The 72,089-nt window shown below is 38.7% G+C and overlaps 1 long non-coding RNA gene across 1 annotated transcript; it reads right to left on the reverse strand.

Moving 5' to 3' along the window:
• Positions 1-19,948: 19,948 nt before the first annotated feature.
• On the reverse strand, positions 19,949-38,239 carry LOC116419582. The gene is made up of 2 exons (XR_004229832.1): positions 38,076-38,239; positions 19,949-20,204 (listed from the first exon to the last, which is right to left on the reverse strand). It is a non-coding gene; the product is annotated as an uncharacterized LOC116419582 (long non-coding RNA).
• Positions 38,240-72,089: the final 33,850 nt, after the last annotated feature.

The raw sequence follows: 72,089 nt of genomic DNA on the forward strand, positions 1-72,089 counted from the left end.
AACTCAAACAGGTTTAAATGACTTGCCTAGGTTCACACAGTTAGAATGGCTGAGGCCTGATTTGAACTCAAAAAGATGTAACTTCCTGGTTCCCAGACCAGTGCTCTCTCCACTATATCACGGCTGGGGTGAGCTTAACACATCTGAAATAAATTCACTGTTTCCCTCCAGATTCATCCTTACTCCAAACTTCTCCTTTTCTGCAGAGGGCACGACCATCTTTCCCATTACCCAGGTCAACAATCTCAAAGACATTTTCAACTCTCTCCCTCCTCCCCCATATCCAGCCAATTCAATTGACTCATGCTGATCCATAGCATTTCACTTATCTGCCTCTTTTCTATTCCTGTGCTTCTAACCTAGCCCAAGGCCTCTCCACTTCTTGTCCAGACTTAGCAATTGCCTTGTTATTGGTCTCCCTTTTTCCAGACTTTCCCTTCTCCAAGTGATACTCACCCAACTACCCAATTGACATTCTTAAAGCACATCTGATTGTCACTCACTCTCCTCTCCTACTCTTCTGATTAACATGGGAAGCCCTTCACTAGATGGCTTCAGCCTCTCCTTCAAGTCAGATTATGCAACTTTCTCATTCACATGCTTGATTTTCGACCAGTCTGGAACTTGCTTCTGCCAACATGCAACATTTCTTGTTCTCTCATCCTGCCTTTGCAAAGACTGACCATCATCCCCGTAATGTATTTATTACCCTCTCACTTGCACTTCTTGGACTCCCAGTTTTCCTTCAAGGCTCACATCAATTGCCACCTCCTATATGGCACCTTTTCTGATTCCTTTAGTGATTTGTGCTTCTTTCTGAAATGATTCATTTTGTGCACATTGTAATTTCTTATCTAGGTACTTGTGTTCCCTACTACTAACCAAAAAGAGAACTTATTTTTCCTTTACATTCCCAGTACAGTGTCCAGCATATAGTAGTTACTAATGCTTGTTGAATAGAATGGAATTGAGATCATGAGGCCATGAATGGTGACCTAATCGGTCCTCATAAACAGGGCCATGATCTTGGGGATTGGAGTGTCACTAGGGATTGTGTGTTAAAAAAAAACTCAAACCTTTGGTACTCTGTGCTTTTGGCATATCTGTGAGAAATAAATGTACCCATTAAAATCTAAGCATTTCCATTTAGGGGGGAACCTCCAAGGGGCAGATTTCCCATTTCTTTGAAAATTACTCTGACCCAACTATTTCTACTTAAAATTTATGATCTTCAAAAACACAGACATTTTAAGGTTGAGATATTCAACAAGTATAGAGACATAGTGGATAGAATGTATGGCTTGGAGTCAGGAGTTCAGATCTGATCTCAGAAGTGTACTAGCTGTGTGATCCTGGGCAAGTCATGCAATCCCGTTTGCCTGTTTCTGCATCTGTAAAATGAGCTGGAGAAGGAAACGACAAACCACTCTAGTCTTTGCCAAAAAGCTGTAAATCAAGTCACAAAGAGTTGGATATGATTGAATCACAAAAATTCAGGTTAAATTTTTTGATTTGTTTATAGAAAACAAAAACAACTTACCTTTGGTGCACCCTGGAGAATCATTTCTTTAAAACTATTTGTCCCTCTTTAACCTCCCCTTTCAACTGGGTCAGAGGCAAACTCCAGGGATGATTCTTTTAAGTGGATTAATCAAAATGCATTACTATTCTTAGTTTGATCATTATCTAAACCAGTTTCAGGGAGGAGTCTTTCTTGAGATGATCAAGCTTTCTTCCTTTAGAAATTAGTTAAGTCGTCAAGAAGAATAAAGCACAAAGATGTCAGTATTCACCATTTCTTTGGAACTGATAGTTTAAAAAAATGTGAAAAGGTTTCTCATTTATTGGATCGAAGACCAGATCAAGTTACTGTCCAAATATGATTTTAAATATTTTATAATATTTCAAGTATTCAAAAATATTTTAATATTTAATTTTTTGATACTTCTTCCACAGGCACATAGTTATATTGAAAGGATAGGTGCAATATGAATAGGCATGGAGGGCATTCCAGATTGTGAACAACTGTCTTATAGAGTTTTCTGTGGAGAGTAATGGCTAGTTGGATGTAGCAGATGGTCAATCCTGGAGAACAGTTGGGTGTAAAGTTAGAGCTATAGAACTGAAAGGGATTTTAGGTATAATCTAGATCTATTTAATTATTTAATTAAATATGTGTGTGTGTGTATGTGTGTGTGTGTATACATATTACATATTTATTTATCCAGATTTATAAATATCCAGATAATATATTTATTCAGATTGGAACAGATTAACAACAAAATCAAGTTTATTGAGAGCAGAGATTGTTTTACTTTTATCTTTGAACTGTCTCACTAGCATATCTGGAACATAGTAGGTATGTTCATTGTTTAGGTTCTGATGGCTCCGAATGAATGTAAATAGCAATTGTTTTCTGTTCTGGACCAGAAACTCTATGGGTCTTCCCTTCCCAGATTGACAAAGGCCATCCTTGTCTCAATTCTTACTTATCCATTAGGCATCAAATGGATGTTGTTTCAGACAAACTGAGACCTAGGAAAGACCTTAATTTAGAAAAGCCAAGGTCACCCACTACATCTGAGCCATTGCCAGGTGTGCCTTGATGTGTGTCTTGACAATGGACTTTGATGATTCTGAAGGAGAAGAGGGAGCTCTAATTCACTGAAATCCAGTTTGTGCACACATCAAGACATCACCTTGGTGACGACATTGGGTCTTTTTGAGAGTGAAGGCTGAACAACAACAGCATAATAGACTCTTGAATATTTGCTGAGTTGAATTGAATACTGAATCAAGTTGAATTTAATTGTAGACATTGGTCATTCAGACAATAAGCATTTATTAAGTGTATACTCTGTGTCAAGGACTAAACAGTGGGGATACAAAAAAACAAAAATGAAAGTCTCTAGAAGCTCACATTTTAACCGGGGAGACAAAATGTATCTTTATATGCATATATATATATATATATATGCATATATATGTTATGTATACATAGTAATTATGGGAAGAAGAGTACTAGTAACTAGAATTAGAGACTGTTCTATGTAGCAAGTGGTGCTTTATCGAACTATTGAAGAGAATCAAGGATTTCCTTCTCCAAGGTGGTGGAAATGAGGAGAGAATGCATTCCAGGAATGGGAAAAAGTCAGTTAAAAGATACGGAGTTGGGAAGTGAACATCAAATGTTCAGAATATGTATAAGAAGATTTGGAAAGATTGGAAGGGGCCAGCTGGTGAATAGCTCTAAATGCCAAGCAGAAGAATTTATATTTGATCTGAGGCAGTAGAGTCACTAAAATTTGTTAAGCAGAGGTGGGTGTGTGTGATATGATCAGAGCTGAACTTTAGGTAGTTGCTGGACTGGAGTGGGGAGAAACTAAATAGGAGGCTATTGTTCAGATGAGAGATGATGAGGTCCTGAATTAAGGTGGTAGTTGTATGAGCAGAGAAAAGACAAAGAACACAGAGTATAGAGATAGGAGGGACAAGATTGAGGTGAAGAAGAGTGTGGAGTTGGGGAGGCCTCCGAAGTGGAGGATGACAGACTAGGAGGAGGATGGTGCTCTTGGCAGGAGTAGGGAAGTTCAGAATAGGAGATATTTTTGGGGAAAGATAATAAGCTCTGGATGAGTTTGTGAAACATCTGAGATATCCATCTGCAAATGCTTTATTGGCAATGAATGTTTAAAAAGGGTTTGTTTAAATGGAATCTCCAGGTCACTCAATTTAGATTCTCCCTTCTTGGGTACTGATCAAACCAGGGCATATAAAGGTTAAAACATTTCTTCATTTATTATGCCTTGCCCTTCTCTGTTTATTGGTGGAGCCCCAGTACTCATCTCTCTCTCCTCCATGGGCCCACTCTTCTTTTCCCTCAGGGCTGATCAGACATCCCAGTGAACTGGGAGCTGGTGACATTTCCTCAGCATGGGGCCATGCAAAACATCCAGTCAGAATGAAAGAGCCTTTTTGCATTTCCCTAGCAGTGGAGTTTCAAGTGAGCTTCTTATTTAGACAGGGAGGCCATTAAAAAAGGTGTGAAAAAGGAATGAAGATACCTGTTTAATATCTCCTAACAAAAGCTCACATACTCTATCTATCCATCTATCTCAGTAGATATCTATATACATAGTATATCTAAATTATATACATATGTACACATATATTTTAATATATCTAGAGATATACTGCAGTTCTTCTGGATAATGAAAAAAAAAAAAAAAACTAGCCAATCAGCGTATCACACTGAATTTTCCTAAAGAACTCCTGGAATCTTTTGTGGTCCAGATATAAGATACTTTTGAAGCTTCACCATATTTTCTGCTTCCTGAGTTTTTAATTTGGAAGAAAGCCTCCCAAAGTCCTTATTTCAAGATTAGCTACTAGGCTCAGCCAAGGATGAGGAGTCTTGAGTGCTGTTTCTGAACTCTGTGCCCTGAAATACATCATTTTCTGTGTTTAATATTTAGGGGTGGGGCTCAGAGCTGTGATTTCATTAGTCTAGGGAACTCCCTCTCTCCATATAGTTTCACGTCTCTCCTTCAACTTTGAATGTTTTCTCGAGCTCTGGGACTGTAACTGTGTAGCCTAGTGCCATATACCCAATAGGTGTTAGAAGGTGTTTGAATGCCAGTCATCTTGACTTCAAAGCCAGGTCACAGCCACTGTAGTGTGATGTTTATACATGATCATCTGGAATTAAACAAATTAATGGACGTATTTCCTTGGCGTCTTTAATTCATTTTGCTGTGTAGATGAGAATAATTACATTTGTATAGAACTTTAAAATTTACAATGCTCTACACAAAAACTCCATTATTTAGGCAGTATAAATATTTTTATCATTCTCATTTTAGGGATGGGGGCTGAGCTCATTAGTTCATTAGCATAGGGAACTTCCAGATCAGGAATTCCCTCCACCAATTCAGATGCCTGGAGCACTGAGAAATTAAGAATTTGCTCAAAATCAGCATGTTCCAGAGGGGGATTTGAATTCAAGTCTGGCTATCCTGGTTGCAAGGCCAGTTCTTTGTTTACAATACATTACTATTCATTTTATTTAGGTCACTTAATGCTTAGAGTTCTTAAAAGTTTTGTTGAATGTTGTTTCTACACTCACACATATGTGAGTGTAGAAAAAAGAATGTATTCAAAGTGTGGTGATAGAAGAGGTGAGATTTGACAGCCTATTGGATATATGAGGCAAATGAGGGGTCCCTTTCTGAGGGGAAGGACAAAGAACATTGAGGGTTATGTAGCCTATTCACTCACTACCTTAAATTCATTTGAAATAGGAAATGATAATTTTATTCTAACGTTAATTCTCAATATGGAAACATTGATTGATAAGCAGAGACTTTCTCCTCCTCCTCCTCTTTTTCCTCCTCCTCCTCCTCTTCCTCCTCCTCCTCCTTGTCCTTCTTTACCTTCTCCTTCTCCACCTTCTTCTCCTCTTCCTCTTCCCCTCCTCCTCACCACAATACTTAGCACATTGCCTGGCACATAGTACGATTTGTTGACTGGCTAGATAAAGAGTTAGAATACTGGAATTGTAAGGGACCTTATGAATCATTTAGTCTACTCCATCCATTTTGCTGATGAAGAAACTGAGATGCAGAGAACTGGAATGAATTATCTAAGGTCAAACAGCTGAAACTCGAATCCAAGTTTGGGCCTTTGCATTGTGCTATGCTAGTTAACTGTCTGACACAATCCTCAAGCCCTAGAAATAAGTATTTGGAAACTTTGTTCTCTTAAAAATATGAGGCTGTGTTTAAAGTGGGTAAATTAATTCCAACACTGTGACTCAGTGTGAAACATAAATTCCCCTAATTTGGAGCCTATTTGAAACTTGTTGAAATTTGCTCCACTTAACTCAAGAAAATAAAAGTGTTTGGATTTTGCTTTTCTTCCTGAAATGGTGGGTCGGGTTGTCCTTTGTTCTAGAAGAGGACGAGAGTGACATCACTATGTTAGAGTTGAATTACAGGGTGTCTGACTGTGGCCGATCAGACCAATGCGAACTTAGGATGCTCTGCCATAGGTCGGACGCAGATAGTCCATATGAACATTATTGGGGTGGGGGTGGAGGGCTTCTCTAACTTTTCATATCTTGAGTTTTTTTTCTGAGCTAATTCAATTCTGTTTCACTCCTAGAACACAAAACCTTCTCTGATGAGAGCACGCCATGCTGGGTGGTACCATGCCATCATACAATGGATTCCAAAGTTCTTAAGAGACACTTTGAGATTGTCCTTGTATTGTTTTTTCTGACCCTCTTGTGAGTGCTTGTCCCTGCCCCACAACAAGGCTCACAACCCCTCACCTTGTGTTAGTGCAAAAAGCGGACATTCATAGATCTGAGTGATACACAGATTTAAAATTAAAAAATAGGTGAGCAATCTGATATCAATGAAACTGATGAAGTAATTTAGACTGCATTATTTTATCATTTATTTTGTATCCCATCCTCTCTATCCTTATCATATGTTCTCTTTATTATCATATAGTCTTTTGTTTCACTACTAAAATGTTTCCAGTAGATTGAATTTTTCCTCATTCACAAACAGAGAGGACATGATGAGAGATAAAAATTTGCGCCCTTTAACAGTGTTGTAATCGATGTATAAATTGTTACTTGGGATCTGTTCACTTCCCTCTGAATCATTTCATGCAAGTTTTTCAGTGATTCTTTGAATCTTTCCCTTTGTCTTTTCTAATAGTGTAATTAGAGATGATCCATTACACTAATATACCATGATTCATTCAGCTATCCTCCAAATCAATGAGTATTTTATTTTCAAACATATTGCAACAAACATTTTTGCACAAATGGGCCCTTCCCTTCTGCCTTTTATTTTTCTGCATATAGGACTAATGCTATTATCTCTGGGTCAAAAGGTAAGCACAGTTTAGTGGCTTCAGGGATATAATTTTCAATTGCTTTCTAAAATGTTCTGATTTTTCTTTTTTGTTGTCTAGGCCAATCTGGCAGGCATAAATCAAAATGGATTTAATATGTATTTATCTTATTATTAGTGACCTGGAGCATTTTTTCCTTCCCTTCAGGATTCCTGCTAGCATAGAATTCTTTTTTTTAAAGAATTATCTAATCAAATCTTTTGACCACTTGCCTAAAAGGCATTGGCTCTTGTTCTTACAGATGTTATCAACTGCTTGTTTATCTGAGAGATTCTATCTTTATCAGAGAAATCAGTCAGTCTATCAACAGGCACTTGTTAAAAGTGCTTACTCTGTGTCAGGCATTATGCTAATTTGCAGTGGATAAAAGAAAAAGCAAAAATACAAAAAGAAATCTGTTGCAATTTTTTTTTAATCTAGGTAATCAACTTCCTTTTAATTCCAAAATCACTTATTTCATTCATTTGGTAGCTTTTCAATTTTATGCAATTATTGTGGGACAAATGGATAATTAAAATAGCCCATTTTTTTCTTCTGTTATTCTATCCCTAAAAACTCTAGCTATAAAAATTAAAAGTATTTCCTTTCATGCTTTTCTAGTCAAAACAAAACAAAACAAAACATCAAATGCCATGTTCTTCTATATCTACATCTTGAATATATTTGGAGCTTAATGTATATGGAGAATGAGTATTTCCCCTAAAACACTTTCCAATTTTCCCAGCAGTTTTTGTTGCATAATGTCATCCTTGTTGTTGATGTTATGGTGTTTTATCAAAGACTGTGCTATTGACTGTGTCAGCTTCTGAATTTTTAATAGCTAGTGTGTTCCTCTATCAAATTTTCTATTTTTAAAATTACTTATACTTTTGATGATTACTTTTTTTCTTTTTCCCCTTTTATTATTTTTTTTTTGTTACTCCAGATAGACATTGTTATTATTTTATTGAGTCCTATAAACTAAGGCTTTGATATTGTGATTAATATGACATTGAATCTGCAAGTTAATTTAGGGAATATCGCAATCTAAAAAATCATCATGACCAATGAACAATTAATTACGTTACAATTTTTTCTTGATTTTTGTAAATGATGTTCTGTAGTTTTGTTCACATTATTCTTGTCAGTTTCTTGATAGGTAGACACCCAGATAATTTATACATTCTGTGCTGATTTTGAATGAAATCTCTTTTGTTATCTTTTCTACTGGGTTTTATTGGTAATATAACAGAAATGTTAATAATTTTTGCTGGTAGCCTTTATATCATATAGATAGGCTACCAACAAAAATATTTTTCTATCATTTCTATATATCTAGATATTTAGATTATATCTATAGACATATATATCTAAATATATATAGAAATATTTCTATCAGACATCATTTCTTTATCCTTGGTTTTATAGGAAAGTTCTATAATGTTTCTCCATAAAAAGTAATATTAGTTCTTGATTTTAGATACATACTTTTGGCATTTTAAAGAGAAGTTCTCTTAGGTATATGATTTTAAATGTCTTAATCACAAAAGTGTTATATTATCTCAAAAACGTTTTCTGTGGCTGTATAATCATGTGATTTTCATTTCTGAAGAATTAATAAGATCTGTTATATTTATAGCTTTTCTAATACTGAGCTATTATTAGTATAATCTTTTTAATAAGTTGCTATAACCTTTTGGCTAATATTGTATTAAATATTTTAACATAAATATTAATTAGACATACACATACACACATAGACACACACACACACCACACACACACACACACACACACACATATAATTATTTCCCCAGTAGAATGTAGGCTTCTTGTAAGTTAGGATTGTTTCCTTTTTTTTTTTGCATTTGAATTTCCAATATTTAACAGTGTCTGGGATATAGTAGGTCCTAATAAAAACTTGATTGATTTGACCAATTCAGTTCTGGCTATGGGAATATCTTAGGGAGGATATAACATTTGAGATAGATTTCGAAGGGTGAATAAGAGGAAATGACACGAACAAACGTGCAGGGCTCAGGGAGTGCAATGCCTATTTGGGGAATGATGAGTAATCCAAACTGGTGGGAGCACTGGGGGATCAGAGTATAGCGGGCCTGAAAAACCAGGCTAATAATTTTGAATTGGGTAAGGGTTAATGATCAGTGGTAATATCAGGAAATATAAAGAAATGGAGACTGGGTTCTTCTAAATATAAGTGGACTTATCAACTAATATCAAATATCAGCTAATATCAAAATTAATCTTACCTAATGTCTGAAGAATTGAACCCTCTATAACATTACTCTATCTAGGACACTTGGACTTCAGCTGAAGCCTTCCTCTTCTTCCCCTATCACGTACCCAGTAAATATTCCTGGGGCCTTAATAGTACAAAATTTCTTCATGGGCTTTGAAAGCATCCTGCTGGCAAGGTAGCAAGACAATTTGGTTTTCTGGGAGAAGACTGTTGAATGCTCTCATTCTTCCGGGCAAGTCTAGAAATAGAATGACTCCATGAATTTTAGCAATGGGTGACTCTCACCAATTTGGTCCTGAGTAATCTGGTTGATTATACATAAAAATGTAAAATCTTAAGATCATAGTTAACATTTTCTTTTCCCTGAGGCAATTGGGATTAAGTGACTTACCCAGAGTCACACAGCTGGGAAGTGTCTGATATAACATTTGAACTCGGGTCCTCCTGACTTCAGGGCTGGTCCTCTATCCACTGGGCCACCTAGCTACCCCTAATACTTTCTTATTGGAAGTGCCAACAAATAGGTGATATTTATCATAAAGTTTTAATATTTATCAAGCTCTTTATAAATATTAGCTTCCCTTGAATCTTCAATACAACCTCCTAAAGTAAGTACTCTAGATATTAGGCCCATTTTCCAGAAGAGGAAAATGAAGATCGGAGTGATTTCCCTGGAGACACACAGCTGATAAATGAGAGGAGCAGGATTTGGCTCTTTCCTGATTCTTCGTTTGTATTAAATGCCTGAGCATATAGCTTTTATTGACAAAGAATTCTAAAAGGGTCTCAGTATCATCTCTTACCATGCAGATTTAAAAACAAAACCAAAACATTTCATCGGGATTACTAGGAATTTAAAACCCTAGAGCATTTGTTGAAACTGTAAATACAGAATGTTTGCTATCGAACAGCAGTCACTCCGATGCCAGGGGAGAGAATTGTGACAGAGTCTGAACCAAATATTGATATGAACATATTTCAGTTTGGGTGAAAATATGTTCTCTCCTTATGGAAAATGAAGCATTAATGAGAGGGAAAACAAACAACACGTTGGAGAAATGTTGAAGGAAGGAACTGCCGGCTTGCCACCAGTGCAGAACTCTGCCTTCCCTTCGCTTGGTGAATTTTCATGGAAATGTCTTCGTGAAGTTCACTTACACCCAGATGGAAGCCAAGATTCCCCTCGAAGACGACGGATGACAGATTTTCCCAGTCTCGGTTTGTTGGTGTTTTCACCACCAGTAAATATTCCTGGGGCCTTAATAGTACAAAATTTCTTCATGGGCTTTGAAAGCATCCTGCTGGCAAGGTAGCAAGACAATTTGGTTTTCTGGGAGAAGACTGTTGAATGCTCTCATTCTTCCGGGCAAGTCTAGAAATAGAATGACTCCATGAATTTTAGCAATGGGTGACTCTCACCAATTTGGTCCTGAGTAATCTGGTTGATTATACATAAAAATGTAAAATCTTAAGATCATAGTTAACATTTTCTTTTCCCTGAGGCAATTGGGATTAAGTGACTTACCCAGAGTCACACAGCTGGGAAGTGTCTGATATAACATTTGAACTCGGGTCCTCCTGACTTCAGGGCTGGTCCTCTATCCACTGGGCCACCTAGCTACCCCTAATACTTTCTTATTGGAAGTGCCAACAAATAGGTGATATTTATCATAAAGTTTTAATATTTATCAAGCTCTTTATAAATATTAGCTTCCCTTGAATCTTCAATACAACCTCCTAAAGTAAGTACTCTAGATATTAGGCCCATTTTCCAGAAGAGGAAAATGAAGATCGGAGTGATTTCCCTGGAGACACACAGCTGATAAATGAGAGGAGCAGGATTTGGCTCTTTCCTGATTCTTCGTTTGTATTAAATGCCTGAGCATATAGCTTTTATTGACAAAGAATTCTAAAAGGGTCTCAGTATCATCTCTTACCATGCAGATTTAAAAACAAAACCAAAACATTTCATCGGGATTACTAGGAATTTAAAACCCTAGAGCATTTGTTGAAACTGTAAATACAGAATGTTTGCTATCGAACAGCAGTCACTCCGATGCCAGGGGAGAGAATTGTGACAGAGTCTGAACCAAATATTGATATGAACATATTTCAGTTTGGGTGAAAATATGTTCTCTCCTTATGGAAAATGAAGCATTAATGAGAGGGAAAACAAACAACACGTTGGAGAAATGTTGAAGGAAGGAACTGCCGGCTTGCCACCAGTGCAGAACTCTGCCTTCCCTTCGCTTGGTGAATTTTCATGGAAATGTCTTCGTGAAGTTCACTTACACCCAGATGGAAGCCAAGATTCCCCTCGAAGACGACGGATGACAGATTTTCCCAGTCTCGGTTTGTTGGTGGTGAAAACACACACAAGATGGCTGAGTTGTGGGCAGGTATTTCGGGATAATCCCTGACACTTTCTGAGCTCCAGAGAGGATTCGAAAAGATCACACATTTTCAGGAGCAGATTTGGCTTATTGCTTTTGTTAGCTGAGAGATTTCTGTCTAAAAAGTCACTTTTCTTACCAAGGTCCAGCATCTCCTCTGTTTGTTGGGGTCCAGAAAAAATACTCCTCATATTTTCAGTTCTTCCCAAATAGGTTTAGTCAAACTATCCTTCTCTGCTAGCAGGGCATCATATAATACAAATGGTCCAGCTGTTCAGATTCATGAAAATTAAATCCCAAAGAGGATTTCTTTTCCATCTCCACAATGATTAATAATTATAGTTATTGTTATCGTGTTTTTTGGGAGGAAGAGAATTAGTGATAGAGGATGATATAGTGACTCACTTATGAATTGGATTTAAGTGAGGCACAAAATAGTCAACCTTACTTTCTCTTCTAGTTATTAGAGTTCAGTGGCAAGCCGGAAGTCAGGATGGCTGGCAGTGGTCCAGGAGGCCTCTTGGCATTTGCTTTTTGAGCAAACTCTTAAGTTCTCCATGTGCCTGCTTCACTCACCTCATGACTTATTGGGACAAATTCTCACTCACCCATTCCATTGAGGGGAAGTCTTCACACACTTGAGGAAGATATCCCTCTAACTCAGCACCATGTTTGAAGCTGGCTGATTATTCTCAGCCGGCCAAGATGGTTTCCTGGGGTATGGCCACTTCTCACACTATAGCTTGTTGGAGCCACAGGTAAGGATTGAGTACCAAGGGGACACCAAAAATGGATGAGCAGCCCTAAAAAGGGCTCGTAAGCCCTCACACCAGAGTTACTAGTCTCCTCTAAATGCCTCATTTGTCCCAAGTACTGTAATACCACAAATGTTTTTTAAGCTTTTTATCTTCAAAATATATGCACAGTTCACGCCTGCAAAACCCTGTTCCAATTTTTTTTCTCCCTCCCTTCCCCCATCCCTCCTTTATACGTTAAGCAATCTGATATATGGTAAACTTAAGCCATTCTTCTATATATGTTTTCATAATTATCATGTTACACAAGAAAAATATGATAAATGTTAATGTTAATAATAATAGTTGATGGCATAGGAAATCCAGCCCCACACACTTACTAGATGTATGACCTTAGACAAGTCATTTAAAACTGTATTTGCCTTAGTTTACTCTGTTGTAAAATAACAAACTGAATCTACTTCCCAGGATTGTTGTGTGGATCAAATGAGATAATCTTTGCAAAAGAACTTAACTCAGTGGTAAATATTATATATATATTCCCTACCATTTTTCTAATAGTAATAATTTTGGAAAGTTATATACTATTCTAAAGTTTACAGAATAACTTACATATATTATTTCCCTTAATCCTTACAATAATCCTATGTAGTGGATACTACAGATATTCTTGTTCTTATTTTTAAAATTAGGAAATTGATGCTCAAAGAGGTCAGAAGTGACTAATATAGGAGAAAGGATTTGTACCCAGAACTCAGTAAATATAAGAATAGACACTATTCCATCCTGCTCATTCAGTCAATCAGCCCCTTAATTCAGAGCTCCAATTAAATGCTTATTATGTACCAGGAATCAGAGATATAAGGACAAAAATGAAATTGTTCCTGTCCTCAAGGAGATTATATATATTTTTTGAAAATCAAGACTGTTGTGAGTTTATAAATTATGCACTAGAGAGATTTGAGTAAAGTCATTTTTGATTTCTGGAAAATAAAAAAATAAAAGTTTATGTGTCTCTCTTTGAGTCTGTCTGTCTCTAATATATATCATCCACTTGTTTTGAACATATATAGCTAAAATTCTGAAGTATAATCATCAATGGAAAAGAGCTCTGGTGTTCTGAGACATTGGACATGTTTGTATGTTGAGAAATAAATTCCAGTAGTATGGAATTATATAGTAAGCCATAACTTACAAAGCACGTTCTTCTTGTTACTATTTTGTAAATCAGGAAACTTGGGTGAATAAATTTCAGGTAAAATAATTTTCTCAAATTAAAAAAAAACCTAGTATTTAACAGAGCTGAGATTGAAATTAAGGTTTTTTGATGGCCGGACCAGTGCTCTCTTTTCCACGCCACATGTCCTCTTTGAAAGAGAGGAAGGGAAGCTTCTAAGTCCGTGGAGCAGCAGAAAAAAGGAGACTTCAATCTGTCATGTTGAGCAACTAGAATTCCCCAGATCTGACATGAAAATGACCCAAGATTTTCAAGCAGTAGACACTTCACTCAGCAACTCTGCTTACCCTCACTCTACATTGGAATTGTGTATGTATACACACATATACGTATTGTGGGTATGTACACACATATTTATGCATATTTATGTACATATATATACAAATATTCTATATGGCATTAAGCCTGGAAATATAAACATAAACATATATGCATGTATGCAAAGATGTAGATACATAAATTTATATACGTCTATATATATTTTCTCCTAGACGTGATGTTTTTTTTCTTTTAATTTTGGACTATATAGCTGTGAAAAACAAGGTTTTTGGCAGTTCTGATCTTTGTGGGTTTTTTTTTTTTTTGTCACTTTCTAGTTACAAAATGGCTCAGTGTTTTTTAAAGAAAATGAAATTTGGCAAGTGTTCAGGCTTAGCATTGACTGGCTTTTATATTCTATACTCATCTATCTCTGTTTCAGATTGCCTGTTTTTATCGGTTCACGGAGAAGCCTGATGGGAAGAAATCTGGGTTCAAGCGAAGTCCCTTGGCACCCCAGTTACCAAGCTCCAGCTTCACTTGGGCCATCCATGATCTTTAAACATTTGAGATGTAGCTTTCAGCAGTGTTCTGAAAACTCTCTTGTAGAAAGATAAAAGTTCCTAATTTCTATCCTATTTCAATGAATCCACAAAATGAAGGTGACATTAAAAACACTTGATAGTAGCCGAGAAACCAAGAAAAGCATAATAATCTTTCACATGGGATGGCAAAAATAGGAAGAAAGGGTTTCCGTGATTAATTTTGAAGCTGTTTCCTATCCTATTACACCCCATTAAGGCTTACTGAGGGCTTTCTCAGGGCAGGGCAGTATGGTACAATGACAAGGACTTTGGTTCTGAAGTCACAGAATATATTTTCCCATACTGCCTTACTGTGAGACCTTGAGCAAGGCATATCAACTCTGACTTCAGTTTCATTTGTTAAATAATGGCAGGTAGGTGGTATAATAGAGATAAAAATATTAAATTAAAATTGGTTCAAATTCTTCCTCAAACATTGACTATCTGTGTGATTCTGGATAATCTTCAACTTTTCTCTACCTTAGTTTCCTCATTTGTAAAAGGAGAGATAATATCTATCTCAGGTTATTGTGAGATAACGTAAGAGATAATATACACAAAGTGCTTTGCAAATCTTAAAACACTATAAACTCAAGCTATCAATCTATCAAGATTGTATGGTCGCTAGTGTCCTTTCCAGTTCTAGTTCTCTGATTTATTGATGCAATGGGGCACGGTGGAAAGATCACTGGATTTTGAGTCACAAAACCCAGTTCTGCTTCCTCTGATGATTATTTGTGGGATCCTGGGTAAGTCATGTAGCTTCTTTCTATGTACTGTTCCTTTCATTCATCTACCATAATTTGTGGTCCCTTAAGTTGGCACCTACTTTCATGATTAAAAAATTATTAAATTTATTGAGCTCTGAGAAAAGTCAGTTAAATATTGTCAGTCAGTAAACATTTATTAAGCACTTATTATGTGCCAGGCACTGTGCTAAGAGCTATGGCTACAAACAGCAATATATCCAATATATATCCAAATAAACTATATGCCATATAAATAGGAAATAATTAAGAGAGGGAAGGCACTATTCGATTCAATAAGCATTTATGAAGTACTTATCGTGTGCCAAGCACTGTGCTAAGACTGGAGATAGAAAAACAGGCAAAAAATAGTCCCTGCCCTCATAGAGTTTACAATTTAATGGGGGAGGCAACATGCAAACAAATACAAAATCTTTATCGTGCTCTATTAGACCATTTACTATGAAAACAAAAAAGGATATAATAAATTCTGTATGTTGCTTGGATTTCAAAGCCTTGTGTTTCACTCTGAAACACAAATACAAATACAAATTTATCCTACATGGGATAAGTAGGAAATAATTTAAAGAAGTTAAATGCTGAAAAGGAAAAGGATTGGGAAAGGCTTCCTATAGAAGGTGAGATTTTAGTTGGGACTTGAAGGAAGCCAGGAGACCCTAAGACCTGATGTATTTCCCTCTCATGTGAAGAAAAAGGGGGGTGTTTTTCCTGGTTGAATGACAAGGAGAGAAGAGGATAGAGAGAGCTGTAAGGAAATTTAGAGGTCCCTTATTTCAATACCTGAATTCTACAGATAAGGAAACTGAGGCTTTGGGAGATTTCCAAGTGTCCCACATGGGTACAGCAAAATTTCAGCTGCTAAAAGAAGAGCCCAGTCACCCTCCTCTCTTACACCTGCCCCAAACCTCAAACACTTACTGTGATTTCTTTTGCCTTTAGCCCGGTTTGTCACGTTTTGGCTCAGAGACTGAGGAGGTGAGGGTGTTTTCTACCAGACTCCACAAAGTCTCACCTCTGCTCTCTAGACATTGGAGAGTCATCAAATGTCTAAGGGAGCTGCTCAGTAAGGGCAGCAATTTAGAAACGTTATCTGACTGTGCAATGGACTATATGGAGCAAAAATGGCAGCAAGGAGTCCTGAAAATAGCTCTAAAGTGAGCCAAAGAGTTGAAAGGAACGCCTCCTGTGATGGATGAAGGAGAGATTCAGATGGATGAAGTTTTCTTAAGGTCGCTTGACTAATCGATCCTGGGCAAATCTGACTGAAAACCCAATACTCAGTGTAGCTCCTGCATACTTTCCTCTATATGCTGTAGTGACATATTTTCCATGAAATATTTATCTAGAGTCACTGCAATAGTCACCTCTTACACTTGCACGATCATCTCTTGCATCCCATTCAAGTTATGTTTCTTCATAATATTTCCTAAACTGGGACGGTTTATTCATTCTTCCTTGAAAAGATTTCTTTCTTTTTAAATTCTGAATTTAAAGAACACTGAAAAGCCCTCAACCCATTTCTATATGCAAAGTGGAAGAGGTATATCCAGCTCTGAATCTTTATTGTGCTCTACTAGACCATTTACTATGATAACAGAAAAAGATATAATAAATTCTATATGTTTCTTAGATTTCAAAGCCTTGTGTTTCACTCTGAACTTTCTTCTCTTCTGTGCATAAGATTTACATTCATATTTTTACACTTTTTCTCTTATTTGTAATTTTTGTTGTCTAATTATTTGAATTGCTTCCAGGTTTTCCCTCCTCCAACCCATCCTCCATGTAGCTGCAAAGATGATATCCCTAAAGTACACATCTGACTGTGTTACTACCATATTCAGTCCACTCTAGTGGCTCCCTATTCCTTCTAGGATCAAATGGAAATTCTTCTATTTGCATTTAAAGTCCTTCATAGTCTAGTTTTATTACTTCCTTTTATGATAAAACTGGTCTTTCCCTTGTTTATACACATTATCCCTTCTGTCTATGGGCCTTTGCATAGACTATCACCTTTGCTGGAATGTACTCATTCCTGGCCTCTGCCTCTCAGAATTTCTAATTTCTTTTAATGGACAACTCAAATATCATCCCTATGAGGCCTTTCCTGTCACCGTTCCCCCTTCCCAGAGATGTTTGTATTTATCCTCCAAATTACTTGATACTTTGGGAGTTTTATGTGTGTGTGTGTGTGTGTGTGTGTGTGTGTATATATATATATATATATATATGTATATATATATACACACACACTTATAATCTCTTCTCCCATTAATTTAATAATTAAATCATTTAAATTAAATTAAAATGATTAAATTATTGAAAAATTAAATTTTATGAACCTGGATCCCATATCCAGCTCTAGTTTTTCTCCTGATTTCCAATGTCCCATTGTCAACTATCCATTTGATATTGAAAATTGGACGCCCTATAGGCATCTCAAACAGAAGCCATACCCTTTCCCCCAAATCCAATTCTTCTGAATTGTTCTATTACTTTTGAGGGTAGCACCATCATCCTTCCAATTATCTAAGTTTGCAATCCTGGTTTTGTCCTTGATTCTTAATTCTTTCTCACCCAATATATTTATTGCTGTTATTATTCAGTCATTCAGTTGTGTCCAACTCTTCATGATCCTGTGGATCATCTCACATATGTTCAATACTAGTTATACACATACATACATCAAAATAATATCCCCTGAGGCTGGATTTGAACTCATGAAAATGAATCTTCCTAACTCTAGACCCAATACTCTATCCACTGTACCACCCTCTCACCCCCAATTCCTCAGAATATCAGAAGATATTATAATTTTTCTGTTGCTGGAATAGCTGACACATCTCTCATATCTTTTCTCCCTCAAACTAAACAACTTTTTTTCCCCACTTGTAGACTTCCTGAACTTGCCTTATGAATTCATCTCCTGCTGATTCCATCATCACACATCACTGAAATAAAATATTGATGATAATTATGAACCTACATGGTGCATTGGTAGAACGTTGAACTTAAGAGTCTAGAAATCAAGAGATTAAATGCTAACTCAAACACTTCTTGGCTGTGTGACCCTGGGTATCATGTAGCTTCATTTTCCTCTTCTGTAAAATGGGGACAATAATAGCATCCACCCCACAATGTTGCTATGAGGATTAAATAAGATATCATATATGAAGGAGTATTTTGTTCATCTTAAAACACTTTTTAGCTGCAAACCTAAAGTGTTTGTTATACGGCAGTTAGCTATTATATCATCATTACAAATTAATGTTATTTACTATATTTTAAATTTATATTTCATATTCTTCACATAATGCAAAAAGTGAGTCTGAGAGAAAGTGAATTGTTTACAATCATGCAGCCCGTAAGAAGTGTCTCAATATTCAAACCCAGGACTCTGCAACTGTCAACTAGGACCTATAAGGGGGAGATTCTGGATGTTCTCTCCATCCTGGAAGAATGAAGCTGGGATAGCTGTGCTGACTGCAAAAGGCTGAGTGTTCCACCAGGATGGTGGGTGATCAGAGCATAGAACAGATGCCTTCTTAGAAAACAGAATCTCTTGGGAACCTTAGAAAATTTTAGCTGCAATAAAAGTTCCAAATGGAAAAGTCTTCCTTCTCTGCCTTCTAGAATATCCATTGTTCAGTCCCTGGAACATAGTAGGAGCTTAATCAAAGATTCATTGATCTGCAAAATGGGATGATGATATTTGTCCTACCAACTTCACCCAGTATTGTGGGCAAGATTTTTTTATAAGAAGCCCTACATAAGACTGAGCTTTTATTATTTTTAAACATTTTGTACAAATTGCCTTAAATATTTCAGGCTGAAGAGAAATAGGGGAGCTAAGTAGGTTATAAAAATAAACCTGAATTTAACACCTATAAGAAATATTTCCTGACAAGGCTTTAATGAAAGCAAAAATAGCTCTGAAGGAGCTGTTGTTGCTTCAGCCTGACTTATTTTCCAGTTCTAAATGGTCCCAGATTTGGGAGCACTCGGCTTAGTTTTCATTTCAGACTGAATAATTGCTTCCCGGATGCCCAGGGGTGTATTACAATGTTTTTTAGGGAAGATGGGCGTAACTTTCAGGAAGCCCCTCTAAATAATCCAATGAAAATCCTCCAATACCTCTCAGAAGCAGCAGCAGAAAGGGGTTGAATTATAACAAACTTCCATTTTTATAGCACATAACGCTTTTCTTTCTTCACAACCACCCTTTGAAATAGGTACATTAAGTACTGTTATCTCCATTTTGTTGTTTAGTCAATTTTATCCGACTCTTTGTGACCTCATATAGAATTTTGGAATAGTTTGCCATCTCCTTTTCCAGCTCATTTTACCAATGAGGAAACCGAGGCAAACAGGATTAAAATGGCTTTACCAGGGTCACACAACTGGTAAGTGTCAGAGGCTGGACTTGAACTCAGATCCTCCTGACTCCAGAGCCAGAACTCTATCCACTGTGCCTCATAGCTCCCCATCCTCATTTTACAGATGAGAAAACTGAAGCTCAGAGAAGTGACTTCATTCATGGTCACAGAATGAGAAAGTGTGATGACCAAAATTAGACCTTAAGTCTCTTGACTCCGATTCCAACACTTTCTACTAGACCATTATTGCCATTCAGACAGAGGAATTCTTACAGCACTTACCTGTGTCATGGAGAGTCCTTAAAGGAACGGGTTTGGTTCAAGTTCTTTTGTGGGTCCAAACTTACTCAAAATAACAACACAAGCCCCCACCAGTTCTTATAATTTTTGCCTTCGCAGTGAAAAGACACAGTTTAAACAAAAAGCATTTAATAGCAGGCGTGGTAAGATTTGAAATAGTACATCGCATCTCTTCACAAAACAAAGGGCTCACTTTCCTACAAACATGCATACAACCGGTGGGGACAATGGACATTTATAGGGATACACGTGGAGGGACAGTTTCACCTCTGACACTGAGGGACCACTGACTCGGATGATGTCACGCTGCTGCTCAGGCTATTCTCAGCATCTCTGATGGGTGTGTGTGGCTCCTTTGATCACCAAGGCAGCTAGGTGAGTGGACAGAGAAAAGATTTGAGTTCAAATGTGGCTTTAGACACTAATTAGCTGTGTGACCCTGAGCAAGTCACCTAAATTCTATGTACGTCAATATCCTCATCTATAGAATGGGAATAATTACACCACCTACCTTCCAAGGTTGTTATGAGGATTATGGGAGATACTACAAAGCACTTTGTTGTTGCTATTATTATTATTATCAATGGGCTTGCCCTTTACTTAGTACCACATCTCTGCTGTTCCAGGTCTCCTTTGGGCTGATTGCTCTGGTGAGCTCTGCTGGTCTCAGAGCCTACTTTGGCATCTCGGTTCTGCTAGATCAACATCAGCCTGCCAGGGCATAGTGTCTGAATTTGTTAGTTCTTTAGTCATAGCTGCCAGGAAGACCACTCCAAGCTAAGATGAGATCCTTCCTTTTCAACTCCCGAGTCCAAGGCAGGGATCAGAGCCTTCTTTTACAGACATTATGATCATTTCTGAATTCAATCCAGGTAAAATTCTTCTTTTTATTATGTATTTCTGCCAGTAACAAAGTCTGATGATTTTGTTACTCGATTTTGGCCAACAAAGACCTCATTGTCCCTACAAGCAGAGAGGATGGTTTTGGGGAAGTGGGTTCTGGGAAATCTACTTCTATGAGTGGTGGTTACTGAAGTTCTTAAAAGGCAGCAAACAGTAGAACCTGGTCAACAAACTGGGCTACAAAGCATGTTTCAGTGAAAGTAGGAAGAGTTCTCCAATGAAGGACCTCATGAGCTCATGGTGGTCTTAGAGACCTGGATTCTTCCTCATGGATAAGCTATGTTGTCTGTTAAGTTCAGCGACGATCAATAGTGAGTATTCTCAGCTGTATATTTCATGTCCAAAACTTCTTGAAGCCTTTCCTTTTCCAAAGAATGTACTCACTTCAGAGACCATGGCTTCTAATAACACCTTAGAAACAAAGGGATCTTTACCCTGATCCATCAAATAAATTTTGCTAGAGCAAGACCTGAGGTCCATGAACTTGCCTTTAAAAAAAACCACAACAATTCTAATTTAATATATTTTATTTCCTTATAAAATCATATGCATTTTATTTTACGCATTTAAAAACATAATCCAGAGAAGAGTATGATTCATCATAATATTCTATAAATTTCATCAGATTCCCAAAGGGGTCCAATTCACAAAAAAGCTAAGAATCCCTTTTAGAGTCATAGAACAATCTAATCTTAGAATTGCAAGAGACATTAAGGACCATCCAAGTCAGGAGTTCATCAACTTTTTATTTTGTATTCTGAATCCCTCTGGCAATCTGGCTAAGTTTTTTATTTAAACATTCCTATATGAAGGAAATGCTAAACTTCAGTTAAAACTTAATGAAAAAAAATACCCCTCCCCAGCTCACATTTATAGACCTTCTGAAATCTATCTACTGACCTCTGAGGTAGGGAGTGGAGAGGAGTTGGGACATGCATCCCCGGTAAGACTCTCTGATCTGGGAAATAGCTCTCTGAACTCTATCTCTTGCAACATAAAGATCCCTTTTGCATTCATGGCCTGACTAATATCAGTCAATCTCTGTTAGGTGATGGGAAACTCACTACTATTTGAAGTAACTCATTCTATTGTTGACAATTCTATTCATCAGGAAATTCTGTTAGAATCTGACTTCTAGTAGTGTCTATATATTAGCGTCTGTTCTTCCAAATGAATTGGCCTTGAAAATAATGTACCCTTGAACATGTTTGTAAAGGAGCATTTTTTTCCCCCAGAGAATATTTTACTGGATAGATTTTTTTTCCCTTTTGTGGTCAATTTGGTGCCTCCCGGGCATTAACGCTTGGGGAGGCCAATGACTCTGAAATATGGCATTAAGGAGGGCTCTAAAATGGGATCCTAAGAAAACTTGCCGGAATCCTTTGCTTTCCCTCTTTCTAACAAACATGGCTTTGGCGGGGGTGCTCTTGTTAGAGTGATTGGCAGCATCTCCTGCCTCCCTGCTCCATCAAAGCATAAATAATGTCCAGCCTTGACACAAACACAAAGGTTCATGCTCTCCCTGCTTTTCTGTGCCAGCCATTGGGAGATGCTGGTGCCCCTGGTAGGGTTATTGGCAGCAGTGCCCGCGTTCCTACTTCATAGAGCAATTGTTTTATTTCTGTGAGTATGATAATATTGCTCTGTTGTGGAGGCTACTTAATCCTTCTCTTCTAATTCCACACAAGGAAACAATTCATTCTCCATTTTCTTTTTTTTTCTTTTTTTTTTTATTTAATAGCCTTTAATTTACAGGATATATACATGGGTAACTTTACAGCATTAACAATTGCCAAACCTCTTGTTCCAATTTTTCACCTCTTACCCCCCCCCACCCCCTCCCCTAAATGGCAGGATGACCAGTAGATGTTAAATATATTAAAATATAACTTAGATACACAATAAGTATACATGACCAAAACATTATTTTGCTGTACAAAAAGAATCAGACTCTGAATTATTGTACAATTAGCTTGTGAAGGAAATCAAAGATGCAGGTGTGCATAAATATAGGGACTGGGAATTCAATGTAATGGTTTTTAGTCATCTCCCAGAGTTCTTTTTCTGGGTATAGCTAGTTCAGTTCATTACTGCTCCATTAGAAATGATTTGGTTGATCTCATTGCTGAGGATGGCCTGATCCATCAGAACTGGTCATCATCTAGTATTGTTGTTGAAGTATATAATGATCTCCTGGTCCTGCTCATTTCACTCAGCATCAGTTTGTGTAAGTCTCTCCAGGCCTTTCTGAAATCATCCTGTTGGTCATTTCTTACAGAACAGTAATATTCCATAATTTTCATATACCACAATTTATTCAGCCATTCTCCAACTGATGGACATCCATTCAGTTTCCAGTTTCTAGCCACTACAAAAAGGGCTGCCACAAACATTCGTGCACATTCTCCATTTTCTTAATCTTCCCCCCCCCATCTTTTTTTTGGATGGGGCTGCTATTCATTTGAACTAGAGGGAGGTCTGGGAGACACCTTCAGCCTCTCTTGACTGAACATAAATTCAGCTTTTCCTCCTGTGAAATCAGAATAGCTAGCATTTAAAACATTTAGTACTTTAAAATTTACAATGTGTTTTCTCATTTATTTGTTTTCTCGTTTGATCCTCACAACACTCCTGCAAAGTCAGTGCTGTTTATTTTACAATGCTCATTATTTTACATATGAGGAAACTGAGGCAGACAGCATTTAAGTGACTTGACTAGGGTCACTAATATGGAACTGAGGGTAGATATGATGTAGCATGTAATGGCAGTTTGCCATGTTATAGCCAGTGAGTTTGCTCCCTTTATTCTCTTGTGGACTTAGAATAATAAGGTTCATATAGATTTCCCTCACAAAGGAACATGCATCATTTCTGACCTTTCACTTGCTATTTTGTTCATTCTTAAAACTGGGCTGCAGATGAGGGAACACAGCCCCATGCCACAGGAAGGGAAATCTCACCATATTGTTGTCAGAGTGGATAAGCACAGGAGTGCATGGACTGGAAGAACTCCAACTCTCATGGTCCAGTTGGGCTCAAAAAGGCCCTACTCCTGGTTAGAGTCATTAACACGGACTAATGAAAGATTTTTAATAACTCAAGCTCTGCATGAATCTGGAGATCCTAGCACCTTGATAGGAATGCTGCAGGGAAATCAACTTTTACTTTTCTTCCTTGTCATTCTTCTGTCTTCCTTCTTTCCTTCTTGTTCTTTCTTCCTTTCCTCTTTCCCTCCTCCCTTCCTTCTTTCCTTCCTTCCCATCCTTCTTTCCTTCCCATCCTTTCTTCCTATTCATCTGTCCTTCCTATCCATCCTTCCTTCCTGTTTATGTCTTTCCTTCTTTCTTTCCTTCCTTCCTTCCTTTCTTCCTTCCTTCCTTCTTTCCTTCTTCCCCTCCTTCCTTCTTTCTTTCCTTCCTTCTTCTCCTCCTTTCTTCTTTTTTTCCTTCCTTCCTTCCTTATTTCATTCCTTAAAAATACAACATACTGTTTCACTTAAAGGTGTGATGTCCTTCAGGGCCAAATTCACTGCTGAGGAAAAGACAGACACACAAACGATTCCCAATGTGCTTCGGGTTAATGGATTATGTTGTTACATGTTAGGAGATGGGACTTTGCACAGCTGAGGGTCCCTCTCTGGAGTCTTAGCCCAGCAGTGAGGCATAATGCCAGTGACTATTCTGAAAAAAAGTTTAGAGATGAGTCCAGTCCATCCTACATCAAAAAGCCCCAATTCTTGTGCATGTCCCTATGGGCAAAATCATGGGATTTCTGAGATGGGACGGACCTTGGCAGTCATATTGTCCATCTTGTAAATGAGTGAGATTCCTTTCTACAACATAGCCATCTTGCAGCCATTTGATCTCCAAGGACAGTAAACATGCTACTTTCCCAGACATCCCTATCTGTTTTTAACATTTCTGATTGTTAAGAAGTCTCTTCTTCACATGACGGGTAAATCTGCCTCTCTAACTAGAAAAATCATTCCTGGTTCTACCAGCTGGGGTCAAGGCGAACAGTCCAAACCCCCTTTCATAGACCAGCCTTTTGAGTATTTGAGGAGAGTTATTATGGCTGCGTAAGAGTTTTTCTTCTTTAGGCTAAATGTTTCCATGGAAGCCCATTGACGTAGCAGAATTCAAGTTGTGGAAGGACCTCTGAAATGGATAACCACATTTTCCTGCACAGGAATCCCTTCTGCTACACAAGGGAGGCCGGAATCACAGAACAGGCTTCAATATGACTACTTCTAACTCCCTGGTCTTGTTCTCTTTAAACTTTATTCTCTTTCAGTTACCTGAAATATCTCACACACAAATGGAAAGCCTTCCCTTCTGCCACCATCAAACATTCTCATTTTCTTTTTTTTAAATTAAAGCTTTTTTATTTTTCAAAACATATGTGTGGACGATTCTTCAACATTAGCCCTTCCAAAATCTTGTGTTCCAATTCCCCCTCCCTTCCCCCACGTCCTCCCCTAGATGACAAATATCCCAATATAAAGCATTCTCTTTTTTAATTATTTTTCATATCTATGTGCTCCAATTGGATTCAAATGAAGGCCAGCCATTTTAAAGTTGTGAGACCTGGTGACCCCCTTTGGGTTTTTTTTTTTTTTTTTTTGGCAAAGACACTGGAGTGATCTGCCATTTTCTTCTCCAGCTCATTTTACAAATGAAGAAACTGAGGTAGGGTGGAAATGCTTTGCCCTGGTTTGTGCAGCTAGTAAGTATTTGAAGCTAGATCTGAACTCAGGAAGAGGAGCAGCATGGTAGAGCATAGTATAGTAGATGAACAGTGGACCAGGAATAGACAGCATTGGGTTTGAGTCCTGGCTCTGACTGATCCTCATTAGCTGTGACTTTGGGCAAACATTTTCCTTTCTTTGAACTACAATATCCTGCTCCATAAAAGGAGGATTATAGAAGGCTACAACCACTTGGCAAGGCTGTTGTGAAAGAAATACAGTTATGTAAAGGCACGCTGCCACGACAAATCTTTTAAGACAGAGTATGGAAGGAAAAAGTGCCCTGACTGTGCAGTATTGTATGATACAATAGAGTTTTGTATTTGTAGTCAGAGGTCTTGGGTTCAAATGTGACCTCTATCATTTACTATTATGTCATCTTGGGCAACTAAGTCACTTAACCTCTCTGGGTCTCAGTTTCCCCACTTGTAAACTGAGGAGGTTGGACTCAAATGTTCTTTAAAATCTTTCAAATTATAATTATCTGCCTGACATTTGCAAAGTGCTAAAATGTTAGGGTCAAATTTGAACCTCAATTTTCTTCTCTGTAAAAGGGGATGATAAAAATAATCTTTTCCCTCCATGGGTTATGGTAGGGAAGATGCTTTGTAGACCTTGATGCCTTAGCGATTGTGTACTTCCCTTCTTTTGCGGGGGAGGCTTGCTGTTTGGTGAAACTGTCTGTAAATGCCTGGTTTGGGGTCCTCTCTGCTAGGGGGCCATCACCCACTATGGGCATCAAGTAATATCAAAAGCAGTGGCAGCATCCAAGCAGTGATTAGCCACACAAATCAGGGTTTTATCTTCATGTGCCATTAATCCACCTGCCATCTGGTTAACAACATTTCCCCATTATTTCTTATTATTTCACCTTCCTAAACACAGAGAGGCATTCCACGGTATAGCTCAGCCCGTGGGCACTTCCTTCTCTCTCTCGATTCAGTCAGGGGACAGACTCACCACGTGCCCTTCAGGAAAAGCGCCGGGGAGAGCGAAAGTCTGAACGGTCCCCAGAGTTGGCTCTGGCAGCTGCCAGGCCAGCCACCTAGCACCCATTAATCCCTTCGGCTTGGTCTGGAGTGCATCTCTCCCAACGACGGACTCGGGCAGGAGCCTCCACAGACAGATGGTCCCTGGCCCGAAAGCGACTTGGCCTGTGCTCTGGCAAGTGGACGTGAAGGAGCTGGGACTGGGTAATTCAGCTGGTCCTCACGGTCCCAAGGGCCATGAGGACAGAGGTGGATGCCGAGGCAGGCAGAAGGCGGATTATTCAGCACACATTCAGAAAAAAGGCCATTCTTGGGCCCAAGGCCAGGAAGCGAGAACTGTGTGTTGACAACCGCTTCTCGCACTTTTCCTCAGCCCTTTAAGACTTGCTAAGTATTTTCATTCATGCATTCAACAATCATTAATCACTTACTGTGTGCTGAACACCATGCTAGGGAGATGTAATCATAATAATAGTTCATGTTTATATAGTAGCTTTATATATATATATATATATATACATATATATATATATAGTTATATAGTAACTTTAAAAATCTCATCTCATTTTACCCTCACACAATTCTGAGAGGTAGGTGCTATTATTCCCATTTTTACAGATGAGAAAGTTGAGACCGACAGAGGTCAACAAAGAATAGGTGTCTGAGGCCAGATTTGAACTCAGGATCTTGGTTCTTGACTTCATGTCCACACAAATGAAACATGATCTCTCATAAGGCAGGCGGTAGAAGTGTCATGAAGAGGAGAAGGTGACTGATTTCTAAGAGGTAAGGGCAATTCAAATCGACAACTATTGACTAAGAGCCTACTATGTGCAAAGCACTAGGAATACAAAGGCAAAACCAGTGCAGTCCCAGCCTTCCAGGAGCTTCCATTTTCTTGGGGTGGAGAGTGTAGCATGTAAGCAAGGAAAGGAAGCAAAGTGCACAAAGTGCAAAGCTTAGCTTCAAGATGGAGAGAATACCATGGTATATGTGTGGAGGGATTTGAAAAGGTCTCATGAAAAATCTCACCTGAACTGCAGGGGATGAGACATTTATTGTTTTGATATGGCCGATGAAATTTATTTTGCTGGACTATTATTTGTATTTGTTATGAAGATTTTTAAACTTTCTTTTTTATTTATATGTATGTATGTGTAAGTATATATATATTTCTATTAATAAAAATGAATGAAAATACAATGAAAAGAAAACAAGGGATTCTCCAAATGGCAGAGATGAATGTATTCCAGGCATGAGGGATCACCTGTGCAAAGCCACAAGGAAGATGAGGAGTGAAATGTCTACAGAAAACACCAGAAGTTCAGTGTGAATGACATGGAGAGAGCAATGAATGAAAATAATAATGAATGAAAATAACAAATGAAATAAAACCAGAAAGACGTGGGAGTAATAACGTGGAAGGCTTAAAGTGCCAGGCCGAAGATTTTTTGTGTTTATTTTAGAAGCAATAGGGGCCACAGAAGATTTTCAAGTAGGGAAGTGATACAGATTTATATTTTAGGAAAATTCATTTGGCAGTTTCATGGAGGTTGAATTGAGAAAAATTAGGTAACTGTTGAAATAGGTTAAGTGATTTTGGCCAATTTGTAAAAGTATCTGGGGGCAGCCAGGTGGTGCAGTGGATAGAGCACCAACCCTGAAGTCAGGAAGACCTGAGTTCAAATCTGTTCTCAGACACTTAACTTCCTAGTTGTGTGACCCTGGGCAATTCACTTAACCCCAATTGCTTCAGAAAAAAAAAAGGTATCCGAAGCATGCTTCTAGCTCAAACATCTTGATCCAAGATTCAGCATCCTATCTACCACGTTACTTTCACTTCCTACAGTAATATCTTATTCTCACTTAGCCAGTAGAAGAAAATCATTGTCTCAGGAGAAAAGGGTTTGCTATGCCCCTTAACAGATAGTTAATTAATAAATAGCTTTCCGGGATCAAATCGTGGTTTGATTTGGTTCCAGGATGTAATCTGATCTGGAGGTGATGGAGATCCCAGAAAGAAAATGTCTCTGTTGTTAGAGTAGTTGCTTCCCTGGACCTTGTGGGGAAGCCTTCAGGTTGATGGTGGCAAAAGTGACAGACAGAAGGAATTCCTTTGAAGTTTTCAGTTTTTTAGTCATCACCTCCACCCACGTCACCCCCCAACAGTGTTTCCTCCCGCTGCCCAGCAGTCATCCATGCTTTTGGAATAAAAAAGCAGGAAGGAGAGAGGAAGAAAAGAATTCAATGATGTATAATATGTCACCTTTTTTCTTTTTTTTATTATAACTTTTTATTGACAGACCTTTTTTTCTAAGGAATAAATAAAAATACACTCATAATAGGCACCTCAGAGCCTGGGAAACCCTTTAGTAATCGCATACATGCAATAAAGGCAGGAGTTTGAAATGCAGGATTGGGGCAGAAGATGATGACTCAAATATGGTAACATCTGGAATTTTTGTTCTTGCCTTTCCTCTTTTCTTTTTCTTTTTTTCCTTTCATTTTCATTGAAGCCCTCCCAAGTCATGGGGACATAGGAAAGATAAAAATTTTCAGATCTACTTGGTTCTTTTTAATCTGTTAGATGGTACGCTTGAAATATCTTTAAAGAGATACACATTGATAGGTAGTAAACATTTGTTACAAGGATTTACTAGACATTCATCAGAAAAAGGCATGGAAAAGAAATGTTGGATTGTACCAGAGAAAAGAAACAGTCAAATCCAGACTAAATGCTAATTTATATACTACAAATCCAGACTAAGTACTAATAAATACTAATAAAATTAGAATATATTCTAATTAGAGGCCTTCAAATAACTGGCTGACTATTCTTTGTTCCAATGGACCCAGGGGCTAATAGACTTTTTCTATAAAATAAGGAATTTGTATCAGTTTTCTTCTGATAATCCTTCCTGCTTGATACCTACGAGCCCAGGATCCTAGATGTCTATCTGAATCCTGAAGCTATAGCAGAGAGGAATTGCAAACTCTCAGGTCCAGCAGAGCTCACAAGACTGGCAGGGATATGACACCATCAAAAGATAGCCAATCATCAATCAATACATATTTATTAGATACCTACTATGTGCCGGGTATTCTAATGCTAGACAGAAACATCAGAGGCATTTGAATGGTCTCTATATACGGGCTCACATTTTCAGTATGTGAACATTCATATTCTCTAGGAACATCTACTTCTTTTCCTAATGGATGTTTCTTTGGGTGATAATATGCTTCAGGTTTATAGGAGAAAATATCATTTTGCCTTTTTTCTTATTGTATAAGTTCATGAAATGATTTTGCTTTCAATTTTATATATCCTCTGGATGAGATAGTAAAAGTAAATCTATTGATGGGGATTAATGAACTGCAGTTTTGACTTAGTAAGTCACTTAATCTCTGCTTGCCTTGGCTGTAAAATGGGAATAATAATGAATGAGAATGAACAAACGTGAGAATGAAATGAGATATTTGTCAAGTGGTTAGCATAATGCTTGGTTTGTAGGAGACATGTATAAAATGCTCGTTTTCTTTCTTCCCTCTCTCTCTCTTCCTCCCCCCTTCCAACAGGAGACATTCTTAGTTCACTTGGTTTTCTTCTCCTTATTTCCCACTTCTACATCTTCTAAAGGAGCATGCGGAACTGAAATTCTGGAGTCCAAGTTTGGTGGCTCCACCGGTCTTGAGGATGGAAATTTGTCAGAAGCATCTTTGCAGAACTTTTCCATCTCCTCCTCCTGCTCTATTATGCAATTTTCATTCTAATCCTTAAATGCTCTAGGAGTGATTTAGTTGTATGTCTTGCCAAGCTTTATTTATTCTTGATTTATCTTCTACTAATTTCTTTTATGTGAAATACTATTCATTATCTTCCAATATATTTTACTGTATGCTATTCTAACCTAGCATCATCTCTATTTGCCATATTTCTAAGGAAGTCATGTTTTCGGACTGAGATTTTTTTTTTGGTTTTTAAATTTTCCTCATTATGAAATTGATTTTATATCAATTAAGCTTCCATAGGAAGTTATCATAGCCTCTCTATTTTTTTCATATTCCGTGTTCACCACCACCAACTTTTTAAATAACTCATTGTTTCAGTTGCATATTATTTATTTTCTCATTTTTATTTTTTTGGTTTTGTACCAATTTTGACTTTTTGCAGTCTTTTCATAAGTTTATATTGGAATGACTCATATCAGTTATGTCATTTCCTGTCAAAATATAAGTTCTTTATTTGGCAATGTTATTTGTGATTCACGAAGTCAAGAGGCATTCAGTTCCTTTTTTTTCCCTTAAGAAAATTTATTTTTATTTATTCATTTTATTAAAGCTTTTTATTGACAAAACATATGCATGGGTAATTTTTTCAACATTGACCCTTGCAAAATCTTCTGTTCCAAATTTTCTCCTCCTTCCCCTCCCCCCCCCCCCCCCCCCATGGCAGGTAGTCCAATACATATTAAATATGTTAAAATATGTTAAGGCATTCAGTTCTTCAATCAAAAATTATTCATCATATGTAATTCTAAAGCTTCTGTAAAGCTTTATCATATAATTTGAGCCATATTTTATGGTATAGTTCTAACTTTTCTCCCTTATTTCTTCATTAAAGTTATCAAATTTACGTGTCAAGTTCATTTGGAGGGTCATAATTGAGTTCTTCTTAGAATTTCTTTTCATCCTTTTTAATAGATATTGGATACATAAGCTACAATTATTTTGACAAGTATGTCTTGAACACTGTAGTATAATTTGGATAAATATCCCATTTAAAAACATCCTTTATTTCCTATGGAAATATGATAGAACCAATTTAATCAAGGCTTATTTGCTTCTCCAAGGAGACTATGCTCTATTCTATCACTTAGTTACAGCTTCTTTCTTTTGAGAGAAGTCAAGACGGATTCACTTAGCTCTTGTGCTAGTATTTGTCCACTGGCTGGTCAGTGGACAGTGACATATTTAGAGTATCAATAGTCAAGGTCAAGTTTATAGAAGACTTAAAGATCATGTGAATTTCAGAATCCTGTTCCCACTCTGTCATCTTCAGTACGAAAGCAGAAAGGCACTACAAGAGACAGAGGGTCGTTTGTTATTTCTCTTTATTTTAATGGTTTGCCACGATGAAATGGATTCCTTCTCAAGTGGCCGGCCTTTCTTCATCCCTCTAGTATGAGACTCAGAAGCAGACTGTATTCAGATCCTCACTAGCATGGTAGAAGCTTATATTCCACTAGCATGGACTTTAAAACCCAAGTCTCCTCTGAGCCATGAGAGGTATCAGGGTAAGGTTTTCTGAATGGCTACAAATAATATTGACAAATCAAGATTTATTGCTCAGCTATGAACTAATTTTATGGACATAAGCACATATCCACCTTTTTTCAAAGCAAAATAACGCTCCTCTATATGTGTTGTCTCCTCTATTGGAACGTAAGCTCCATGAAGGCAGGGACTATTTCCACTTCTTCATTTGTCTCCCTACCACTTAGCATAGTATCTACTACATGATAAATACTTAATTTTTAAAAAATTTATTCTTTCGGAGACTCTGTCTCCTTATCTGTAAATGAAGGGTTTTGACTCAGATCCTTGAAGACCTACTTGTGTAATATTTATAAGACTATAGATTAAAGGCTGGAAGAGACTTTAGAAATAATCTAGTTTAAACCCTTCATTTTACAGATGAGAAACAGAAACCCATGGAAGCTAGGTGATTTGCCCAGATGTTAGTAATTGGTAGAGGTGGGGACCCAGTCAGGGTCCTCCAGCTCTAAAATCAGTACTCTCTCTATTGTAGCACGTCCTCTGAACCAGCTTAGAGTTGGAAAGGATCTCGGTGATCCCCTGGACCTTTCATTAAAATGATTTTCCACAAGACTCTCCTCTTCCCTTTTGCCTCCATATTCTACTTCATAGTTCTGGGTTTGCTTATTAGGCTTTCAAGGGGCAATTGAGTTCTCATGGAATGGAGGCCACTTTTCCCCCCAGAAACATTGGGCTCCCCCCTGGGCCTTTATCTGCTCTCCAGGCATTTCAGGACAGACCCTCTCATGTGTCAAAGGGAGATCTCTGCCATCTCTCAGACAGCCAAGTCTCTGAGTTCCACAGACCCAGAACAGAGGTGTGGGACTGCCTGGGGGGAGAGGCTCACAAAATGATATTTTTGCAAAGCACCCGAGTGAATGTTTTTTTACCCTCTAAATATGCAGAGACACTACAGCAAGGATCACAGGTTTGTCCTGGTGATGCAACCAACAACACTTAATTATCAGTTCTCCAAGCAAATTAGGTGAGAAAATTACTTGTCTTTTTATATTTATTTTATTTTCTAAAAAGAATTAAAGGAAGAGAACAAATCTACCACCACATGCAGTTCTTCCTCCAGATCTCTTTTTCTCTCTTTTTTTCCCCTTTCTTTAGCAATTAGTTCTGTCTCTTCCTTCTCTGTGGGGAAAGTACCAGAGTGGCTCCGAATGCTGTTTCTTTAAGGAATCCATTGGCTCTGTCTGATGGCCGAGGAAGTAGCCTGGGTTATTTCCAAAGGTTGACAGCAGGGAGGAGGGGGAGAGAGAGAGATGATCCATCTAAGTGCTCCTCCCTCCTCTCCTTCCCCCTGAGAGGAGGTACAGCCATAATCCTCCAGAGCTCCCATCGTGGTCCAGCTCTCATGAGATAACATTTGTGAAAGATAAGATGGTCTCTGAGGTTTGGTTTGGTTTTTTAGCTCCGAGCCTGAGATTTCACATGGTTTTATTGTGAATCTCCTTTCCAGTTCCCATTTCCCTTGGGATCTCCACTGGAAGAGCCTTCTCAAACCGATTCACTGGGTGATCATTTAGGAAGTTTCTACCTGGTTCCAGCTCTTTGCAAAAGTCTTTCCATGGTCCCAACGTCCCCCCTGAAACAAAGACCCATCTCTGTAATGCTGATATTCCTCTGATGCTATTGTACAGTTGTGAGGACTGACAATCTCTGGAGAATTAGAAAGAAAGTGCTTACTCAGAGAGACCCACCGGAGGTGTGAGCAGTATCTAACAAGAAAGGCATGATGGAGAATCAGTCAAGCCTGTTATCAGAGATATTTACACTGAAAAAAGAAAAAGGGAAAGACGGTCACGTGGCAAAAGGAAGAAACCTTTTTAGAAGTAGACCACCTACCGGCTCCCCAGAATGAGACAAAATTGGGGGAGACACCCGCAGGCTCTCCTTGCATCCAAACAGTGAGAGAAGGAGACAAAACGAGAACTGCTGCTCTGTAGGCATGGGTGAGCTGCAATCTGCTCTGCTGGAGGGAACGTTCCCAGGACGGAGATTGCAGACCCACTGTGGTATTTGCCAAAGAACCAGACCCCAGGCAAGGCATTTGGGATACAAAGATGCAAACAAAACAGTCTCCTGCCCTTGCAGAAGGTGATATACAACATATTCATAATTATGTAAATGCAAAGTCTTCTGCAGGAGTGGGAAGAATATTAAGTGGAGGAAGGAATTAGCAAAGGTCCCATATAGGAAGGAGAACATGAGATGAATCTTGAAGAATGTGAGAGCTTCCAGGACATGGAGATGAGAGGAAGACATTGCAGCTTGGGGGACAGCTGGTGCAAAGGTCCGGAGGTGAGACATGCTCAGAATTGCATTCATCTTCTACCCCGACCTGCTACTCTCACCTCCTAATTTCTTCATGCCTGTAAAAGAGAGCACCCTCTCCTCAATCAGGTTCAAAAACCACCGAGTCCTCCTTGATAGTTTGCTCTCTTTCCCTGCGCCTTCTCCTGTTCCTATCGCTGACTAATCCCACCGAGGCCATCGTGGCTGTTCTGAACATGAAATCTCATTTGTTTTCATGTGTGGATTAAAAAAGGGTCCCTGGGCCCTTTTCAAAGGCTCATAGGAACTCACTTCTGCCAGCCAAGTTTCCTACGTCCACACAAATGATTCTACAACCTGGAAGTGGGGGAAAGGGGTCTGGGGGCCCTGAAAGGTTGGGATGGCTCAGGGTCAGTCAGTCACAGCAGAGGTAGGATGTGGGTTCTCACTGACTACTCCTAGGCCGACCTGACTCACCTTACCCTTCATCTGTTCCATCTAACCAGGTCTGCTCATTACCTCCTCCTCTTTGCTCTCCTCTCCCTTTCCATGCCCTTTACTCCATCACACCCCAGCTCCCTTGTTCACTTTCTTATCTACCGAATGCCTTTTCTCAAAGGTCCCATTGGCTCTTGCTCCTCCAGGAGCCCTTCCCTGACTTTCCCGCCTGCAACCGACTTTTGTCCTCAGATTTCTCACAAGGTTCAGCCTGGATCTCCTTTGCCTTAATCACCATTTCCCTAGTATTATAGTTAGCTAGAGACACTAATTATATTGTATAAATAAATATATAAAAATAAATATTATATAGGTATATAATGTATAATATAATTATTTGGGTATCCTTTCTTCCCATTGGACTATAATCTCCTAGAGAACAGGGTATATGTTAGATCTGTCTTCACACCTCTTAGCTATGGGATCCATATTTGCTTAATTGAAGTGCATCCCTAGGTGAGGGCAACAGCTAGATAGGTGGTTGTTCTGCCCCGTGGTGCCAGAGGGCAGAACTGAGAACAGTGGGTAAAAGTTAACAAGAGACACATTTAGACTTTATCTCGAGGAAAAACTCAGTAATTTGAGCAGTCCAGAAATTAAATGGGCTGCCTTGGAACAGTATAGGTTCCCTCTCATTGGAGGCCTCTTAGTAGAGGCTTGTTGACCACTTTTCAGTGCTGTTAGAAAGAGGATTCGTATTTGTGGGTTGGACTAAAAGCCTCCGAATCTCCTCCCAAATCTAATTTTTTAAATTCCATTTAATCCTCTGGGGTCGTTTCCTCTTCCACGATGTGGACAAGATAGTGAATCTGTCTCCCTGGATCCTAGGGGCCGGGTGCCCTTGTCTTCTGTGCTAGTCATCCTCACTTAGACCCCCTCTCCCAAATACCACTTGCACAGTGCTAGGCACATTGATTTAGTCTTCTTCCAAGGGGATTTGTCCCTGGGGTCCTCCTGAAGGGTGGTCTAAGTTCTTTGAGTGGATAAGCCCCTTAGCATGCTGAGTTCTACTAAGGCTATTTTCTTATTGTCCTCCACTCAAACCCCATTTTACCCCGAGTTGTCATTTATTGAATGGAGATGAGGTTAGAAAACCTGTGGTTGAGGCCTTTTGGTTGTGGGATCCTCCTCTAAATATCTGGTACCACAATAACTTGAGTGTACTCCAGCCATCATTCTGCTCTTAGCATTCTGAGAATCCCAGTCCTCAAGGTGGCCATTCATTAGCTTAGCATTAATTGAAGGCCAAAGCTCTCTTTGTGGTTGTCAAGTATCAGGCAAGTTCCTTGGCTTGGATTTCAGACCCTTACTAACTGGAGGAGCTTCCTAGATTTTCCCTTATAAAAGGCTGGGAGGGAATACTATGTGGATTCCAGGCAGAGTGGATCATTTGCCATTCCCCGTGTCTGAACTCACACTTTCCCAAGTCCAATTTGCCCTCCTTCCTTTTTTCACCTTTTGAATTTCTGCCTATCATTGAAAGCCCAATTCAAATGTCAACTCTTCCATGATGCCTTCCCTGATTCATGGCTTCATTTGTTACTCAGAGTCCTTGTAAGGGAATTATTGAAAGTATCAGGAAGGTCTTTGGTAAATAAGAAAACTCTGGTTGATGTAGGTTAAGGGACAAACCCAGAGCTTAACATGGCAGAGTCTGGACTAAACCCAAGCCTTCTGAGATCGATGGGGGCTCTTACTACTATACCACACTGTTTTTGTCCCCATGATTTGGGATCTCGGACAGCCTAATGAGCTAGTTGGGAAGGGAAAACAAATTCAAAGACAAACTATAAGCTATTTCAGGGCTATACAAGGTATATGCTTAAATTTGGTCAGGTAAACCCTTGTATCCTTAGCCTTACATCGAGTATATACCTTGAGAGCAGGGAGGATACATGCTGACATACAGCAGGTGCTTAATAAATGCTTGCCAAATGAACCTTTAAATAAATAACTGAAGGTAGGTCAATAAGGAGAAGAAAAATAAGAATTTTTCATCAAAAATCTTAGGGAGAGAAATTTAGGATTATTGAACTGACCTTTGATGTTACCCAGTTTTAGATTCTTAGAGCTAGAAATTGGTCTAGACCAGTCCTTCTATTTTAATAAAGGAGTAACTCAGAATTAGGCAAAGTCACATAGCACCGAGGAACCGATCTGGGTCTCAAACTTGGGTCTCCTGAATACCAACCCAGTTTTTTCCAGATCCCATGTAGCATGTGAGACACTGTCCAGCGTTCTTTCTGGAGTCCAGGCCCTGTTCCTAGACCCTCTTGGAATTTTACTTTGCCGTCCTATGACCACCAAACACTTGACATTTATCATGAGAGGTCTGAGCTATTCATTTGACAATTAAACATCCTCTGGGGGCATGCTGAGAGCTTGGTATTTGTGTTTGTGTTTTTGGTCCCAGTCCCTGGGTTACCAGGGGTTACCAGGTAACCCTTTGTTTCCCTGGGTGCTTGCGATGTGATGCTTTCTCAGCTTGAACATGGAACCTAGCGTAGGGGGCACAGCTTGAATTCTGGGAATGATTAGGGGAGAAAAGAGGAGGAATTCATCTTACTTTCAGGGAAAACTTCATTTTTACTAGGAACTGCCAAGATGAAAGAAATAACTAAGACAGATCCTCCAAATCCAAATAATTGTATTCCCTTTTCCATCCATCTTTTCTAGAAACGCCAACAGAATAAGCTTCATAAAGTACCACATGCATTATACCATTTCCATGTTAAAACAAATCTTTAATAGCTTCCTGTTAGTTATAGAATGACATCCCAACTGGCTCCAACCTATCTTCCTAGTCTTATTTCTCGTGGCTTCCCAGAAAACAGTCCAACGCATTATTTTGAACGTGAACCAGACTCTAAGTGCCTTGAAGTCAGATTTTGGATTTGCTGCATCTTTGACCTTGACACCAGGTTCTAACAGGTAAGAAATCTGCCCTGGGAGAGCACTTCTCTCTCAAGTTTTCCATTTGGCTACTGTAATCCTCATGGCACCATATTTACTGGGATTTATCCAAACCTTGTCCTTATTTTGCAATTTTGTCTCATAAAAAATTTAACATCAGATGCAGGAGAAGATATATTTTTATGTCAAGAGCTGTTATTTCATAAGAGTTGGGACACTAAATGTAAAAACTTCTTTCAACCAGTACAGACTGGTACCTTAACTGTGATTTACAGTCTTAGAGAGTTGCCAGGGAAAATTGAGATTAAATCAATCAACAAGAATATACTGATCACTTACTATGTGCCGGACACCATGTTAGGCACTGGGAAGATAAAGAAAGACAAAATTGAAATAGTCCCTACCTCTTCAAAGAGCTTAGATTATACCAGGAAAAATAATGTAAAATGCTAAACATTATTTCAGGTGCAACTGTATCTCCATGAATACCCACATAAGACTGTCCCTGTCTTATGAACTTGTAATAAAATGGGGAAGAGGAAAAGACCACATCAAAAAAGAAATTAAAAAGGAAGAGGCAAGGAAGAAAGTACCTGGTATGAGGGGTATGGTAGAATCCAGTCCAAGGTACATGACAGAAAAGGAAGAGTTGACTGACCAAGGAGTTTTTCTTTTTAATGCAAGCTTTAGGATGAGTTCTTTGTTCTGCTCTTCAGCCTTCCAATCAGAGTACAGAAGGAACTGAAGGTACTGATGAGATAAATATCAAAACTGAGTAAATCTCCTAGAATGAGAAGTTCCTTGGGCGATAAGGTTACCTGGGAACCTGATTATGATGCAATCCAATTTAAGGAGTGAAGCTGGTGGAAAAGGAAATGTCTGAGAGCACAGAATCAAAGGCATGGAGAAAAGCTCAGATCTTCTTATTCCCTGCACCCCAACAAGTGAGCAGGAAAGTATCAGTAACCATGAACCCACAGATTTCTCTAATACTACAAACATTTGGGAAAAATCTGTTGGTATGTTAGTCATCCCTGATGATGGCTAAATAGGAAATAAACTTTCCTGCCTGATTTTGTACAACAAAAAACATCTTTCAGTTTGAAAGGCAGATAATAGGAGAGCCCACTGTGTGTTACTGATTTATTTTAAAAAGAGGCATTTCATTTTGTATGGCAAAATCTTACCTTAAAGGCTCTCCTCCACATATGTCAAAATCATCAAAAGATTCCTTGAAAGATACAATGGAATACTGTTTGACAACTCTCTGATTACAACTATCAAGTGAGCCATAAACAGGGAGACATCTATTTGCCAAAGGTTTTGTCCCTGTCATGGAGATTGCCCAGTGCAGAAGCCAAATGAAAAAGGGATTTTTCTAGAGAGGAGGCTCCTGTTTATAGGAGACATCACCAAGATGTCTATATCAAGCCGTGGAGCACTATAAAACCTTCTCAGGGAGATCCATGATCACTCAAAGGAACTGACTGCATCTCCATATGGTAAAAGCAAGCTGAATAAAGGATGTGTATCATCTCAACTTTGATATGAAGTAAAATGAACAGAATGCTGGTCTATACGCAATACATAGTCTTGAACAGGTAGTGAGCATGGCGAATAGACCGGGCCCGAAAGTGAATAAGAGAATTTGTTGGATAGGAAATCATACAATAATTTTTATGAACTCAAGCTTTGAGAAACAAAATCTTATCTATTCAACATCAATATTCTGACAATGCTGGATTGGAAGGTCATAGACTATCAAACTTATGGACCACTCAAAGGGCAATGGAGAAGCATGTGCTAAGTGTGAAAAGACAGACTTATCAAGAAGCAATTGAGGAAGAAGAACAGTATAAAAGATTCTATCAGAAATTTGTGATAGGAAAAGATAAGCTGGTCATGAAGCAAAATCAAATCCATCAGCTCCATCATTACAATGTGAAGGGATGTATAGAAGATGCCGAGTGGGTTGAGGGGACTTTCTGGTTAGGATTTTTAGGAGGATGTGAGCAAGAATTGCAAAGGAAGGGCAGGTAGGAATAGGTTGGATTCTCTGCCACTAGAGGTAGCTCCCACTTCCATGAAGTTTCAGATACAAGAAAAACAATGTAAAAAGTGAAGATCTCAACAAGTTAGAAATGCACAATTGTTATTTTAGCACTTTTAATAAAGGCTTAAGACAGATATATAGAGCAAGAATACTCTACAGTTTCACTCAAGGATCCACAGCTATGGGCGCTCCAAGTTGTTTGGCTCATATGACAAGAGATGGCTTCTATAGAAAGCAGCGGGTGATTACAGCCGTTAGGCAGAGTTCCTGGCAAGAAATAAACAGCTTCTGGAGCAGTAGAGTAGACTCATAAAAACAAGTTTACCAAGTGTGAGTTAATGTCAGTTTTTCTAAAATTCTTCCTCTCTAGGAAGCCTGACTCATCTTGGTAGCTATAAATGGATGGAACTTATCCTGTTTTGGAACCCAGATCAACCTCAACTTCATTTCTATACCTGAAGTCTCACACTTCTATTTAACATTTAATGGGATGTCTGTCTGTGTGCTTTATTAGCTGCACATGTCTGCATCCTTTTAAAAGGAAATCTAGCGGTGAGGTTGTCCATTTCATATTGGGAGTTCCCAGAAGGTAGGGGTCTCCATGCCTGCTCACTGCCCCCATCCATCACCTTCCTACAATATTTAGCACAAAGTTGGATTCAAGTGGGATAGATCTAGTGCAAAGGAAAGAACATTGAATTAAGAGTTGGAAGACATAGCTTCAAATTCCACTTTTACCGTGTACTACACAGTGATCTTTGCAAGTCACTTAATCCCTTTCATTCTCAGTTCCTTATCTGTAAGATGAGGGGGTTTCCCAGCTCTAAATCAATGATGTTAGGATGCTTTTGGAAGATAGTAGCTTTTAAGTCCTAAAAGAAGGCTAAATACTTACACAATGCTTGGCCCATTAATTGGGGAATGGAAGAGGAAGGATGTGGGAGTGGGGTTGTTAAACAGATTAATAGTTAACATCTAAATAAATGATTGGTGTAGCTGGGTGGCACACAGTGAATACAGTGTGGTCCTGGAGTTGGGAAGCCAGCTTTGTAAGCTCAAATCTGTCCTCAGACACTTAACTATGTGACCCTGGGCAAGTCACTTAACCGTTTGCCTCAGTTTCCTCATCTGTAAAATGAGCCAGAAAAGGAAATGGCAAATTATGACAGCATCGGCAGGGGAAACCCCAAATGGGGTCGAAGAGTCAGACGTGACTGAACAACAACGAAGTGATTAAATAAATATTTCTTCCTTTCAACTGTTTAGTCAAAACCAAAATTAGCCAAGGCCATATGGGGGGGGGGTATCAGATTCCAGGTGTGGAAACTCCTATCCCCAATGTTTGTGAGTCACTTGCCTGTGACAATTTTAGAGAATCCCACAGAGCACTGAACACTTAAGTAGCTTTTTCCTAGTCACCCAGTCAGTTTGTGTCAAAAGTAAGCCCTGAATCTATGTCGCAAGTCTTCTATCCATTTTGCCACAGTTAGATATATAAAAAACAAAAACAAAGAACTGGATTCTCTTTCAGAGTAGGGATCTCACACACACACACGGATTTTGTATCTTCATGCTATAAGAAATGATCAAAGCCCTTGTCTGGATAAAAAGGGAAAACAGATCCTCGGGTCCAAACATCAGGGTTTGCTCTACGTTGTCTGTCCCGTGGATTCAGCTCCACTGGCGCCGTCATGCTGAGGAGCGACAGGCTCCGGCTCCTTGGTGAGCAAGGATGCGCGGGGCTGTAATCCTGTACCGCCTGGAGGTGTGCGATATCGATTGGAGCATGTTCTCTGTGTGTCATGTGTCAGGGATGATATGTCAGCCCATCACCCTTGAAAACCATTGGAGGATCATTTTCAAATAGTGGCCTAATTATGAATGAATGCACAGCAGCATTATTAAGGAGCGTCCCACTAGCCAGTCCTGCCGCACAGGCAGCTGCATTAGCTAATAGGCTCTGAAAGGCAGCAACAGAAGAGAGACTCCTGAGTGGAGATCTGGCCTTCAGGTAGTCTCAATTCTCTCCCACTTCTGTGGAAACTCAGCAAACATCTCATTAAGCCTCTCTAGTTTGGAGAAATAGAACAAGGTTAAAGCCATAGGAAAATTCTTATTTCAGTTCATTGGTGCATCGATAATGTAAGCTTCCTGAGGGAAGGAAACTTCAAATTTTTTTTTTTTGCTTTTCTATTTTCAATGTCTAGCACTGTCCCTGGTGCTTAACCTCAGTTCAAATTTGGTCTTAGACTTTAACTAGCTGTGTCCCCCTGGGCAAGTCATTTAATCTCTGCCTTAGTTTCTTCATCTATGAAATGGGGAGATATAACATCTCCCTCTCAAATATCATCTCTTTGATCCTCATAACAAAATCCTTAGCACAATACCTGGAATACAGTGGATGCTATGTAAATATTAGCTGTCATCATCATCATTATTATATTCTTATTGAACTTTTTTCAGCTGGGATCTCCCATTGTAGATGTTACTTCCTCCTTGTACTCTAAGTGAATCCCTGCTACCATTTCTTTCCCATGAAATATCTCCCAAAGGCTCTAGAAGTCTTCTTCCTTTTAGAAGATGGATCTACGTTGTTTTATTTCAATACCCACAGAATAAAAAGAGATAAAATCTGATTCTCAATTGTATAAGCAACTAATCATGGAATAAGCAGAGGGAAATAGGCAAGCCAAACAAGGATGATAATAATTAAAAACAATTAAAAAAAATCTTTTAAGATTTTATCTCTGAATTGTATTGAAGAAATCCTTCTTGTTAAAAAGATGAAAGGGTCAAATGCTTTCCAGTTTGTTTTTGTTTTGCTGTAGGTTTGCCTTGGAAGCTTTGATCATTTCATGAATACCAGAGAAACCCCGGGGCTGCCATGACTATGGCTATTCTATAAACTTTTCCATTGCTTCTTAAAAATCATAGAATGGTAGATATGAGGGAACCAAGAGACTATCTGGTCCAATCTCATTGTACTTATAAGGAAGCAGATGTTCAAAGAGATAAAGGTCACTCCAGAAATTAGGGGCAGAGTCAGTTCTCAAGACCAGGTCTCCTTAACTTCCACCTCAGTCTGTTATTGTTCTCCCAGATCACCATAATGTTGCCATGACTGTGATGATGTCATCAATGTCATCAATATTGCTACTAAAAATACGATCAGGTCATACTTGCCATGTGTCTTTCCACGGTAGGTGAGACCAGTTGCAACAATGGAATGCAAATACTCTAATGAAACATATTTTAATGAAGGAAATTTGTCCAGTCACTATCTGAAGCTTATTATCTCCTGTATTTACTGAGCAAATGGCCTTGGCCAGACTATTGGCAATTGCCAATAAGTTAACGTTCCAAAGAAAGAACTCAACTCGGAGCCTTTATTCACTGAAGTCATATAAAGAAAACTAATAATCCTTAGGCAGATAAGTGATAGCAGTAGATAGAGCTGGAGTTGGAAATGTCTGAATTCAAATCCTGACATACTTTTGTGACTGAGCAGATTCTTTACCCCTGCCTGTCTCAGTTTGCCCATCTGTAAAATAAGGAAATTTCCACCTTCTGGAATTATGAGGAGAAAATGAAGTAAAATTGGTAAATATTTTGCAAACCTTAAAGCACTATAAAAATGTTAGCTATTATTGCTATCAGAGATTAATCTAAGCATAAAATTTCATGTAAACTTGAATATAGAAATAGATCATATTTCCTTTCCATTAAAATAGAAGGGCTACTTTCACTTTTTCTTTGTATTTCCAAAGCATAACTCAATGCCTAGCACCAAGTAGGTGTTTAATAAGTGTGTAATTGTTGTTGATTAATTGAAGATAGGGGAATGAGGAACCTAAAAAAATTTTAAAATGAATAAATTTAAATTATAATTCATACTTATTTAGAACTTTATGAAATAGCTATATTACGAAAAAAGTTTTTTCCTCACAACTACCATGAATTAAGAGTTAACATACTTTTGTTTTACAGATGGAGGAAACTGAGAAGTTAAGTCATTTGTTCATGGTCACACCATTAATGGTGACCACTAAAAGTGATCAGAGTTAAGCATATGGTTTCTTTTCTCAGTGCTTCATCCCAACAATAGATATTAATTAGACATCAAGTCCATAAAGTTGTAGTGGCAAATGATGGGCCAACCCAGAAGGAAAAAAGAAAAAAGATCATTTTGTTCAGTTTGGTGAACTATGATTTGATGGAAATAGTTGGAAGAAAGTCAGATGCTCAGAGAGGATGCACAAAGTTGCATGTTGCTAATTGTTTAACTATTCACACTCACCCCTACCATGTGGGTACAATCACTCATTTCATTGGTTAATTAATCTACATTATCAACATCTGTCACTATAAATCTAGAGAAAAAAATGAAAATTGATCAAACCCTAATTTGTAGCATTTGTCCATTTTCAAGGTGTAAATGATTACATTAAAATTTTAAACAATTGACTCCTGTGACTTATTTGAGTGGGCTTTTTAGTCTTGGATAGACCCTCTCTCCAACTTAGCCAGAGTTAAGTTTTACTTACTAACAAAGAAAACATGACCCACAACTCAAAGCTACAGTTTTGGATTACCAAGGACCAGGTTTTATCTTGAAGCCATTTTATTAGCTCCTTTTGTCCATCCCACAAGAAGTAAGTATTAGTGGTTTGCTGAGGTTGGAAAAGAGAATACTGGGAAAGAGAATATAGGCTGGATGGGATGATGGTGATACAAGCCAACATTCCAGAAGGAAGTGGGGACCAGAGAAACTCTAATGGTCTTCCTCACCAGGGTTCTCTCTGGAGAAACCAGAATCAGACTCATTTCTAGATCTCTCTTGAAAGCAACAAGCTAAAAAGGCATGGAACATAGAACAGACTGGTATTAAAATGCATATAAAGAAAAAGAAGGGATTAGCACTTAACAGTTCCATGCACATAGTAGGTACTTAGTGTTTGTCGACTAATACGTTTAATTTGTTTAGCAGATGACCGTTTCTAGCTCAGTCACAGCTCTCACTTAATTAATTCATGATACCAATAGGCAAAGCCCTAGTTTAATTAAGAACTGTGAATATCTTCACCCCCAGTCTGCCTTCTGTCTTTTGTTCATGCACAGAGCTGTCAAACTAACAGATTCCCAAACTCCCAACATGGCTCATGAATCTTTGGCTTTTGCTTGGTGGTTGCCAACTTTGCCTTTGTTTGGTCAATGGCTGATTCTTTGGATCACATTAATCCTAGAATACCTTCTTCCCTGTGGGACTCTTTCCCAGAAGCCTTTGCAAATGCACATGTGCTCTGGGTCTTTTTTTTCCTATTCCAAGCATTGGGGGTAGAAGGGCCCAAATCCTTTTGGAATTTGCCAGACGCTTTGGCCATGCTTCTTTGCATGTGTCTGCAACGTCACGTACATAATAACATGTTTTAAAGGACAATCCAAATAGATGCTTCTCATCAAAAATGAGTCCCTTTTTTGATTATGAAAAGACAAATCAACACATATGTTAATTTTTCACGGCAGAAAACCCCAAAGCTCATGATCATAGAGCATGCTTTGGGAAGTCAACTTGGAAAAGAGTTATTAGCAGAACTCATCTGTAGTTTTCTTTCCCAGATGTTTTCTCAGTTTGGAGATTGTGCTCTAATGCAATGTAACCGGTTGCATTTTCAGCTGGTTAAGAAACCAGACACACATCCCAAGTGTTATGTTTTTATTCTCCCTCCCCCATCTTCTTCCTTTTAATTTCCCACCATATCTGGAAACGTCTCAAAGAGAGCACATAACATTTTGATTTTCAGCTTAAATGGCATGTTGTGGTCAGAGACTGCCCCAAATCTGAAATCCACAAAACTTTCATTCCTTGCCTCCTCTTCCCACCCCCCTTCCCCATTTCCTTCAGCAATTTAGCACCTCTTTGTAAATCACACATAGAGAAGACCCAGAAAGATTTCTTAACACCCCTTTGGCAAATCACATGGAAAGCAGCTCAGTATTTTCTATTTTCAGTGCCTTGGGCAATTATATTCCAAGCAGATAATACCAACCCCAAAACCAAAGGGCATCCTTTAAAAAAAAAAACAAAAAAAAAACTTCTATTCTTCACTCCTCAACTATTGCCCTTGGGAGAGACATATTGCAAAAAGTAAAAGAATCCAAGATTATATTTTCATGAAATAATATAAGTAAAAACTAAAAGAATTGTTTTGTGATACTTTGCACATATAATAATGATATAGAAATTGTTACATAAGTTTAAATATGTATATAATACACACATTTCTTGTGGCATAGATTCTTAACTCTGTATGTGTGTTGGGCCCCTTTGATATTCTAATGAAGCTTATAGACTCTTCCTATAGATAAGATTTTAAAATTCATGATAAGGTAGAGATTATTGCAAAGGAAACTGATTATTTCAAAATACAGTTATCAAAATACTTAAAAACCAAGTTCATGATAATTCCAGATTATAAATCTTTGCCTTACAAGGAAAAAACTACTTTGTTAAAAAGCAAAAACAGAACCTAATATAGTTATTTTAAAATTGTTTCAAATGAAACATTCAAATTTAAACAAATAAGTGTTTTTAAAATATGACTTTTGCATCATCATTTTAAATTATGCTGTTATGAAAATATTTATTTTATTCCATATATTAATTATATATAATTATATATCATGATTACATATGTATTATATAATTATATAATACATAAATACAAATAATTATAATTAAAATAAATTAATTCCTTTTTATTGCTAAATTACTATTTTTATTAATCTTTTTTGAAGTCAGTTCAGTACTACCATGTTCTCCACTAAAGTTCTCCTTGAATGCCCAATTACGGGCTGGAGAGGTTCCTGGACTTTGAAAGGTTATATCGGGGAACATAAGTTCTGATTTGGGTTTGGGTTTAGTGATGGACCAAAAAAATTGGCAACTAGAAGACACCTGCCATAACTGAGACATGGGCTTACCTTCTCATCTTCAGAAAGGCTATGAGACAATTACTGTATTTACCAAAGGGATCTTTGATAAAAATGGGAGAAGGGAACAGGCAGACTTTCAAAAGGAATTTTTTTTCTTTTTCAGCAGAATAGCATTCTCCGACACAGAGTCTTGAAGTTGTTTGTTTTCACTGTTTCTAGTTTGTCTTCTAACTCTGATAGAGGTATTGCTACCAGTTAGTTGCTGCTGCTTTAGGGACTTTGCTTCTTAAGCTCATAGGAACTTTTTAAAGTTGATAAGGTCATCCTTTGGCAGTGGACATGTAATGTTCCTGCTAGGCTCAGTCCCTTCCCCACATGTCGCCCTCTAGTACAAGCACAGGGATTCAGCTCTTTAAGGCACTCCTAAACCTGGAAGCTCCCAAAGCTTGTGGGCTTCTCTGTTTAAATAGCTTTTCTGAAAGGCCCAGATGCCCCAACTAATCCCAATCCATTTTTTGAGAGAGAGGGGCTAGCTCCACTGCCTTCATCCAATGGCTGAAAGCACTTCATTTCTCCCCCCACTGATTAAGAACTTGTTGGTATCTAATTTATGCCTTTGATTAGGTGATTAATTGTGAGATAATCAAAAAGTCATTCTCACCTGTAAAAGGCACCAGGATTTAAACCAGCTGATTACTTACAATAATTGAGGCTGAGGGGTGTGATACCCCTCTTACGTCAGCATCCTACCTTCTATCCCTGTGCCTTTGTTCACCTCATATGTTATGTTTTCCAGCCTTCTGACAGAAGCTAGAATTCCCCCTTGACTTCTCCATATCCTCTCCGATATTTCCCTCAATCCCCGCCCCCCCCCCCATCTTCTCAGTTTTTCTCTTTGAAGCATGTTTAATATTCTTTCTAGGAGTCCTTTATTCTCCATAGAGAATTGTGATGAATTCTTCCATTTCTCTAGCATAGAGACCAACTTGCAGTTTGTGTATATAGGCGGTCCATGGGAAGCAGCTATGTAGCTCAGTGGATAGGGTCTATCTGGAGTCAGGAAGACCTGAGTTCAAATCCAACCTCAAACACTCATCAACTTTGTGATGTCACTTAATCTGTCATCTATAAAATGGGGTAATAAATGTTGTTGAGAGGATCAAAAGAAATAATATCTGTAAAGCACTTAGCACAATGTCAGGCACATAGGAGATGCTTAACAAAGGCTTATTTTCTTCCTTCCTCTACTGTTGCACATTTTGGCAGCATCCTGTGCTAACTTTGGTTGTCAACGGCTGGGAAAAATTGTTCCCAGCTCAACCCTTGAAGGCTTCCTTTACTTATCTAGGCTTCTTACCTCTTTGGAGGATAGGAAAATACAATTTATTCAGTTGCTTTTAATCGATGGCAATTTCCTACTATTTTTTAAAGTGGAGAGAGGGAAACAGAGGTAGAGATATAAGTAGAGATCCAATGATCTAATTCAGATTATCTACATTGTTTCTGCTTGCAGCTGATCTCCAGAAGTCCATCTAATTGTCTAGTTAGGTCTGCCCATCTTGCCTCTGGTCTCCAGATGTGTCCGTGGTCTTCTCTGACGTTACGTTTCTCTGACTAAAGATGGAGATGCTTAAAAGTCTTCTCTATCTCACTGAGATGTTTTTTAATCTTGTTTGTGTCATAGATGCCTTGGACAATCTGATAAAGCCTACGGACCCCTTCTGAGAATAATAGTATAAAGGCACAAAACAAAATTCAGAGAATCAAAAGAGAAATGAAAGACTAGCAAAAAAGAAGAATGTAATTTTATTCCCCATTCAAGTACATGGTCCTTCTGAAATCTCTTCATGGATTCTAGGTTAAAAATTGCACTAGGTGGTGCAGTGGATAGAGTATCAGCTCTGAAGTCAGGCGGACCTGGGTTCAAATCTGATCTCAGACACTTAACATTTCCTAGCTGTGTGACCCTGAGCAAGTCACTTAACCCCAATTCCCTCAGGAAAAAAAAAATGCACTAAGCATTTTCTTAGACTGCAAATTTTTGGTATGTAAAGAGTTTGAATTTTGGTTTCTCGTGTATACTGGCATGCCATTAGTACTGGGCCAAGAGTGAAACTTGGTCACTTCACCTTGCGTTTTCATTAACCAAGAATGGCCTTCGATATCACTTCCCTATTTGAGAAGAATTAGTGACAGAAAATAATACTTTTATATTCCACCACCATGGAAATGCAAACCAGCTAAATTATTAGCATAGAAAATAATTGCAACATTAGTTTTGTGAATCTGGCTCTCAGTCTTTGCTTGAAAACCTTGAGAAATGAGGAACTTTGCCCTTTTGGATAGCTCTAATTTTTAGAATTTCCCCCCATATGTCCAGCTTACCTCTGTCTCTCTGTGACTTCCATTCATTCTTGGTTCTTTCCTTTGGGGAAAGGAGAAGATATGTTTCCTCTTCCACATGGCCATCTTTCACTCGCTTGAAGGAAATGATCATGTTCCCCCAGGTGGGCTCTTTCCCCAGGCTGCACATGTTCATTTACTGCAGCTGATGATCATGTAATGTGAACTCAAGGACCTCCCTGCTCCTCCTCCCCTCCCTCCCCTGTGCACCCCTCGGCTTATCAGCTCTCCTTAACAAAGATGGCGCCTAGAAGTGAACACGATATTCTATAAGTGATCCGAACAGGACAAAACTTAGAAGGCAAAGGCCTGACTCCCATTCTAGTATACAACTTTGGCTATAAATAAAGATGCAAGTCCTCAAGAGCCTGAAACCAAAGATGTTTCATCTGGCACCAGAGAAGAGCAGACCTGGCTACCAGTTGAGGAACGTATAGCTGCTAATTTATTTTGACAAGTGTGGGCTTGGTTTAAATTATTTATGATAATGCTTCACAGTATATTTTGTAAAAGTAATGAAGTCTCAGAATGTCGGCCTTTGCCCCAGCTTTGAGCTTTTAAAGCTTCATTGAAAAGAGAAGTGAGAATGATGTGGATTCCTTCTTTAAATTTTTTTGTAAAAATGCTGTTGGCTAACAAAGTAAAGAATAAGTGTGGCCCTGCTGTATTAGGGCTACCTCCACTGCCAGCCATTTAAAAAGCAGGGATTTACATTTAGAACCACACAATTTAGGGGAAAAGATTTATTGTAATATATAGAAAGGGTATTGGGCTGTCCTTTGACCTTTCTGGATCTGTTTCCTTATCTATAAAATGATGGACTTTGAATATCTAAGGTAATTTCAAATGCTAACATTCTAGGAGGGTGCATAATGTTACAATTGGAAGAGATATTGGAAAACATCTGGGTCGGCTACTTCCTTAAAACTATCCCTCCTAATTCTCTTATCTCTTCTTAGTAACATTAATTCCAGTTAACGGAAGGGGAATCAAACTCTCTGCAACTCAGTAGCTTTCTTTTATTGTATGGTTATAACCAAGGAAGGAGAAAAGAAAAGAGTTGACTTCATTACCTTTGATTATAGTCTAGTACAGGAACTGAGGACAGATGTGTTTTCTCCTAGCCTGCAAAAAGGTTGTAAACATGATATTTTTTAGATCCCATCATTCATTTATTGTTACCTATAGATGTTTGTTGAACACAACTCTGAAGACACAGTGATGAATAAGAGAGTTCCTGCTTTCAAGTAGTTTATAATCTAGTAAAGATTATAAATACATATATATATATGTATTTATGTATATATGTATATATATACACACCAAGTAGGTATACTACAATAGTGGTGTCAAACTCTAATAGAAATGGAGACTACTACAGCATAATAAAGATCCCAGTGGGTCAAATATTGACTCAGAAAACCACGTTAACATTATTATTGTTTTATTGTATTTTTATTTATTTTGTCAACTATTTCCCAATTATATTAATCTCCTTTAGACTGTGCTCTGAGCTTTGGGCCACATGCTTGCCACTTGTGTAATACTAGTTAGACTGTAATAAGTTTCCTAAGGGAGATGCAAGCATATTTTTAGGGACTTCAGAAGGCGGCTGGGATTTCTGGTTGGGGTCCTAAAGGAAGACTTCATGGACAAAGTAGCTTTTGAAATGTTCCTGGAAGAATGGGTAGGGCTTTTTAACAGGTGTGGAATAGGAAGGAATTCCAGATGGAGGGAATGCTATAAACAAGGAAAAGAAGGTGGAAAAGTACAGAATGAAGGTGCTGGGAGAAGCTGAGCTATGAGAGCATTAACTATAATCAATATCCCTAACCAGGGATTTTTTTTCCTAGTTTTTCTTCCACTTTGAGGCTGCCTGTAGGTAACATATAAAAGAACTACTAGCATATTGGCTATTATCTGTAGAACTAAGTATGTTGGAAGCATGGAGAACAAATAAGCCAGATCATGTCTTTTCATTCAAATCAGTAGAGTTCGAGGGATTATTGTTTTTAGGAAAACCTTGCATTAATATCTAGACTCTCATTCCCTTTTGTGTGGACTTTCTGGATTTGTTATGCATCAGGTTGTCTTAGAGGTCTTAGAATAAAAAATAATAAATTAGCTAGTGATAACTCTTCATCACAAGGTCAAAAACAAGTGGGGCTATGACAACGCCTTCTGAGTCCTTCCTACACTTGGGAAGGGAGACTACGAGTCTCCCCACACTTATCCTAGAGATGAAGGGACTCTTAGAATTGGTTTCTGATGAATCTGAATAAAGGCCTCCTCTGGAAACAAGTCTTTCCTTAAGACTGAGATATTAATTTAATGCCACATAGAGATAATTAATATCATTGATTACAATGATGATCTGAAAGGATGTACCAAGCTATAATATAGAAGTCAGAAGGTATTCTCATGCTAGAAGATCCCTATGTTGATGATATTAGAAGTCTGAAAAATATCAAAATATTAGATAATAGAATATTACTGTGTTCTATGAGATGATAAAATAGACAGTTTCATAGAAATCTGAGATTTGTATGAAATGATACAGTTCTCTGGGACTTTTCTATCTCATTTGTGTTTTCTGTGAATCTGTAAAATGAGTGACCTGGACTAGCTGTTTCTTCCAAGTATAATATTCAATGTATTTCTTAAGAAGTGAGGACTAGGATTGTGGACAGCATTCCAAGTATGAAGGAATATGACTTTGTGCTGTTAAAGGAGTATCTTTCATTCGAAAATAGGGAAAAGGACCTATTTGTATGAAAGTATTTATAGCAGCTACTTTTTTTTTGGTGGCTAAGAATTGGAAATCAAAAGGATGCCCATCAACTGGGGAATGGCTAAATAAATTGTGACGTATGACTGTAATGGAATATTATTATGCTATAAGAAATGACAAGGAGGATGATTTCAGAAAAAACCTTGAAACACTTCCATGAACTGATGGCCTAGCAAAGTGAGCAGAACCAGAACATCACATATGGTAATAGCAATATTGTTCTATGTGAATCGCTTAGCAATTCTCAGCAATATAATGATCCAAGACAATCTCAAAGGACTGATGATGAAGCATACTATCCACCTCCAGAGAAAGAGCTGATATTAATTGACTACAGATTGAAGCACGCTATTTTTCAATTTCTTTCTTTTGTTATTTTATTTTCTTTGAATTTTCTCTATGAAATGACCAATGGAGATGCTTTACATAATTGCACACGTGTAACCTATATCTGCTTACCATCTCAAGGAGGGAGGATGGAAAGGAGGAATAGAATTAGAACTCAAAACTTTAAATAAAAATATTAATATATATGTTGAACTAAAAAACTTTTTTTTAACTTGTATCTGATGAATCTTTTGGTGGTTGATTTGATCATAATTCCATGCTGGGCCAGTGCTGCCCACTTGACCTTTTCTATGATTGGTTCACAGCATGATATAGTGGAGAGTGCTGGACTTGAGGTCAGAAGAACCTGTGATCAAATTCCATCTCAGACATTTACTGGCCATATAATCTATCTCACCCTTGGTGACCTAATTCATAAAATCAGGGAATCAGACTCAATGGCTTGTAAGGTCCTTTCCCTTTTGAACACTTAATATGTGCAAAACACTGTGTTTAGTGTTGGGGGCGCACATAAAAAAAGACAATTCCTAAACTCTAGGAACTCATATTTTAATGAGGGAGACAGCACATGGAAGGTTTCAGCTAACAGTCTGATGGAAAGGTCCACAGTGCTTATGGTACAGATCAGGGCTTCTTAAACTTTCTCCATTCATGATCCTTTTTTGCCTGAGAAATTTTCAGGCAATCTCAAGTATATGGGTACACAAAATAGACATGTGAATCAAACATTTATTGATAATAAATCATAAAGAAATTTATTTTAAAACAATTCTTGGGTATACATACTAAAATTGTATCTAGTAAAGATGAAAATAAATTTGCATGCTAATGAGATGGATGTGCTTGTTTATTTATATATAAAGAATTAAATCTTAGTGGAATATTTTATGTCTTTTACTGTTGCCAAGTTTTTCACAAACTCTACATCCAGCTCTGTGACCCCATATGTGATTGTGACCCAGTTTCCAAAGCTTTGGTTTAGATGGTAATGCCTTCTTTCGAGTCATTTCCACTGATAAAATAATTTCACTTTCTAAGCTGAGCCATTTCACAGTGAGTGCCAAGGGCTTCGGTAGCAGGAACTTGTTTTATTCCTGGTCTTTAGCAGCTACGGCTGTAGCTCTGGCAGGAGCAGATTGCAGCTGCACCTCCACTAGAGATACTTGTCAGGATGAGGACTGTGGGTATTGTGATAGAAGCATTCCTGCTTCCTAGACTCTTAGGTTCAAGTTCCTGAGCTGTCGCCAAGGACATCTGAAGGGAGATAGTGGTCAAGGTGGTGGTGGTGGCTTAATTTGCCTGGTATATGCTATCCCTGGTCTCTCCCTTAAGGTTCCTCCTCTGTTTCAGCTAGGTTGGCTTGCCTGTCTTATAAAGGGGAGTTGGTTGGCAGCTATGATCTTATGTTTCCTGGATCTTTTCTTGGGGGAAAGCCTTAATTGGTAGCCCAGGGGCCACTATTTTACAAGTAAATTTTAGGTTATTTCCTCCAAAAATCAATTACCGTATCTGTACTCATGTAAATTGTCTCTCAAGATTCTTTCCTCTCTGATTCAATAAATTCAATAAAAACATTGATTAAATTCCCAATCTGTGTTAGCTTACTAACCTGACCCCATTTTCCTTACTAATCACACATGTTCTAGCTCTGATGTTTTGGGTCCACCCCACAGATTTTTCTATTGCACAAGAGAATGTAGCAGGACTCTGGCTAAGGTACAAATCTAACCGATCTTTCTTGCCAGTGACAAATGAATCACCTAAATAATAAGATGATAATGTCAGATGAGAGAATCATATAGACAACTTGGAAAAAAGTCAAAGCAAATCCCTCCATTCCAGCTGCAGCTAGAGTGGCCCAGTAGATAGAGTGATAAACTTGGAACCAAAAGATCCCAAGTTCAAATCCAGACTCCGATACTTATGAGCTGTATCATTTTGAGTAAGTCACTTAATATCTGTTTGGCTCAACTTCCTTGGCTATAAGAATAATAGCACCTGTCTTTCAGGGTTGTAAGGATCAAATGAGATAACATTTGTAAAGCGCCTAGCGCAGAATAGGCACTATATACATATTAACTGCTATTATTTTTATTAATCTTTTCTGATTTCCCCATTGACACTCAGTGAGCCAGTAGTTCAGAAAATCAAAGAAGACATTTCATTTCCCCAGCAGAAAGAAAGGTAGAGATCGTGAAGAGAGATGGTGAGCAGAGACACTGCAAGGTGGGTGATGGCTAAACAAGCTTTTCTGTTTCACTTATGAAAGTTTGCAATGGTTTTTCCCATCAACCCCTTCCTCTAGACCTCTTGTTGAAGTTAGAATGTCTTCTGGGAACATTCTGACAAATGGAAAAAGTATGTGAGGATTCCTCTCGCTGTACACAATAATTATGGTTCTAACAAATTAACTACAAATCAAATTTTAATTTAAAAAATCCCAGATAAGCTATTTATTGCGTACTTGTCCTCCAGCAAGCCCTTTACTCTCATTATGCAGCTTTCTCCTCAGTTATGAAATTCAGCATTGGAGGAAATATTCGCTCTCTACTACTCCTTCCTGTTTTAAATATGATGATCCTTTATCCTAGTAGGCTGGAGCTGGAAGGAGCTTAGAGAACATCTCTGACTTTATTTTACAGATGAAGAAACTGATGTGTATAAACCCCAAAGTTATAGCCCTAGCTAGTGGCAGAGGGAACAAGGACCCAACAGTTCTGATTCCTACTCCAGTGACTTTTTCACTCTGAAATCCAAATGCAGGGTGGTCTGTGTGGTTTGTTGCCAATGTGCTAGCTGTCATCCCTGCAGGAAAGGAGCAGGTGACAGGACACCCTGACCTTCACTTACAAGTCTAACACGGCAAGGAGTCACATGGAAAGTTAAAGGGGGAAAGAATACAATATAGCTCCCCAATAAAATGTAACTAAGGAATAGAGCACTATATTTGGCTCCTCAGATCCTAGATTTAGATCAGAAGGTATCATCTAATTTAACTCTTTCATTTTAAAAATAATGAAACTGAGGGCCAACTTGCTCATGGTCATCTAGCTAGTTAGGTGTCAGAGGCAGGATCTGAAGAGGTCTTGTTGTCTCTGGAGAAGATAAATAGGGTTTAATTCCTGGGTTCACTTCCTGTGTGACCCTGGGCAAACCGTGTAACCTTTTGGCCAGAAAAGGGCTGAATTTAACAGCTTTGCTTCTCCAGGGGCATCTGCCCTGTCCTATCAACTCCAGGACTGCTGCCTCTCATCAACAGCAACTAATGCCTCACTTCCTCTATAGGAGGAAGTCGAAGTGGAGAGGGACTTGGTGGAGTGGCTTTCAAGTGTGAGGCAAGTTGAGTGATGAAGTGTGCCCGTGACAGGTGATCAAAATACTTCTGAGGGTGACAGGCTGGATCGGCGGGTGTCATCCTCAGAACATGAGCTGACAGGCTTTGGTCTAGCACATTTCAAGCCGTGCTTGAGAAAAGCGTGCTAGGGAATTTGGGGGGAAAGCAATGTAGCTGCAAGAGAAGCCTGGGAAAGTACCTATTAAAAGAAGTGGCAGACGCAAGTGTGGGGTGAGGACCAAATCACTACATTTTTAATCTCTCTACAGGAGGTATCTGGAACGCTATAAATGAGAGCACAAAGTAAGTTCTATTGTCATCCCAGAAAGCCGCAAACAGCTTGCCAGTCAACAACTCATAGGAAGCTTTCTCTGAAAAGTATTTTGATACATCCCCTTTTCCTCACTCACATGGCCACCACTCTCTCCTCACCTCACCTGGACTATTGCAGAAGGCTCCCAATTGGTCTCCCTGTCTTGTCTCGTCAATTCGTCATCCATAAGCACCAGACTGATATTCCTAAAACAGATTTGAACATGTGATTTTCCTGTTATCTCTGGATGCAAATATTATCTCCTGTCTTTGGTTCTTAAAGCTCTTCACAGCCTGGCTCTCCAAATGTATTATATAGCTAGGACTTCCCTTCACAAGTTAAACTGGACTTCCTCATAAATGTCATCCTATTTGTCTTCTCTTTGCCTTTGAAGTGGATGTGCCCATGCCTGAAGTGCCCTTCCTTCTCATCATCTTAGAATTCCTGTCAGGACCCTGCCAGGGCCAAGGAATCCATCACCTAGTGGCCAACCCACCTGGGGTCTTCTGTCCATTGTGCTCTTTCTGCTGGAGTTCTCAGGGATGATTGTCCAGAGGTTAGTAAAGGTTCTGGATGGAGGCTAGCGCCTTCCCAAGAGTTCCTGATCTCAAACATCGTTCTGGTGGCAAAAATATATCTTCTGTCCAAGATCCAGCCTGGCTAATGAAAGAGGAGCACAATGGGTGAAGACCAGCGGTGGGATGGCCACTAGGTGATGGATTCCTTGGCCCTAGCAACCTAAGGAATCCAGAAAAATACAAATTGGCCCTTGGTTCTGCACAGTTCATTTCTACTTCTGCAGTGATGGCAGGAGAGAGGTGGCAACACCCGGGAGGCTATCAGCCTTAGTCAATAAGCAATCATCAAAAGCCTACTGTGTGTTGGGGATTCTAAAGTGAAAATAAAACCATGCTGGTCTTCAAGGAGCTTACCTTTTACCTGGAAAAAACAACATATGCACAAATGCTGAGTAATTTGGGTGAGGGCATTAGGAAGAGAACTTACCTTGGGATAGGGTGGGCTAAGGAGGGAGTATCAGGATAGGCCTGAGTTGAGTCTCAAGGAAACTGAGACCCAGGTAGGGGAGACTGCAATGTTCTGGGTGTTTTCTGCAAATGGCATCAAATAATGGCCTTAGGGGTAATGATTAAGGACCTAATGCTCCACCATGACTGCTGAATTCTCAGTAAATATTAACATACTGACTACTTGAATGGTGTCTGGGAAAAATAAGGCAGCCAACTTTCTGTCTTCAGGGACAGCTGGACTGGGAGCAGCGCACAGCTGATTTGTGGACAATCACTGCATCAATTTTCAGCTTCCCCAGCTTCCCTGGACTTTATGCTTCTTACTTGTTCTTCTCCTTCCCGCCCTCCCTCCTTTTCTTTCTCTCTCTCCTTCTATTTCTCTCTGTCACTTTCTCTATCTGTCTCTCTGTCTGTCTCTGTCTGTCTCTTGTTCTCTTTCTGTCTTTGTGTGTCTCTCTGACTTTCTCTGTGTCTCTGTCTCTCTCTCTCTCTCTATGTTTGTCTGTCTTTCTTTCTCTGTGTCTGTCTGTCTGTCTGAGATCTCTCAGTGCTTCTACTTGCATGGAGAGGCCAAGCATGTATGGTATAAAGGACAAACTCAAATTATCATTAAAGTGGATTCTAAGGCCATGGATAAACCCAAAGCACTATGGGGCCCCTATCCTCCAGGAAGTGTTTCCTTTCTCGGTGCTAACCAATGATGGTGCCAGGACCCTGGTGGTTTGAGCAGGGTGTTTGTGGAATTGTCTCGGTCATTAATTCTCAGAATATGCTCCTTGGACCAATGGCCCTATTCTGAAGGCGAGTCTTCAATATGACAAACATTTATAGCATAGCCTCCGTAATAGCATTTTTGCTGTGAATAATTTAACTCTTGGTATTAAACATAATCAATTTTACTTGTCATTTTATGATATGGCTCCACCCTCTCTATTTAGACTTATTTTTCATCATTCTCCATTAACACATCTTATGTGTGTTTTCTCATTGACTCAAATTCAGCCTTCTGTTTTCCATGTCTGATGTTTAAAAGCCTCACATTTGGGTGTATGCTCTCTTTCCATCTTTCAGAATTCCTAATTTCTAAAGTTCAGCTCTCCCTCCTTACAATGCTAGTGGACACTGCCTTTTCTTTCCTTCAATGAACTTGAATTTATTTTCCTTTATACAGGGTGCACTGGCCCATCTTCAGGAACTTGAGCATGAGGAAATAAATTATCTGTCCATGATAACAAATAAAATGAAAAATGACCCCCAGTGGAGTCTAGTCATGTGTCAGGTACTGGGCTATATACAGGGGTACAAATGCAAAAACAAAACAACTCCATCTAGGTGGCACAGTGGTTAGAGCACCAGTCCTGAAGTCAGAAGGACCTGAGTTCAAATCTGGTCTCAGACACTTAACATTTCCTGGCTGTGTGACCCTGGGCAAGTCACTTAAGCCCAATTGCCTCAGGAAAAAGCAAAAGACAAAAACAAACAAACAAATGCTCCTGTTCTCAAGGAACTTATGTTGTACTGTAGCTAAAATGAATACAAATATATACATTTATATACATATATATACACACACAAAACAGAGTAAACATAAAATAATTTTGATTAGAGACTAATGGTAGTATTTGAATCACTTTCCTCACAAAGCTCAATGAAAAAAGTGCCTTTTCCTTGTAATATGATATTTAAATCTGATATATCATTATGATTATTTTATTTAAAGGATCCAAAGAGGATCCTTTGGATTTTTATCTTTGGATCTGTTACTGACTTTATTTGGTTGCATGTATAACTTATTGATTGCTCTTCTATCTTTTTGTTATGTTATTAGAGATATAAAATTTCCCCAAAGAATTGCTTTAACTGCATCTTATAAACTATAATTTCTCATCAGTATAATTTCCTTTAATAATATTTTGTTTATGATCCATTATTCTTTTATCTAATCATTATTTAGGAGTAAATTATTTTAATCTCTATTTAAACAAGTCATTTGTTCACATTACCCTTTAAAAATACAATTGTATTGTTTTATATTCTGTAAAGAATATGGTTATTATTTCTCACTTCTGCATTTGAGTTCTTAATCTTGTAGTATATGGTCAACTTTTATCAAAGCAAATATGGTATATTCCTGAGAAATAGGGATAGTTCTTAAAATTCCCATTCAGTAGTCACCAAAAGTCTATCATATCTAGTTTTGTTGTTATTGTTCATTCTCGTCATATTCTTAACTTCTTTCATTTTTTTGATTGCATTTTTCTAAATATGGGGCATGTTGCAATCTTTAACAATTCCTGATTTGCTAATCTAGGTTTTCCAGCAAACAATTAAAATTGTTTTTTAAGTACTTAGATTCTATATGCTTTTTGGTATCTATGTGTTTGATACTAATATTGTTTCATTATCTATGATGCCTGTAGATACATTATACTTTTGCTGCTTGTTTCTCTCAGTCTTATCTGTTTTTACTATTGCTATGTCTGAGTTAAAGTTGGCTACTCCTGCTCTTGTTACAGATTCTGCTGATACATAATAACGTTTCACCTCCTCATTTTAAATATACATGATTTTAATGTTTCCTGCAAAGGTCCAGAAAAAGAATATGGAAAGGCTACAAAGCACTGAAAATTGTTTAAAAGCTAAATAAAAGAATTAAGGGGAAAGATTACTAAAGGAATAAATTACCTAGAACAGAAACTGAAGAAACTTGGTCACACCCATGGAAACTCTGAAAAAAAGAAAAGATGAAACAGGGATAGAAATTCACTGACACAATAAGATATCAAAGTAATGTCATAAAAGATGAATATTAAAAAAAAGAACATATAAGATGCTGTGGTTTCAATCATGTTTGACTTTATGACCTCATTTGGGGTTTTCTTGGCAAAGAGACTGTAGTGGTTTGCCATTTCCTTCTCTAGTTCATTTTATAAATAAGGAAACTAAGCAAACAGGGTAAGTCACTTGCCCAGCTAGTTAAGTTTCTGAGGCCATATCTGACCTCAGGGAAATAAGTCTTCCTGATTCGAGTCCCAGTGCTCTATTCATTGAACCATCTAGCTGGCTAAATATAAGATAGCTACCATCAAAATCTAAATATTTTTCTTGAGTTTTTTTCCTTGGAATTCTTTTATGCCACAAAAGGCAGCAAGGTGGCACAGTGAATAAAATGCTGGGTCTAGTCAGGAAGATCTGAGTTCAAATCCTGTTTTGAATACTGTCTTCCAAGTTTTCCTCATGGGTAGAATGGGGATAAAAATAGCACTACTTAGCGGGATCAAATAAGATAATATTTATCTCACCACAGTATCTGGTGAATGGTAGGTATATAAAAAAATTCTAACTATAATATTTTTTACTGTATCAGAAGTTTTCCTTTGGACACAAAACAATTCCTTGTCTTACCCCGTTTGAATACCAAAATTGAATCATTGTTGAGAGCCTTTTAGAAATGGCTAATGAGTGTCTTTTGGGGGGAATTTTGGGGGAATGTCTGCCCCTTCTAAAGTTAGTTTTAAGCCTTCTTTGACTTGGTACACACTTCTTGGATCCAGAAGTTTTTGGTAGGGAAACCTCTTAAGTGGTTAGCAAGAAACCTCTACTGTGATAAATGCTGGGGTGATTGGTGAGGGATTTGGGGGCTTTCCCCTTCCCTACTTTAGTTTCAAGCTTTGACTCAGTAACACCATGACATCTTTCTGACTAAGAAGCCTACCGAGGGATCAAGATTGCTACAGGGGTGGAGTTGGGCGAGTCACTTAGAACAGTGTCAGGCAAAAGGCTTCCTAAATATTTGTTGATTTCCTTAGTTTCCCTGGAGCTTAATTTCCCAATTTATAAAACAAGGAGATTGAATTTGGTACCCATCAGTTAGAGAGAGTTGACAGTGTCCTAAAGCAAAACACTCAGATGGCTCAGAGACCAAACTGCTTCTTCTTTTGTGCCCTCCTGAATACCCACAATCATCTTCTAATGGAAAGGGCAGAGTCAAAACCACCCCACTCCATTTTGACTCTGATTCCTTAATTAGGTGACAATATTTGTCGGTCAATTAATCTATCAAAAGACGGGTTGGCTGTGCCAGGAGTCTGATAGGTTAAGGGACTTGGCCAGCGCCCCGGGAATGTTCTATCAATCAAATTGAGAAGGGATAGGATTCTAGAACTTTGAGTAACTGTGGAACTCTGACTGAATGAACCCTTTGAGAAGAGACTAACTGAGGAGCTTAGATTTAGCTTCAGAAAGTGGACCTTCTCTTTTCCTCCCATTTTGACTGGGGGAGAATCTTCCAGCTTTAAAGGGTCCAGAGGATGTGAAACTTTCCCTCAGAGACCTAAGATGTGTCCCCAGATCAGTGGATGACAGTGTCTACATTATGAGAAGTCAGGAATAGCCTGGACTCATAGGCTTTAACAGAAGCCCATCAAAAAATGGCTAAGGGGAACTTTTTGAACACCTTGCAAATGGGAGAAAAGGCTGTCCAGCAGCCAATGGCTTATTTGCCACTAGTGTTCTTCAAGCTGGAGTTCACTTTCCTCTGGACTCTTAATGTACTGGGGAGGGTGTGTCCCGGGGCTTTTTGTGCTCACTGTTCTTATTGTATGTAGCACCTTTAATACCTTTCTTTTCTTTATTGATTTTTAAAAATTATTTTTTATTTAAAAAAATTAGAGAAAAGGAAAACAAAAACAAAACAGATCTTTTCATGTGCCCAGCAAAACATCAGGGAGGATTCGAAATAAATAATAATAAATTACCAGCTCAAGAAAGGATATATAATAGTAGAAAAAATTATATTCGTGAGTGTCCATCTTTTTCTATACTTCCTTGTAGATTGTTCTTTTGTCTTCTGCTGTGTATTTTTTTTTTACTTCATTCCTTTTTCTTTTATCTTCTCCTCCTCCTCCAAGCAGGCTACAGTTAATCACAGATACACACGCACAAACATGCCCCCCCCCAAACATCTTATATATATATACATTCACACCTACCCACAAACCCACCCACATAAATCTATATACCTAAAGCAACATGCATACATATCTACACATTCAAACACACACACACATAATAAACACACGCAGATTTATCCAGTTATAAACCTGCATCTAAAACAATATTAGTATGGCTGATATATAATATGTATTTCTTTTTTGATTGAATCTTTAAGTTTCCTTTGATCCAGCAGTATTACTGCTGGGCTTATATCCCAAAGAGATTTTAAGAAGAGAAAGGGACCCACATGTGCAAAAATGTTTGTGGCAGCCCTTTTTGTAGAGGTTAGAAACTGGAAACTGAGTGGATGCCCATCAATTGAGGAATGGCTGAATAAATTGTGGTATATGAATATTATGGAATATTATTGTTCAGTAAGAAATGACCAGCAGGATGATTTCAGAGAAGCCTGGAGAGACCTACAGGAACTGATGTTGAGGGAAGTGAGCAGGACCAGGAGATCATTCTATACTTCAACAACAATGCTAGATGAGGATCAGTTCTGATGGACGTGGCTCTCTTCGACAATGAGATGATTCAGACCAGTTCCAATTGATTAGTGATGAACAGAACCAGCTACGCCCAGCAAAACAACACTGGGAAATGAGTGTGGACCACAACATAGCATTTCCACTCTTCCTATTGTTGTTTGCTTACATTTTTGTTTTTCTTCCCAGGTTATTTTTACCTTCTTTCTAAATCCAGTTTTTCTTGTGCAACAAAATAACTATATAAATATGTAGACAAAAATTGTATTTAACATATACTTGAACATATTTAACATGTATGGTACTGCCTGTCATCTAGGGGAGGGGGTGGGTGGAAGGAGGGGAAAAGTTGGAACAGAAGATTTTGCAAGAGTCAATGTTGAAAAATTACCCATGCATATGTTTTGTCAATAAAGCTTGACTTTGTCTAAAATCAATTATTACTAGCCATTCTTTTTTTTCTAATAAATTTGACTCCTGATCCTTGTTGTAGGGTTTATGAATATGTTTTTCCTATGCCTGCTAGCTCTTCTGCTTCAATTCTGCTCCTTAACTTGTTTTGCTATTACTTAACCCTCCAATCAGCCATAGATCCCTCCCTTGTCTTCTTCTCCCATCCTTTGCTTCCCCTTCCTCCCCATCTTTCCCCCTTACTTCTTTTTAGATTTTGGAGGATGCTATACCCTTCATGGTATATTTGTAGTGTTGCCTATTTAACCCATTTCCAATGTAAGTAGGTTTTCAGAATTTATGAGCCCTCCTCTCCTCTCTAATGCCCCTGTGTCTATTCTTCCTCTGCATCTCACTTGTATAATTACATAATTATTATTTGTGTAACATATTTACATAACTATTATTAATATGTATAACCTAATTACATAATTTGCTTTTTAGAGTTAAATCATACTCAACTCTGCCCCAATCTTTCTGTTAAATTATCCAATTGCTGAAGTCAATCGTAAACACATGGGATCCATTTCCATATAAAAACATAAACAATTTGTCCATGTTAAGTTCCTTGAAACTGATCTTTGTCATTATTTTTTCCCCTGAGGCATTTGGGGTTAAGCGACTTGCCTAGGGTCACACACCTAGGATGTGTTAAGTGTCAGAAATCAGATTTGAACTCGGGGTCTCCTGACTTCAGGGCTGATGCTCTATCCATTAGCGGCTGTCCCTTGTCATTGGTTACTTTTTCTATTGAGTTAGAATTTGGTTGAAAGAAAATCCTGAAAATCTGCAAATTCATTGAGTGTCCGTTTTTTCATTTGCTATTATAATTTTTCTGAATATGTTATTTTTGGCTACAGGCCTAGGTCTTTTGATTGCCAGTATATAAGATTCCGGGGCCTGTGGTCTTTTATTGTGGCTGCTGATGATATCCCTTTCTAAAAGCTCTGTAAGGTTAGCTGACTAAATGATTTTCAACTAAGAGTCAGTTTTAGCAGGACCTAACATATAGTAAGCACTTAGCAAATACTTGTTATCTGGTTGATTTGATAATCTTTGGGGAACACACATGACCAAAAATGGTGGGGGGCTCAAGCTAATGGCATTAGGGAAAATTAGCTATGACTCTGTGACTTTCTGGTGTATAGAATCCTGAAAGGGAGATAGTTTAACTCTGGAGATCTGACTCCTCAGGGATAAATGGGAACTGGATGAGGATATTTCAGTTTATTTGGGCCACAGATGAAACCTCAGTCCTAGGAATCAGCCAGGAGTTTCGATATGATGCATATCCTTCAGCAAGTGTTGTGCTCTTGCATGTCACTCTAAAAAGGGCCAGAACAGAAGCCCAATATTAGGGACAGTGCTCCCGTTCACTCCTTCTCCACCATGAGCCTACCACTCACCTAGAGTCCACGCTTAATTAGAAAGGCTTTGGGAATAAAAATAATGATATATTTCTGTAGCATTTGAGTATTTGAAAGTATTCTCCTTCTCCAAATCCTGTTTGGTAGGAAAAATAGGTATTCTCTCTCGCATTTTTATAAATAAGGGAACTGAGGATCTAATAAGGGGACTCACTCACAATCAGCCGTCCCCCAGATAATGTCTGAGGCCAGATTTCAGCCTGATCCAGTGCCCTCTGGCCCACACTGCCTTTAAAAAGCCTCGACCTCCCAATGGGAAATAATTGTTCTGATCTTGTGAAAACACATTCTTGAATCCACAATCCCATTTTATTATTGGGTCGGGTTTTTTTTTCCCACCCACTCATCACCTCTCTTGCTTGGTGTGGCAGGATCTCTCTCACCCTAAGCCCGTTAGCTGTGCAACAAAAAGTCCCCTGCACCTCTAGCCAAATAGCACATCAGCTTTCTGGGAAGGAATACAAGATTACCTTCACACACACACACACACACACACACACACAAAATTTAAGTCCTCCCTTCTCTTTCCTAGCCTTACTTTTACATTTTAACTTTTTCCCTAATTAACAAAAATCTATTTTCCCCTTTCTACACTTTGAAAAAATAAAAATTAAAACTAAACCTATACATCAAATATATATAGTTAAGCAAAACAAATTCCCACATGGGCTATGATTAATACAAATATATATAATTCTGCACTGGGAGTCCATCATTGAATCAAGAGGTCCCAGCCTTCTATTAATTTATTTATTTTAAAATAGTATTTTATTTTTCTAAATACATACAAAGATAATTTTCAACATTCACCTTTACAAAATCCTGTGTTCCAAATTTTTCTCCCTCACTCTCCCCCTCCCCTTTTCCCCAAGATGGCAAGTAATCCAATATAGATTAAACATGTGCAATTCTTCTAAACATATTTCTATATTGATCATGCTGCACAAAAAATGTCAGATCAAAAGGGGAAATACACGAGAAGAAAAAACCTAAGCAAATAACAAAAATAGGTGAAAATACTATGCTTTCATTCACATTCAGTTTCTATAGTTCTCTCTCAGGACGTGGATGGCACTTTCTATTACGAGTCTATTGGAATTGCCTCAAGAGACCTCACTGTTGAAAAGAGCCAGGCCCTTCAGAGTTCATCATCACATAATCTTATTACCGTGTGCAATATTCTCCTGGTTCTGCTTACTTCACTTAGCATCAGTTGCAGATTTTTCTGAAATCAGGCTGCTTATCATTTCTTATAGAATAATAATATTCCATGACATTTATGTACCATCTTATTTGCCCATTCCTCATCTCAATTTCCAGTTCTTTGCCACTGCAAAAAAGGCCCAGCTTTATTTTTTAAAAGAACTAGTAGCATATGAACACAGGTCTCTATTCCCTTCTCCCGTTTTGAAGCTAATTATGCCGAGTTCTGCTTTAGGTATGGGGAATATCTGGCATCCCCCACAATGTGTGGACCTGGCCCTTGGGTCACGTTTCCAAGGTTACATTTCTTCTGAGGGTGCCCCACGGGCACAGGTTGGTCTCTAAATTCCCTTCTGAGATTCTGTGATCCTCATAATGCCACAAGGCCCTTTGCCTTTTTTCCTGATGTCCCTTCTTTCTATGAAAATGAATGAAGTGGGATATTAGGGTATGGAAAGAAGAAAGGATTTGGACTTAAACGATCCTGGATTCTGAGTGTGATCATAGGCAAATTACATAACCTCTCTGGGTCTCAGTCTTCTCATCTGTGAAATGAGAGTACTGGTTGGTCTAGGTGGTTTCTTCCATTCTGTAATTGGTTACAGTATACTTATATCAAGGAAAATGTATTACTGAATGATTTTGTTTTACAAAGGCGATTTACTCATCTCCAAGTTTAAAGGTGATATGGTGCAGAATGAAAATGTTTTTATTTTTTCTTTTCATCTTGGCCAAAAAGGGAATTTATTTTCCTCCATTAAACATTTTTGTTATAAGGGTTCTGTGGTGTTCTTCTTTTTTTGTATAATATGATGATTCTCTGTGAGAGCAGGTTTCTCAGGGGAGAGTCTCTGGAGGCAGCCTTAGTTTCGGTTCAGAGTAATAATCACCTCAAATACAGCCAGCTGATAAAGTCCAAATGTTTATTTTCTCCTTCCAAGTCTTGTCTCTTTCCTTGGGCCTGATTAGCTTTCTTAGAGGCCTCTCTCCCTCCTTGGTTCCAAGAGCTCTTGCAGCTTGTCCTTTGTGGCCTCCAGCTCCCTCTGAATCTTGGTTCTGAATCTTCACAACTATAACCTCCACTCACTCCCGGCTCTCAATCTCCCAGAGTGCTCTTTGGCCCTGAGAGCTTCTTGCTTATATGCTGTACATTGAGTACACACCAATCATTATATCACTGGGAAACCATTATTTGTTATAGGATTAAATCAATTCTAAACTAGATTTAAACATTGTCTCCTCAATACCACTTAGTACCTTGTTTCAAGTTCTGGCCCATAACATCTCCTTGTAGGATCAGATCAATCATACGAAACCATGCTAAATTAGATAATTATTGTCTCTATCAATTCTAATGACAACACTTTGTAAAGATTCCAACAGGGTTCTATTTTTGTTTCTCTTTTTCCTGGGGAAGGGGACAATAGGGCGTTGGGAGAGAAAAAATTGTTGTTAATGTGAAAAACAACAGATTAAAAATAAAAAGAGCCTATAGACATAGATATGGTACTTTGGGCCTCACAGATCAAAGATACAAAGATGGACATCAAGCAAAGAAAACTCTAATAAACAACAATCTAATGTCATCTTGGGATAAGTTAAGAAAGGCATAGCTTCTAGGAATAGGGAGTTGATAGTCCTGATGTAATCTTCTTTGATCAGGCCTGAACCAAAGGTTGAGATCCTAGCCGTAGAGGTACCTAGAATCATACTGAAAAAGTAGGGTGAAGCATGGGAAAAGACTACAGTAGTTCTTCAGGAAAGCAAGTACCATCTGACACTTTCTCAAGCAATAAGCACAAAGCTCTCAATATCTGATAACTTTCTGAATGAGCCAAGCTAAAATGAGCCAATCAGATCACTAGCATCAGAATTTCTCCCTGTGATGGTTGATATAGAGCTAATCTATTTCTGGGCAAGAAGCTAACTAAAACGCTACACAACAAACAAGGCTATTCCCTATCTATCTGTATTTTTGCTTTCCTAATTGTCTCAGTTGGGAAGGACAGAAGCCATTGATAGTTTTTGACCACTTGATATGACTCCAGAGGAGTCATACTAACCATGTATATATGAGTATATCATTTGTAGGGCTGTCCCAGTTCTCCTCTTTTCAAACCTCAAGCCCTCTACAACACCAGGATAAATCTTCATAAAATATAAAATGCATCACATCACCCTCTTATTCAAAATCTTCATTGTCTTCTCACAGCCAGAATGACAAACTCATGGAATCTTAGAGTTGGAAGGGACCTAAGGGCTACATTGTCCAATACTTAGGTGGATAAGAATATACTCTATAACAGGGGAAAACTTCTGAGTGAGGGAGAACCAGATTATATATCACTGGGAAATGTTTAATGAGATAAATAAAGATATACTACAACATGGATAATAATAATTTATGTTTTTCTGAGTTAGCATGGTACCTTCGGAGATCCATTTGCTCTATGATATATTTGACAAATGGCCATTCAGTGAGGGAGCATCTAATATGTTTCCTTCCTCTATGATCTTTTTGGATAATGTAATGATTAGAAAGTTTTTCTTTATATCAAGTCAAAATATCTCTTTTGGAAATTTCTACCCATGATTCTGCCATCTGGGATCAAGCACAACAAGACGATTCCCTCTTCTTGTGGCAGTCTTGATAGCATGTTCCCTTTGGGTCTTCTCTCTGGGCTAACCATCTCCAGTGCCTTTAGCTGATCTTCAGATGGCCTGATCTCAAGGCTCTTCATCATTCTTGTTGTACTCCTCCAGACACACTCTAGATTACTCCTAGTCTTGCAAATCAATCAATCAAACAGGATTTATTAAGTAACCTAATATATCCCAGGCACTGTGTTAAATGCTGGATGGTGGTACCAAGAACTGAATACAATGTCTTAGATATGGGTGGACCAGAGCAGTGAGACCACCTTCCTTTTAGTCTTGGAAATTTGGCAGTTCTTGTTATAGTCTCAGTTTCTATTAACTTTCTTCTGCTTTAGCTGTTCTCATGTAAGATGGCTGCCATATCACATTGTCAACTCATATTAAAATCAATGCAAACTTCATTTCAAACCTCTGTAGTCAGGTTTCAACTTATCTTTCCAATCCTATCTACTACTGTACAAGCCAAACCATCTACTCTAGCCAGCCTGGTCTAAGGATCACTCCTTTTCCCCTCATCCTCCCTATCTCATTCCATTCCAACAAAAAGAAAAAGTGTCAGGCCCTTTTCCCTTTCCAAAGCTACTCATCCTGCTACCCAGAATGCCTTTCCCTTCCTATACTCATCAATGAGTCTGATCTTTATTTCCAGGTCTACCTTGGGTTCCATGTCTTTTCTGAAGCCTTCCCTGACTTTTTCATCTCAAGATACTCTCACTCTTCTGAATTACCATGGTGCTCATGGCTTCATTTGAATATTAATCAATATGTAAGTAATAGTTTTACCGATTTGCTTGATTTTCCCAGATTTAGGAGCTTTATCTTGAACTTTGTGGCTTCTTACATTGTCCCTAGTGAGCATCTTTGGTAGGTGAGTACCAAAGCACTTGGGGCTGGAATTATTGATGCAGAGATAGCTTGATGGAGTGGGGAATTGGGGATCAGAAGAGATCTGTCTTCATGTCCCTCGTGACACTTGTTAAACATGTGATCTAAGTGATTTTATGTCAGTTTCCTCATCTATGAGATGAAGATATGAAGAATTCTTTGATTTTGGAGAGTCTCAAACAAGTTTATGTATATATAAAATGCCATAGAAATGTTGAATCATGTACTAAATTTGGAGTCCTTAATTCCAGGATTCAAATTCCAACTCTGTGCACAAGATATGTAATCTCTGCAGGCCTCAGTTTCTTTAAATATAAAAGAGTCTAAAACACAGCTTGTTTGGAGCCTTAAGACTGGCCAATGGGGAGCTGGAAGGAGCTGGAGTCAGGAAAACAACTTCCAATTCTTGGCCTCAGATACTTCCTCACTGTGTGACCTTCGGCAAGTCAGTTTACACCTATTTGTCTCAGTTTCTTCAATGGTAAATATGGAGCTAAGAATAGCACTTACCTCTCAAGGTTCTTATAAGGAAAGAATTGAGATAATAATTGTAACAAAACTAATGCAGACAAGATTAGAAGGGAAGCAATAAACTGGGAAAATATTTTTACAGTCAAAGGTTCTGATAAAGGCCTCATTTCCAAAATATATAGAAAATTAACTCTAATTTATAAAAAATCAAGCCATTCTCCAATTGAAAAATGGTCAAAGGATATGAACAGACAATTCTCAGATGAAGAAATGGAAACTATTTCTAATCATATGAAAAGATGCTCCAAGTCATTATTAATCAGAGAAATGCAAATTAAGACAACTCTAAGATACCACTACACACCTGTCAGATTGGCTAAGATGACAGGAAAAAATAATGATGATTGTTGGAGGGGATGCGGGAAAACTGGGACATTGATGCATTGTTGGTGGAGTTGTGAACGAATCCAACCATTTTGGAGAGTAGTTTGGAACTATGCTCAAAAAGTTATCAAACTGTGCATACCCTTTGATCCAGCAGTGTTACTACTGGGATTATATCCCAAAGAGATTATAAAGAAGGGAAAGGGACCTGTATGTGCACGAATGTTTGTGGCAGCCCTTTTTGTAGTGGCTAGAAACTGGAAACTGAATGGATGTCCATCAGTTGGAGAATGGCTGAATAAATTGTGGTATATGAATATTATGGAATATTATTGTTCTGTAAGAAATGACCAACAGGATGATTTCAGAAAGGCCTGGAGAGACTTACACGAACTGATGCTGAGTGAAATGAGCAGGACCAGGAGATCATTATATACTTCAACAACAATACTACATGATGACCAGTTCTGATGGACCTGGCCATCCTCAGCAATGAGATCAACCAAATCATTTCCAATGGAGCAGTAATGAACTGAACCAGCTACGCCCAGAGAAAGAACTCTGGGAGATGACTAAAAACCATGACATTGAATTCCCAATCCCTATATTTATGCCCACCTGCACTTTTGATTTCCTTCACAAGCTAATTGTACAATATTTCAGAGTCTGATTCTTTTTGTACAGCAAAATAACGGTTTGGTCATGTATACTTATTGTGTATCTAATTTATATTTTAATGTACTTAACATCTACTGGTCATCCTGCCATCTAGGGGAGGGGGTGGAGGGTAAGAGGTGAAAAATTGGAACAAGAGGTTTGGCAATTGTTAATGCTGTAAAGTTACCCATGTATATATCCTGTAAATAAAAGGCTATTAAAAAAACACCTTTAAAAAAAGAGATAATAATTGTAAAAAAGTATTTAGCACAGGGCCTGGGATGCAGCGGGTGTGATACAGATGCTTATTCCTTTCCACAACTGAGATTAAACATGTAAAGCGCTAAAGTTTCCTCAGTTTCCTCAACTGTAAAAATGGAGCTAAGAACAGCATCCGTCTCTCGAGGTTTTTGTAAGGAAAGAATTGAGATAATAATTGTAAAAAGTGTTTAGCACAAGGCCTGGGATGCAGCGGGTGTGACACAAATGCTTACTCCTTCCCGCAACTGAGATTATACATGTAAAGCCCTGCACAGAACGTAAAGTATTATATCAATATCAGCTTATTTTATAACAATAACAGCTGATATTTATGTAGTGATAAAAATGTCAGCTTATTTTGTAACAATAACAGCTGATATTTAGTGCTTTAAATTTGCAAATCAAACTTATGAATCTAAATACATAAATCTCCATATGCTACCTCATTTAATATTCACAAGGATACGGTGAAGGAGGTACTATTATCATCACCCCCATTTATAGGTGGATAAACTGAGCCTCAGAGAGGTTATAAGGCTCACCCAGTCACGCATAGCTCATGCGTGTCTGAGGCAGGATTTGAACTCTGGTCTTCCTGACTCTGAACCTGGCGCCCTCCTACTTCCACTGCGGTCCCATCTTGACCGAACCACCCAATGCACGGTATTTGGCCACGGCCACGACATTTAAGAGACCCGGAGCGCAAGATGCTCGTCAGCTTGTCCGGGAAGCCGGGAAGGAGCTCCAGCTCCGGGTGCTTCTACATGGACCCCCCTCCCCCCCACTCTGCGTGTGAACGTCCTCCCTCGCACTCCCCTAACCCCCCTCTCCCTCTCCCCCCCACCCCCCGGTCTCCGGGCCGCTTTGGCGAGGGGAGGCGAGGGGCTGCTCCTGGAGCTGCGGAGCCCGGCCTTCCTTGGCCCCGCCGTGCATCCCCCCCCCCCCCGGGCCCCGGCTTCTTTTAGCCGCAGAGGGCCAGCCTCGAGTGGGCCAGCCTGGCTCCGCACTTCTCCATCCCAGGGCTTTAAGACCGAAGTCGAGCATCACGCTTTGCTTCGTTAGAGGGAGGAGGGAGGAGGATGCGGGCCGGCCTCGGAGCCCGCGGCACGTCCCCAGCAGAGCTTCGTGGGGCTCGGTCCCCGGCGCCCGGGCCGCGGGCGGCGGCGAGGGAGGGAGCCCTCCGGTGGCCCCAAGGACGGATGGTCCCGATCCCACAGGGCGCTGGCCGGGCCGGCCCGGCAGCCAGCGCCCAGCGAGGGGGGAGGGGCTTGGACCGCAGCCGGCCGAGGAACGCTAAGAAACCGTGCTTGTCACGTGGTGTGCCAGGCCCTGGCCCGTGCCCTCGGGGAGCTTCCCTTCTACCGGGATGGAGGGAGGGAGGGAGGGATAGAGGAGAGGAGGGGAAGGAGGGAGGAAGAGAGACAGAGAAACAGAGAGACACAGAGAGGAGACAGAGAGGAGCAGAGACAGAGATAGAGAGAGAGAGACAGAGATAGACAGGGAGAGACAGAGAAAGAGACAGAGA

Source organism: Sarcophilus harrisii, chromosome 5, assembly GCF_902635505.1.
Source record: "Sarcophilus harrisii chromosome 5, mSarHar1.11, whole genome shotgun sequence".
NCBI lineage: Eukaryota > Metazoa > Chordata > Mammalia > Dasyuromorphia > Dasyuridae > Sarcophilus > Sarcophilus harrisii.